General features: G+C 44.2%; 8 protein-coding genes and 3 pseudogenes across 15 annotated transcripts in view; 6 read left to right on the forward strand and 5 right to left on the reverse strand.

The window, feature by feature from the left end:
* LOC120716696 (histone H2B 1/2-like) overlaps positions 1 to 1,630 on the reverse strand; it is a 31,213-nt gene extending 29,583 nt beyond the window's left edge. Inside the window, exon 1 of the mRNA XM_040004285.1 lies at positions 1,623 to 1,630. The gene's annotated coding sequence lies outside the window, so the exon portion shown is untranslated. The remainder of the gene's footprint in view (positions 1 to 1,622) is intronic.
* A 537-nt stretch (positions 1,631 to 2,167) lies between these two features.
* On the reverse strand, positions 2,168 to 2,651 carry LOC120716687 (histone H2A-like). Its single transcript, XM_040004266.1, has one exon. The coding sequence runs from the start codon at positions 2,634 to 2,636 to the stop codon at positions 2,241 to 2,243; it is 396 nt and encodes a 131-aa protein (XP_039860200.1). The 5' UTR covers positions 2,637 to 2,651; the 3' UTR covers positions 2,168 to 2,240.
* A 99-nt stretch (positions 2,652 to 2,750) lies between these two features.
* LOC120716643 lies at positions 2,751 to 4,037 on the reverse strand (annotated as a pseudogene).
* Positions 4,038 to 4,728: 691 nt separating this feature from the next.
* LOC120716689 (histone H3) lies at positions 4,729 to 5,213 on the forward strand. Its single transcript, XM_040004269.1, has one exon. It carries the CDS (start codon positions 4,739 to 4,741, stop codon positions 5,147 to 5,149), a length of 411 nt encoding a protein of 136 aa, XP_039860203.1. The 5' UTR covers positions 4,729 to 4,738; the 3' UTR covers positions 5,150 to 5,213.
* Positions 5,214 to 6,354: 1,141 nt separating this feature from the next.
* On the forward strand, positions 6,355 to 7,310 carry LOC120716679 (SAP30-binding protein-like). The gene has a single exon (XM_040004258.1). The coding sequence runs from the start codon at positions 6,367 to 6,369 to the stop codon at positions 7,213 to 7,215; it is 849 nt and encodes a 282-aa protein (XP_039860192.1). The 5' UTR covers positions 6,355 to 6,366; the 3' UTR covers positions 7,216 to 7,310.
* Positions 7,217 to 7,514, forward strand: LOC120716644 (annotated as a pseudogene).
* Positions 7,515 to 13,986: 6,472 nt separating this feature from the next.
* Positions 13,987 to 15,876, forward strand: LOC120716675 (pre-mRNA-splicing factor SLU7-like). The gene is given in 2 exon segments (XM_040004250.1): positions 13,987 to 15,570; positions 15,573 to 15,876. Coding segments are annotated over 2 exon segments (1,638 nt in total). The 5' UTR covers positions 13,987 to 14,057; the 3' UTR covers positions 15,698 to 15,876.
* On the forward strand, positions 15,872 to 16,498 carry LOC120716645 (annotated as a pseudogene).
* Positions 16,499 to 22,204: 5,706 nt separating this feature from the next.
* Positions 22,205 to 23,304, reverse strand: LOC120716684 (histone H1-like). Its single transcript, XM_040004263.1, has one exon. The coding sequence runs from the start codon at positions 23,108 to 23,110 to the stop codon at positions 22,466 to 22,468; it is 645 nt and encodes a 214-aa protein (XP_039860197.1). The 5' UTR covers positions 23,111 to 23,304; the 3' UTR covers positions 22,205 to 22,465.
* Positions 23,305 to 25,898: 2,594 nt separating this feature from the next.
* LOC120716694 (histone H2B 1/2-like) lies at positions 25,899 to 43,125 on the reverse strand. 4 transcript variants are annotated; one of them, XM_040004276.1, is made up of 4 exons: positions 43,122 to 43,125; positions 27,964 to 27,969; positions 26,437 to 26,570; positions 25,899 to 26,202 (listed from the first exon to the last, which is right to left on the reverse strand). In XM_040004276.1, the coding sequence occupies exons 3-4, from the start codon at positions 26,551 to 26,553 to the stop codon at positions 25,945 to 25,947; spliced, it is 375 nt and encodes a 124-aa protein (XP_039860210.1). In that variant the 5' UTR covers positions 26,554 to 26,570; positions 27,964 to 27,969; positions 43,122 to 43,125; the 3' UTR covers positions 25,899 to 25,944. The 4 variants fall into 4 exon arrangements, with proteins under 4 accessions (XP_039860210.1, XP_039860212.1, XP_039860211.1 ...); XM_040004278.1 differs by lacking the exon at positions 27,964 to 27,969 and adding an exon at positions 39,992 to 39,996 and having other exon boundaries at positions 26,437 to 26,560; XM_040004277.1 differs by lacking the exon at positions 27,964 to 27,969 and having other exon boundaries at positions 26,437 to 26,560.
* A 7,258-nt stretch (positions 43,126 to 50,383) lies between these two features.
* LOC120716678 lies at positions 50,384 to 54,793 on the forward strand. 5 transcript variants are annotated; one of them, XM_040004256.1, is made up of 5 exons: positions 50,384 to 50,481; positions 50,817 to 50,854; positions 51,008 to 51,123; positions 53,077 to 53,846; positions 53,919 to 54,793. In XM_040004256.1, the coding sequence occupies exons 3-5, from the start codon at positions 51,008 to 51,010 to the stop codon at positions 54,251 to 54,253; spliced, it is 1,221 nt and encodes a 406-aa protein (XP_039860190.1). In that variant the 5' UTR covers positions 50,384 to 50,481; positions 50,817 to 50,854; the 3' UTR covers positions 54,254 to 54,793. The 5 variants fall into 5 exon arrangements, with proteins under 5 accessions (XP_039860190.1, XP_039860189.1, XP_039860188.1 ...); XM_040004255.1 differs by having other exon boundaries at positions 50,385 to 50,481; positions 53,077 to 54,098; positions 54,135 to 54,793; XM_040004254.1 differs by having other exon boundaries at positions 50,385 to 50,481; positions 53,077 to 54,083; positions 54,120 to 54,793.
* Positions 54,794 to 58,235: the final 3,442 nt, after the last annotated feature.

The following is a 58,235-nucleotide window of genomic DNA, read 5'->3' on the forward strand; positions in this document are numbered from 1 at the left end:
TTTGTTGTCGCATGTATTTATTTCATGACTAATGTCATGACCATTTTGATTAATGCACATTTCAACAAATGGGCTTCCTTGGCGTTAAGGATGCGGGGGAATTCCCATTATTTCAAAATATAGACACAAAAACCTAAGCCTAGACGGAAGTGACTTTCCAAAATTTCCCAAATTCAGCAGCAGCGCTGAACACGTCGCAAAAGGCTCCACATTTTCCTCCCTCTGCACCTGGATAGTTCCTGCAGCACCAGAGTACGTCCACCACACGTCCCCCTCCCCCTCCTCCGTGTTATGGCTTTTGCGTTTGACAAAGTTTGTGGTCTTGCCTCATGTGTCATGAACAATGTTCCCTCTAAGCTGCGCGCGTGCGTAATTGCGCACGGCTGGCACAGTCTCTGCGCACAGAAAATCTGCGTTGCGCACAAAAAAAATCTAACCTGAATTGAAATTAAAATTAAAACTTTAACAATTCTGTTTTGCAGTGTTAGTCAGTAAGTGACTGGCTGCTCCCGTATGGGATTAGAACGATGCCACCTTATCCCATAGTCCAGCCAATAATGTGATTCACATTCGTATATACGCAGCTAATCAACGTTGTTGACAGGCTATGACAGCGTCCTTATGTGCTGACACCGGTGTTTTAGCTAGCAAAGCGGCGTGGCTGATGTGGAGTGAAGCCACGTTAATGACAATGACAATGTTTGGTTTTCTTCCTGAATACTATCGTTGTTTATATTTACTGCGGGAAGAAACGGTAAAAACGGCGTTTTATAAGGAAAACACTCAAAAGCCTGTGAGCAAAAACAAAACCAAAAAAACCCCACCCTTTCCTATTGGTCAAAAAATGTACGGTGTCAACCAATGAAAAAATGATATGGCAACAGTTGTTTAGGAAGGGGAAAAGTTTTAGGAATGTTTTGAGATGTGAGAGATTTGCGACGTTTAGCGCAAATCTTGTGTAGTTAGTGTGTAGTGTAGTCAATAGTTTTGTTGTGTGTGTCAGAACAACGAGGCGACTGCTGAATGTTACAGGTGTTACAGCAGTGATACATCTCCTGTTGTCAGGCCTGCAGGTATCAGGCTGTTGTTCTCCTTTATCTCATAGTGGACAGAAATTATTTTTTGGAGTGGCACAAATAATTTGTGTGGATTCAGATTTGATGCAGAACAGCTGATTGTTCTGTAGAAAGTTTGAAATGTTTATTTTAAAAAAACGCCTTGGCTGCATTTTTAGATAAACAGCTGCAAAAAAATTTGCAAATCTCAGTTACTTTTTTGAAGAAGTAACTATGTAATTAATTGCCCAACATTGGTCATTGTATGCTGTATTTTGCAGACAGAGAGTTACAGGACTCTCTCCCAGACCACAGACTCATAATACAAGTCAAAGCTTTATATTAAAAAAACAAAAAGTTGTGTTTTCAAAGTTGGAGTTCAAGTTATTTTTACTTCCAATTGTGTTAGCATACTACACAGGTCATGAACAAGATTTTTTTTTAATTTTCATTGTAAGTGGGGCTAAAGCACTTAATTAAAAGTAGTCTAACATAAATGTAAATGCTGTAATTTGATTACTTTATTAAACCATGTAACTTGGATGGATTCGATGCCTGCGTGACCACAGTGCACACGTCTGCTGTTGCTCACAGTGGTCCAAGTGTCCGCTCAGGGAGTTTGTGTGTTCGCTCAGACACATGAAAAATTAGAGGGAACATTGGTCATGAACCACGTCGTGTCTGTTTCCACGAGCTTAGGATCTGCTTTTAATGTCAACCATGATGCATTTCTACGGCCGTAGTTAGCATGTCAGTAATGAGTAGCTCCGAATTGTTAAGACCGTAAAAACGTGATGTAGTCAGTTGTGTTGAACGTGATCTTTTGACCTGAGCAAGTTTGTTAGAATAAAGTGACAGATTTCTGAAAGATACAAGCTAACAGAGGTCAAAAAGGCACGGGCATCGGTCACGCTGCGAGAGAGACTGCAAGTGGTTTTGATCCAAGAAGAAGTGTGCAGTATTACATGAGTTGCTGAAAAGAAATATTTTCTGGAATCATTTTGAAAGAGTAATAAGAGGTAAGTAACTAAAAGGTAATGATTATACATACACACACAGAAGTCGGCGAGAATAAGGTAATACTACATTTCCATATACACGAGGATGTTTGCTCAGAAAGAAGTGTGTGGCTCTGAAAAGAGCCTTTGTTTATTTGTTTCGTGCGTGAAGCAGAGGCTTTGGCATTTACTTGGCCTTGACAGGCTTCTCGGTCTTCTTGGGCAGCAGCACGGCCTGGATGTTGGGCAGCACACCACCCTGGGCGATGGTGACTCCGCCAAGGAGCTTGTTGAGCTCCTCGTCGTTGCGCACAGCCAGCTGCAGGTGACGTGGGATGATACGAGTCTTCTTGTTGTCGCGGGCTGCGTTGCCAGCCAGCTCGAGGATCTCAGCGGTCAGGTACTCGAGCACAGCTGCCAGGTAGACGGGGGCGCTGGCACCCACGCGCTGCGCATAGTTACCTTTGCGCAGCAGCCTGTGGACACGACCCACGGGGAACTGGAGCCCGGCACGGGATGAACGGGTCTTAGCCTTAGCTCTGGCTTTGTCTCCGGTTTTGCTTTTTTTTTTTTTTTTCCTCATGGATTTTATTATAAAAAGAAATGCAGTTACGTTTCTCATGTTTCCTGTAAAGACTGAATTTGAAAGGTTTGAAAGTATTTAAATGTCTCCTGTTGAAGTGAAACACCTTTTTTATTGTTGTTCTACATTTTATGGACATGCAGTTTCAAAACAATGTGTTAACATTAACTTTTACAAAATACTGTACAGTTTCTCCAGCACTTCTTTCCAAAACACAAAACTTGAGTGAATGTGGGATTTTATATTTTACTGAGCAGCTGCTCTAGTAGAGTCCTTGGGGAGAGTTTAGGGGAATCTGCCGGGACTGAAAAGGTCACTGTCCCAAGAAGGAAGCCATGGGATCATCTGGCCTGCTGCGTTTCATGCGGAAGGCCTCCATTGTTACGGCCCTAGCAGGGCCTCTCTCTCTCTCCTGAAGGTGCCTGTGTGGGCATGTCCCACTACCTCCTCTGCCTGAGGTGCCACCTTTCCCTCCTGTACAGCTGACTCCCATCAGCAATTAAAGGTATTTAAGCCCAGAGCAGGGTGAGCTCTGGGCCAGAGTGCCATTTGTGTGGTTTACAGCTAGTGAGCTGAGTGTTTTTGTGGTGTTTCCAGCTGGTGAGCTGTGTTTTGTGGTTTTCAGCTAGTGAGCGGCGTTTTCCTTTTGACTTTATGCTTTATTGACCAACGCCTGAGTTTTGTTTGCGTTACTTTTATGGTGATAGCGGCTTGTCCGTCTCTTTTAGTTGAATTACTTCAATAAAACTGTTTTATTTAACTTTTCGCCTCCTTGATTCCTTTTTCTGACCCGGTCACTTTTGTTACTTCCCCCTCACCGCCTAGACCCCCCCAGGGGAACGTAACACCATCTCCTCCTCAGTGGGCGCCTTTACTTCAAACAAGCTGTTGTACGGCCTCTTCCCCTCATCCAGCTGCATTAGCATCTCCACCTGCTTCACCCGCTTGTCCTCTGCTTCTAGAGACTTCTTCAGCTTTTCCTTCTTCTTCTCCTCATCCTCCGAATCACTGCTGTCGGAGTCGCGCTTCTTGTTCTTTCTGTTCTTCTCTTTCATCTTATCTTGATGCATTTCTAGCAGAGTCTTGGGCTGTTCCTCCTCCTGTGGCTCAGTTATTGCCTCTTCAAATGGAGTGCACTCTGAGTTGTTAATTCCAATTCCAGCTGATCCTGTGCAGTAACTCTGTTTGACCATGGAGTGGCAAGACTTGTACCCCCAGAAGCCGTCTTTCCAGTAGGAACCCCAAATACAAGTGTGGTTGTTGATGAGCACGTCCTCCTCACCAGTTATTTTTGGAGCGAGCGACAGCCTTTTCGAGTCCTTTCAGCACAGCGCCGTGACGCGAATACTCCACGTAGTCCTCCGTCTGGGCCAACAGCAACTCCCGCGGTGGTGCATCCAAATGCCAGGGTAAATGCCACCCGGGGGATTAATAAAGTTTTATTTTATCTAATCTAATCTAATAACTTTAATCTCAGCCAAACCGATTTACTTACGAACAAACAAAACACTGAAAAAAGCCCAACAATAACATTTTTAGGTTGTCTAAGTGACTTTTATATATTACGTTTAACCCGAGCAGCGAAAGTCCGCGGTGATCTGAAAATGATGTGCCGGGAGTTGTGCCGTTCTCGGCCGCATCACTAACCCTCGAGCTCCCGGTTAGCTATCGAGCTGGTGGGTAGCAGACGTCTCCGAAAACGTCGAAGCACTTTTGCAAATATGCGATATCTTGATAAACCGAGCAGATATTTGAAGTTTACACAGCTACTTTCTCGCCTGAAAATATGTTAAAAATTTATTTTGTGACCCAGAAAGATTAGTATGAGTAATTTTAAAACTTAGTAGCATTGCTGGAAACTGGAGTTTGGCTGGGCCGCGCTATGAATTCTGGGATATGGTAGGCCACGAAGGACACACCCGACCCATCCTTCAAATTCGGGGAAAAGGAGGACGCATTTGTCGGCTGCATTCGGAGGAGTCTACGAATTTGGACAGCCTTTGGCGCGTCGCTGTGACGTAATCGGTCTACAAATGTGGCCTCAGGAGGATGCAGCCCATGAATTTGGACACGACCAAAGAGAGAAAGAATGGCAAGAAAGAATGGCAAGAACCAAGCAGACCGCTCGCAAATCCACTGGCGGCAAAGCCCCCAGAAAGCAGCTGGCCACCAAGGCCGCTCGTAAGAGCGCCCCGGCCACCGGAGGCGTCAAGAAACCTCACCGTTACAGGCCCGGCACCGTGGCTCTGCGCGAGATCCGCCGTTACCAGAAGTCCACCGAGCTGCTCATTCGCAAGCTGCCCTTCCAGCGCCTGGTCCGCGAGATTGCTCAGGATTTCAAGACCGACTTGCGCTTCCAGAGCTCCGCTGTCATGGCTCTGCAGGAGGCCAGCGAGGCTTACCTGGTCGGACTCTTCGAGGACACCAACCTGTGCGCCATCCACGCCAAGAGGGTCACCATCATGCCCAAAGACATTCAGCTGGCTCGCCGCATCCGCGGAGAGAGGGCTTAAGCTGTCTGCACGCCCTCCTACAAACAACGGCTCTTTTCAGAGCCAACACACTCACACCGAGAGCGCGCTCCTTTCTTACAATAACATTAACCTCATACAAGACAGTACAGCGTTCTTGGCTTTTTTTGTTGTTGTTTTATTTTTTTTAATATAATAGAAGCCATATGCTTGGCATGAAGGTGGCATCCAGTAACTTGATCTAAGCACCAGTACTTCCAATTCTTTCCTGCTACACATAAGTTTACATTACTTACAGTAGAAGAAGATTGACACCCCTGCTCTAAAGTACCTTTAGAGTTGTTTAAATTGGCTATAAAATATGAATGTACATAACAACAAGCCTAACATGGATCAGATATTTTTCACAGTTCATGTTCAGTTCACAGGTGCGGTTGTTTTTTTTTTTTTTCACTCCCCAAAGATGTATAAAAACTAACACTTTAACACAATTCTTTGAACTAACTTTGAGCATGGAAACACAGCATCGTCATGTTCCGCTGGCGTTGATCCAATACCTAGGCCACATCACTGATGTTGGATTGAAGCTGACTTTTGGGAACTCTGTTAAACTAATCTCACTGCACAAACTGTCTTCAGACTTTGACACTAACATTGATAACATACAGAAAAATGATACTGTGAAGCTGTCCAGATCAGTCCAGTCAAGTAGAGATCGTAGATATAGCGCCCCCAGAGAATGACTCGCTGCCACTTTCAAGTCAGAAAATATAGTATTGACATTCTGAATAATCTGTTGCGATCATCTGTGAATGCTATTGCATGTAATGAAGCCAATATAAACACACTTCTAAAACTACATTGATTCTGGAAGTATGGAAGTTCTGGTATTCAGAGTTTCAAGGTAAAACCTCATTAACAACCTATTTGATCTGGGGACAACTAATAATATTTCATGGCATGACCTTCCCCCCTTTTCTGGCTCCGTTGGAGGCACCACTGGTTATTGGCCTTTAATAAAGATATTAACTGAATATAAACTGTTGGATTGTCTCTGTGACACATGTAGTACTCAATCTCATATCGTGTACAGTACGCAGCTACTGCACCCCAGGCATAGTCATGCTGTTCCTCATTTCCGCCAAAGGCCAGTAGATGGCGTAGTTGCAAGCACTCCTGTTTTCTTTTACGTCCACAAATCAGATGTAAATTCAGGAGTCCTTCAAGCAACCCCTCACATTTGTTTCTGAACAGCCAAAATGAGTGAAAGAGGAAAGGGAGGTTTTATGCGATACTACACAGAAATGGCGAGCGGTAAAAAGAGTATGCTGCTGTCGTCGTTAGCGGTCTATGGAGATGATTCGGAGCCTGACTCTGACCCTGAACAAGAAGAATCAGGGGGGCGTGTAGGAAGCCTTGTATATCGCTATGATGAGGATGACCTGAACCAAACTGTGGACCCAGAAGAAAAAGAGTCTGCAGATGAAGACGGCAGAGAAAACAACTCGGAAGTGGACGAATCTGACGAGGGGAGGGACGCAGATGACTTTGAGATCTCAGAAGCAGAAAAAAAGGACCCCAAGGAGCTAGTTGCTCCGTTTTCAGAAAAGGTGAGAAACATGTCACCTGACGAGATCAAGATCCCCCCCGAACCCCCCGGACGCTGCTCCAGCCATCTACAGGAGAAGATTCATAAGCCGTATAAGAGGAAGCTCCATGGAGATTTTGACACAAACGCCCATATCCAGCAAAAGAAGAAATTTAGAAACCCAAGTATTTACGAGAAGCTCATTCAGTTCTGCGCCATAGATGAACTGGGAACCAACTACCCAAAAGATATGTTCGATCCTCATGCCTGGTCGGAAGACTCTTACTATGAAGCTCTCGCCAAAGCTCAGAAGGTGGAGATGGACAAACTGGAGAAAGCCAAGAAGGAACGAACCAAGATTGAGTTTGTCACGGGGACTAAGAAGGGCACCAACCCCTCCAGCACAGCAGCCTCCACCACCAGCAACACCACAACTACATCCACAGATGCCCAGAAGAGGAAAAGTAAGTGGGACTCTGCACTCCCTGTGACCCTGGCCCAAAAAAAGAAAGGGAGGTAAAGGACTCGGCAAAGGAGGCGCAAAGCGTCACCGTAAGGTGATAACATCCAGGGCATCACTAAGCCAGCTATCCGCCGCCTGGCTCGCCGTGGTGGTGTGAAGCATATTTCTGGTCTGATCTACGAGGAGACCCGTGGCGTGTTGAAGGTGTTTCTGGAGAACGTCATCCGCGACGCCGTCACCTACACCGAGCACGCCAAGAGAAAGACCGTCACCGCCATGGATGTGGTGTACGCTCTCAAGAGACAGGGCCGCACTCTGTACGGCTTTGGTGGTTAAGCTTACTGCACTGACAACAACAACGGCAACAAAGGTCCACTTTTTTTTTTTTTTTTTTTTTTTTTTTTTTTACACATACAATTACATACACAAAACCGTGATCACACACCACTCAATAATGAAAAAGGAGAACAAGAAGGAAAATCGAGCATCTGAGTCCACAAAACGCTTTTAAAACTTACAGTTTCAATTCGTTCCAGGGGAAAACTTTCCCAAGTTTCAGGTCCATTGTTCGTCTTCTCCGCAGATCTGTAATGATATGTTTACTCACCACATCACTACTTATCATCCTTTGTTCCAACACTCCTTTGGCACGGGTTTTCCAAATATGTGTGTTTATAACACACATTACTAACCAAAAGAGTCTCCTTTTGTCTTCACCCATTTTTTTTCTTTAAACAAACCATATTTAACTGCTTTAATATTAACATCCATGTCATAGCCAATCTCTGTCATCTTCTGTCTTATCTCAGTTGTCCTATAACAATCCAACAGAAGATGTTCTAGGGTCTCATCTTCATCACAGTCTGTCATAGGACATTTCATGGTGGTAACAAAACAACTCCATTGTACAACTGCTCTCACAGGGAGGCGCCCGAGCGAGATGAGCCATACCACGTCTCTCATGCTTTCAGATAATAATTTATCTTGTATATTTTTAACTATTGAAAGATTTTCATCTTCATTTACATACTTATATTGAATTACACCTTCATTTTTGGTTTCATTAATTTTTTTATAGATATTTTTCGTATTATCTTGGAGAATATTTAAACTATATTGTTCCCATTGACTTGATAAGTCACCAAACATAATTCTGTGGTATGGAACGCCCGCTCTGGCCCTGCCTCTTTTCTTTTGCCACAATTCCTCTTTCCCTCGAACCCACGGGGCACCCCGAGAAATTGCGCTTTGAGAAATTTTCATAAAGGGAATTCGCAAAACAATCTTTAAGTCTGGGGCTCCCAAACCCCCGTGCTTCCTACTCTTGTACATAAATTTTCTCTTAGTCACTTCTCGATTGGATCCCCAGATAAATTTAATGCACATCTTACTTATTTTCATTACAGTTGTTGTCGGGGGAGGAAAAATTGTGGCAAGGAAAAGAAGTTTTGAAATTATGTGTGTTTTTACAATATTAATACGTGTTTTATAATTTGTATCTTTATTTTCCCATTTCATAATTTCCATTTTAATTTCATTTTCTTTCTTATTCCAATTTAGTAAACTAGAGTCAGTATTATCAATCCATATACCCAAAATTTTAATCTCCCTACAAAGAGAGATCGTCATTTTAGGTTGTCGGGTCTGATGTCCAAGCCACACCCCTTCAGTTTTGTCTTGGTTCAGCTTGGCACCTGATGCCTGTTCGTAGTGGTGTAATATCTCCATAACTGAAGACAGTTCGTTTTGGTTTCTGATTATCACCGTCACGTCATCTGCATACGCCAAAGCTGCGATTTTATGGGATTTGTCAAGGACGTATCCCTTAATCCGTTTGTCATCATTTATCCTTTTCAATAAGGGATTAATTGCAAGGACATATAACGCAGCACTCAAAGGACATCCTTGTTTAACCCCGCACTCAGCACTAAAAGGGGGTGAGAGCTTTCCATTTACCTTAACTTGCACTAAGGACTTTTTATAAATCAATTGAATAATGGAAATAAATTGGTCCGGGAAATTATAAGCTTTCATTACTTTCCATAAATAGGAGTGAGAAACAGAATCAAAAGCCCTCCTTTGATCTAAGCCTAAAATGCAGAGTTCTGAATCCTTTCCATTATAAATAATTTCTCTTAACGTACTTAAATTATCCCACATCAATCGTCCCTTAATTGCGCATGTTTGTTCTTTTTCAATGATAATATCTAATACATCCTCTAGTCTGGACATAATTATTTTAGCAAAAATCTTATAATCTACATTCATTATTGTCAGTTGCCTATAATTGTTAATATCTTCTCTATCACTTTTCTTGTATAATAAACACATAACTCCCTCATAAAACGATTTACCCATTGTTTCTCTTTCTATTCCTTCATTAAAATACTGAGTTAATAATTCAGACAGTTCTTTACTCACAATTTTGTAAAATTCAGAGGGGAGTCCATCCAGACCAGGTGTTTTATCGGTACTAAGTTGGTTAATTACTGACTCCACTTCCTCTCTTTTAATTTTTCCAATCAAAGTTTCATAAATGACAGAATCTAATGGTTCAACCTCACTCAAAAAATTGTTAATAGCGTCGCTGTTTGTAACTATGGATGAAAACATCTCCGAACAATAGTCTCTAATTACTTGTCTTTTCCCCTCTTCTTTAAAAACTGACTTTCCATGTTTATCCTTAATTGAGACAATAAAATCATTTCGACTTTTCTTTTGATTATTAAGAATCATATAATCGCTGTTCCCGTGAAAGTCAGTACGTCGCAACACATTAAATAAAACTTCTCTATTGACTCGATCAATGTCCTCTTTAAGAGACATTTGATTTTCCTCCTCCTCTTCCTTCTCCTTCTTATTTCTTAAATATATATATCTACTCACATCTTCGTTATATTTTACATTCTTTGCATGATTTATTTCTCTCGCTTTAAATTTAAAAAGTTGACGCATACGTCGTTTAAGAAGCTCCCAAAGTTCAGAGGAAGAAGTAGTAAAAATCTTAAGATGTAATATTTTCTTAATTTCAGATTTAACTTCGGACACAAGCAACTCGTCTGCTAACAAGGATGTATTCAATTTCCAATAGTTCAAAAATTCATGGGGACAACACGATACTGTTGCCATAACCACCATATGATCAGAAAAGTCTGTTAAAAGAGTGTCATATTTCAGACCTTGAACATTATGTGATATGTAGAATCTATCAATCCTTGTTTTAGTTAACGAATCGAATCTAGTGTAATGCACGGTATGTGGATGCAAGTGCCTGTATAAATCACGAAGTGCTGCTTCCTTACAAACTTTAACCAACAATTTGCTTTCTCGCAGTTCTCTAAATTCAACCTTAGATATTCTGTCAGTTGCTTCAGTAACAATGTTAAAATCTCCACATATAATTATATTAAAACAAATCTCTAATAGATACTTCAGTTTTTTCAATAATTGTATCTTTTTCGTTCGTTCGGGTGCATTATAAACATTAATAATACGCAACCTTTGCCCGTAATAACAGCAATCAACAAGGAGGAGTCATCCCGGTATTATGTCTCTTCTTTTGATTATATTCACCGTATCTTTTTTGAAGAAAATACCCACTCCGTCAGAGCTGTCTTCCCCTATCGATATTATTGAATGGGCAGTGTTCCACATTTTATTTAATTCACATACATCTACGTGTGTCTTTAATCTCATCTCTTGAAGGCACAAAATATCATAATCAAGTCTTTTTAAGAAGTCAACCTTCCTTTTCCTGCTCTTATCTGATTGGAGACCTCCTGACATTAAATGTTATTATTTTGATGTTACTCATAGGTTGACTAAAGGAGAGACCATCTCAGAAATATTACTCACGGAGGACTTGGTCTATTATCCTTCCGCTTATCTCTTCCAGCGCTAGAAGCAGAAACGCTCCTTTTTCTGCTTCCTCTCGTATCCTCGTTGACGAGCTCGTCGAGGGCCGGATGGCTTCCACTAAAGAAGGTCTTCCGTTTTACTTTCGTTTCCCCGGGCAGCGAAGCAAGAGCCAGAGATGCCGCCTCTGAAAGAGGGAAGGATCCATGGTCCTCGCTATCTCCGTCGCCATCAGGTGTCTGTTCGCTGTCAATTTCTTCGTCGTCACTATCGCTTTTATTCTCACCATCCGATGTCTTTATGATTAGGTTACCATCTAGCTCTTCATCACTCTCGTCACTTTTTTTTTACTTGACTGAGACATTGGGGATGGTAACTCATTTTGAACAGGGCTAGACTGGTTATCCTGATCATCCACTTGTGGATTGTCCAATCCAAGCGAAACTGGGAGTGGCAGTGAGGCAGCCGTCGGAGGAAGGGGAGGGGGAGGAGAGGGAGGGGGCTCTCTCACCTGGTCATTCACGGGGGGATCCAAGACTTGGGAAGGATCCACCAAGGAAGGGAAATCCATGGTGTCAGAAAGTCGAGGTTGTTGGGAAGATTTAAGTATATTCACGTAGGACTTAGGGCATTTAAAGAAAGTGTGCCCTTTCGCACCACAGAGGGAGCACTCACTTTCGTTTTGGCAAATTTTAGCCTTGTGGCCCAACTCACCACATTTCCAACATTTAATAGTGGGGCATTCTCTCGCCTGGTGGTCTGGACCTTGGCAGATGAAGCGCTTCACCGATTGGCCAGGATAAATAATCCTGCCATTGTAGGGGCCCAACGAGATGGAATTCGGGATAGAGATTATATGTCCAGCTTCGTCTCTACGCATCCGAACTTTGTATTTTCGGACTCCATACCAGAATCCGAATTTATCCACTGGCTTGACTGGGGGTTGAAGAATCTCGCAGTACCTTTTAAGATATAGCTCGATATCTTGGTCTGGAATCCTTCCAGTCCAGAATTTAACAACAAGAGTCACTACCTCTACCTGGACAGAAGACTCCACTTGCCAGTCTTTCCATTTCGGATGTGATGCGTTGGAAAGAGAGATCTCTAAGAAGCGACGTAAGGGCGCCTCTTCGGTGAAACATAGCTCAAAATCCCGTTTACTGGGGAGAGCAATGAAAGAGTATATGTCCTGCACATTCAGCCATGATGTTTGCAATATCAGCTCTTCAGCAACATAATCACGGGTCGGGGGTCCCCATTTCCGATGTACTTAAGTCTCACCCATAAATTGCTGAAGTTTAAAGCAAACGATAATGGGGCATACGGGGGCATGATTACATAACTAATAACCAATTCCTCCAGTCTTGCCGCGTCCACTCATTTTAACAAGCTCTTCGTAGTATCGAGACTAAGAGAAAATGTCTTTTAATTTTCCCCATTGTGCTACATTACCTCTAATCCACGGAGTTCCCCTATTAAGAGCGCTAAAAACATTTTTAATAAACGGAATTCTCAAAGTGATACGGAGATCTGGCGCACCCAATCCACCACACTCTTTGCCTTTATACATCAAGGTTCGTTTCGTTACCTCACGGTTTGTTCCCCATATTAATTTAACACACAATTTGTTTAAAAGTAAAAGTGAGTTGATTGTGAGTGATTTGTTACCTCCCTTTCTTTTTCTTCTTTTTTTCAACATCTCATCCATTTATTCACCTTCTTATCAATACATACGTACAAGAGTAAAAAACAAAAACAAACATCTCAGCTCAGAGTCATTCACTGTGCCACAGAAGAACGATTACAATCGAGTGCTACAGCAGGCATGAAAATACTGTACCACAACTATGTATAGAAAAATAAACTTCAGACATTTCAACTACATCTGTTCTGTGAGGGACCCTTTTACAGTTTCAACAATTTCCTGTCTTAAATAAACAAATGTTGCCATCAAATAAAGAAAAAGAAAAAAGCACAATAGTCGCTTGTTTAGAAAGATCTGCATGCATCAGATTTACAGAGGAGTATTGTCCCCGCGCTCAGTTTGGCTTTGTGATGCCATAATTGCAGATACAATCCCAGAGATAGAAGGCAGTTTTTAGTCTTTGTGAGTCCACGAGGAGCAGAAGATTTTGTGGGCTGGTTCTGAAAATGTGTCCATCACTTTTCACACATATAACGGCTGCAGCACAATACAGGCCATCAGTCACGCTGCACGTTTCGGACGACGTTTTCGGAGACGTCTGCTACCCACCAGCTCGATAGCTAACCGGGAGCTCGAGGGTTAGTGATGCGGCCGAGAACGGCACAACTCCCGGCACATCATTTTCAGATCACCGCGGACTTTCGCTGCTCGGGTTAAACGTAATATATAAGTCACTTAGACAACCTACAAATGTTATTGTTGGGCTTTTTTCAGTGTTTTGTTTGTTCGTGAGTAAATCGGTTTGGCTGAGATTAAAGTTATTAGATTCGATTAGATAAAACTTTATTAATCCCCCGGGTGGGTTCCTCCTTGGTTTTTACACAGCTGACTAAACGTCAAACAGAAAACTGATTAAACAGAAGTATGAGACAGTCGAGAATATACTCCGGTGTCCTGTTATATTTTAGATAGCAAGGAGCAGACGGCTGAGTTTATTAAACTCCACCGAGACAGCGGTGACGCTAATCAGAAGGCTAGACCGTCCAATTTCACGGCCGTTTACTTCCGGCCTACCCGACCTTCTGAGGACCCGGCCCACGTAGACCGCGAAGGCCGGGATGCAGCCCATGAATTTGACTCGCCGCTCTTAAAGTGTGTGACTGGCTGTGACGCGGTGCCGCTGCGGCTCGTGATTGGTGAGGGGCTCCACGTGGTGCTCAGCACCGCTCAGAGTAGCACCGCCCCGCCTAGATGTGTGCTGCTCATTGGAGGAAGGTGCTTTGAAAAGGCGATTGGAGTGTGACGAAGCCGCCCGCGCTCTGCGGAAATAAAAGCCAGGCTCGGCTCTGATCGGGCCACATTTCCTTTGAGTGTTAACACTGCGAAGAGAAGGTTCAAAATGAGTGGGCGTGGCAAAACCGAGAAGATGACCAGAGAGGATTGGAGGAAGAAGAAGGAGCTGGAGGAGCAGAGAAAGCTGGGAAACGCTCCAGCTGAGGTGGACGAGGAGGGAAAGGACATAAACCCCCACATCCCACAGTACATTTCATCAGTGCCGTGGTACATCGACCCATCAAAAAGGCCCACACTAAAGCATCAAAGATCACAGAGTGAGAATGAGAAGCAGTACTCTGCAATTGGAGAGTGGTACAAGAGAGGAGTGCAGGAGAGTGCAGTTGCAACTGAGTTCCGTAAAGGGGCTTGTGAAAACTGTGGTGCCATGACACACAAGAAGAAAGACTGCTTGGAGCGACCCAGAAAAGTTGGTGCCAAATTCACAGGAACAGGGATTGCTCCAGATGAACACGCTCAGATCCAGTTTACCATGGACTATGATGGAAAGCGTGATCGCTGGAATGGCTACGACCCCGAGGAACATCAGCGCATTGTTGAAGAGTACGCCAAAGTAGATCTTGCCAAGAGGACACTGAAAGCACAGAAACTTCAGGATGAGTTGGCCTCGGGAAAACTGGACCAGACTGAGCGGGAACATGACAGTGAAGATGAGGATGAAGACAAATATGCAGATGACATCGACATGCCCGGTCAGAACTTTGACTCCAAGAGACGAATCACTGTCAGGAATCTGCGTATCAGAGAAGACACAGCTAAATACTTGAGAAATCTGGATCCAAATTCAGCGTACTACGATCCAAAGACGCGAGCAATGAGAGAGAACCCGTACTCCAACACGGGCAAGAACCCTGATGAAGTGGGGTACGCTGGAGACAACTTTGTTCGCTACAGTGGAGCCACAATTTCCATGGCTCAAACACAATTGTTTGCCTGGGAGGCTTATGAGAAAGGCTCCGAGGTGCATCTGCAAGCTGACCCCACCAAACTGGAGCTGCTGCATCGTTCCTTCAAGGTCAAGAAGGAGGACTTCAAAGAAGAACAGAGGGAGAGCATCCTGGAGAAGTATGGAGGCCAGGAGCATTTGGATGCACCACCGCGGGAGTTGCTGTTGGCCCAGACGGAGGACTACGTGGAGTATTCACGTCACGGCGCTGTGCTGAAAGGACTCGAAAAGGCTGTCGCTCGCTCCAAATATGAGGAGGACGTGCTCATCAACAACCACACTTGTATTTGGGGTTCCTACTGGAAAGACGGCTTCTGGGGGTACAAGTGTTGCCATTCCATGGTCAAACAGAGTTACTGCACAGGATCAGCTGGAATTGGAATTAACAACTCAGAGTGCACTCCATTTGAAGAGGCAATAACTGAGCCACAGGAGGAGGAACAGCCCAAGACTCTGCTAGAAATGCATCAAGATAAGATGAAAGAGAAGAAGAAAAAGAAGAACAAGAAGCGCGACACCGACAGCAGTGATTCGGAGGATGAGGAGAAGAAGAAGGAAAAGCTGAAGAAGTCTCTAGAAGCAGAGGACAAGCGGGTGAAGCAGGTGAAGCAGGTGGAGATGCTAAGAGGCCGTACAACAGCTTGTTTGAAGTAAAGGCTCCCACTGAGGAGGAGATGGAGGCCTTCCGCATGAAACGCAGCAGGCCAGATGATCCCATGGCTTCCTTCTTGGGACAGTGACCTTTTCAGTCCCGGCAGATTCCCCTAAACTCTCCCCAAGGACTCTACTAGAGCAGCTGCTCAGTAAAATATAAAATCCCACATTCACTCAAGTTTTGTGTTTTGGAAAGAAGTGCTGGAGAAACTGTACAGTATTTTGTAAAAGTTAATGTTAACACATTGTTTTGAAGCTGCATGTCCATAAAATGTAGAACAACAATAAAAAAGGTGTTTCACTTCAACAGGAGACATTTAAATACTTTCAAACCTTTCAAATTCAGTCTTTACAGGAAACATGAGAAACGTAACTTCATTTCTTTTTATAATAAAATCCATTTGCCTGAGGGGGAAAAAAAAAAAAAAAAAGCAAAGCCAGAGCTAAGGCTAAGACCCGTTCATCCCGTGCCGGGCTCCAGTTCCCCGTGGGTCGTGTCCACAGGCTGCTGCGCAAAGGCAACTATGCGCAGCGCGTGGGTGCCGGCGTCCCCGTCTACCTGGCAGCTGTGCTCGAGTACCTGACCGCTGAGATCCTCGAGCTGGCTGGCAACGCAGCCCGCGGCAACAAGAAGACTCGTATTATCCCACGTCACCTGCAGCTGGCTGTGCGCAACGACTTGGCGGAGTCACCATCGCCCAGGGTGGTGTGCTGCCCAACATCCAGGCCGTGCTGCTGCCCAAGAAGACCGAGAAGCCTGTCAAGGCCAAGTAAATGCCAAAGCCTCTGCTTCACGCACGAAACAAATAAACAAAGGCTCTTTTCAGAGCCACACACTTCTTTCTGAGCAAACATCCTCGTGTATATGGAAATGTAGTATTACCTTATTCTCGCCGACTTCTGTGTGTGTATGTATAATCATTACCTTTTAGTTACTTACCTCTTATTACTCTTTCAAAATGATTCCAGAAAATATTTCTTTTCAGCAACTCATGTAATACTGCACACTTCTTCTTGGATCAAAACCACTTGCAGTCTCTCTCGCAGCGTGACCGATGCCCGTGCCTTTTTGACCTCTGTTAGCTTGTATCTTTCAGAAATCTGTCACTTTATTCTAACAAACTTGCTCAGGTCAAAAGATCACGTTCAACACAACTGACTACATCACGTTTTTACGGTCTTAACAATTCGGAGCTACTCATTACTGACATGCTAACTACGGCCGTAGAAATGCATCATGGTTGACATTAAAAGCAGATCCTAAGCTCGTGGAAACAGACACGACGTGGTTCATGACCAATGTTCCCTCTAATTTTTCATGTGTCTGAGCGAACACACAAACTCCCTGAGCGGACACTTGGACCACTGTGAGCAACAGCAGACGTGTGCACTGTGGTCACGCAGGCATCGAATCCATCCAAGTTACATGGTTTAATAAAGTAATCAAATTACAGCATTTACATTTATGTTAGACTACTTTTAATTAAGTGCTTTAGCCCCACTTACAATGAAAATTTAAAAAAAATCTTGTTCATGACCTGTGTAGTATGCTAACACAATTGGAAGTAAAAATAACTTGAACTCCAACTTTGAAAACACAACTTTTTGTTTTTTTAATATAAAGCTTTGACTTGTATTATGAGTCTGTGGTCTGGGAGAGAGTCTGTAACTCTCTGTCTGCAAAATACAGCATACAATGACCAATGTTGGGCAATTAATTACATAGTTACTTCTTCAAAAAAGTAACTGAGATTTGCAAATTTTTTTGCAGCTGTTTATCTAAAAATGCAGCCAAGGCGTTTTTTAAAATAAACATTTCAAACTTTCTACAGAACAATCAGCTGTTCTGCATCAAATCTGAATCCACACAAATTATTTGTGCCACTCCAAAAAATAATTCGACCAATAGGAAAGGGGGGGGGGGGGGGGGGTTGGTTTTGTTTTTGCTCACAGGCTTTCGAGTGTTTTCCTTATAAAACGCCGTTTTTACCGTTTCTTCCCGCAGTAAATATAAACAACGATAGTATTCAGGAAGAAAACCAAACATTGTCATTGTCATTAACGTGGCTTCACTCCACATCAGCCGCTTTGCTAGCTAAAACACCAGTGTCGGCACATAAGGACGCTGTCATAGCCTGTCAGCGACGTTGATTAGCTGCGTATATATGAATGTGAATCACATTATTGGCTGGACTATGGGATAAGGTGGCATCGTTCTAATCCCATACGGGAGCAGCCAGTCACTCACTGACTAACACTGCAAAACAGAATTGTTAAAGTTTTAATTTTAATTGCAATTCAGGTTAGATTTTTTTTGTGCGCAACGCAGATTTTCTGTGCGCAGAGAGCAGTGCGCAATTACGCATGCGCGCAGCTTAGAGGGAACATTGTTCATGACACATGAGGCAAGACCACAAACTTTGTCAAACGCAAAAGCCATAACACAGAGGAGGGGGAGGGGGACGTGTGGTGGACGTACTCTGGTGCTGCAGGAACTATCCAGGTGCAGAGGGAGGAAAATGTGGAGCCTTTTGCGACGTGTTCAGCGCTGCTGCTGAATTTGGGAAATTTTGGAAAGTCACTTCCGTCTAGGCTTAGGTTTTTGTGTCTATATTTTGAAATAATGGGAATTCCCCCGCATCCTTAACGCCAAGGAAGCCCATTTGTTGAAATGTGCATTAATCAAAATGGTCATGACATTAGTCATGAAATAAATACATGCGACAACAAATAGCTGCATAGGTTCAGCTTGGAGTAAAGTGTGTGCTTGAAATCACCTAATATCAGTTCAACTGGCCTAGATTTAGTCAGGTCGGGTTGTAGAGTGGAGCATTTAATTTGATTATATTGGCTCGGTATTCTTAAAATATACAGTGTGTTTCCACTAAAACAGCTGTTTAGAAATAAAAATAGAAGGGAAAAATATTCCATACGTAGATGATAATAACATGCATCTATTAATTTATTTCCAGTCATATTTGTTGTTTATTAAAAAAAAAAAAGATGTAGGTGATGACTTTTAAAGGTTTCTTGTATTATAATGCTTCATAGTAAGAGATAAGAAGTGGTTTGATGTATTGACTATGAAGGTGTGACTGTAAACATAGTTGTAGATTTCTGAAGACACAGCACTCATGTACATATGACTGTTCCCACCACAAACACATGACCCTATACTGTGTTCTCTGCATCTGTTCCATTGTTGCGCTGATCATCACCTGCGCACATGTACACACACACACACACACACACACACACACACACACACACACACACACACACACACACACACACACACACACACACACACACACACCTCCTGAGCACTTTTAATTTTTAAGGGTTGTCTTACAGTATGTTTTGTTTTTTGTTTTTGTTTTTTTGTTTTTTTTTCTTCTTTTTTCTTTTCTTTTCTTCTTGAAGAGGATGCTAGGTATAGGCTGAGATGGAGACAGAGGCTGAGATGAAACCTTAAGGTTGAAATTAGTTTAAAGTCCATTTGAAAGCAAGCCTCACTACTTGGCAGCTCTCTTGGTAATTTATCTGGGCACTTATTTTGAAGCCCATGTCCAAAGCAATGCTAATTAATTGATGACTTAAAAACTTCATGTATGGAGTTATCTGCCAAGTCTTATGGAAAAATGCTAAAAAAAGTTAACTGACTTTGCCCCAGAATCAGGTTTTTATAAAGCCGGGATATACTTCTACTACTAATTTGACTGTTGCTGAATTCTTTCATAGATGCCAGTTAAGAATTCCTTCAGTCCCATATCTTTGTCTCATAAAGTCTCTGGTTTAACTAAAGTCTGCTTTGTCAGCTCCTGTGACTATTGCAAGCTGCCACATTTCGTTGACACATGGTCTCCGGTTGTCACATTGAAAGTTTCTTTTTATGTGTGTCAGCATAAAGAGAGTGATGTTATTGCGTTTTACATATTTGAACTTTCCAAATTATGTGACCTGCTGAACTAAAAGCTGTTGGTAATTGTACTGGCTTTTAAACGATGGAACATTTCCACAGGCTAAACAGTTTCCATCCATGTGTGCTGCAATCAGAAGTAAAAGAGTGAACAATTTACATAAAGAACACCAAATTCTTTTTTCCTTGGTCCGAGGGGAAATAAATCACATTATCACCTTGAGCCTTCAGCACATAGAGGCAGAGAAAAAAGAAAAAAGAGAGAAAATTTAGTTTCCCAGATATCAAGGTGATTAGCACGGGCACCTTCCAAGCAGATGCATAAACACTTACCAACACGTGAAGTGACGAGACCGCTCTGAGCAGAGGCTGAGAATGACTTGAGTGGCTTATTTCTCCTTTGGGAATTAAGTCATCGGCTTCAGGGATATCTTCCTGGCCACGGGGGTTGCCATAGCAACGGGATATGACATGTGTATTGCCTATTCAAGTTTTTTTTCTTTCTTTTCCATTTCCTTTTTTTTTTGTGGTTGTCACAACCTTCTTAAAGAAATCCTGTGAAGATCTCTATCTCTCTTTGACCCACAAGCACACCTCCTGGACCTGAAAACTAACATCCACATAGAAATAACATAAACCATCACACTGAGCACAAAATGCCAATGTAGTAACTTCCAGATAAATTACTATATAAAGTGCTGCTCTACATTTGCCACCCACACGCTCCTTAATGGTTCCTAGAACCATTATCAACGCTTTATTATTTGAATGCATCTTTTATATGAACTACACAATAAAAAAAAAACAGCCTCCTGAAGCCAAATCAGCCATCCAGAAGATAGTCTTCCATCATGCCTCACTTCTTGTTCTCCTCCAGTGGGTGGCAGTGTTCCCAGCCAGTGTGTGATATAGGAAGGCAGCCTATCATGGCTGTCTTGTGTGCTTTTCTAAAGGCTTATGTGCTCAGTGATCCTTGGTGACTGGCCCTCCTGGTGGAACACCTTTTGAATATATTGGCTTGGAAGAGGTTAGTGTGGGAATCCTGCACCGAACCCTTAAGGTGGAAAAGTGTAATTTCAGACTCCACCTTTGAGACTATGAGTTCCTTCCTAATAAATAATAACAGAAATGTAATTTTTTTTTTTTTTTTTTTTTTTTTTTTTTTTGCCTGTCCCGTTTGGCTCTTTTGCCATCAGAATTATTGTCTAAAGGCAAAGAAAGATGCCCAACGGATTTACTTTACCAAATTGACCATCCCAGCCTTGCCATAATGGTCCATTTGATTCACCTTTTATTGTTTATTTTATTTTCACTTGCTGAATACGGGACAGACTTGACTGGAGGAAAGAAAGGGAGAAAGAAAGAGGGAAAGAAACAGCTGAGAAGAGGGACGGGGGAGAAGGACAAAAAACAAAAACCAACAGAATGGGCAGAAGAAAAAAAAGAGAGAAAAAAAAATGCATATATCGATCACCTGGATCACCTGTTGAGAAAGAAAAAAGAAAACAAGCAGAAGAGAACAAGAGTAATAGAATAAACAGCATCACAATGATATATGGGAATATGACAGTAAATACTAAATATTAAATATTATTGTGCAGCACATAAGATCAACAGAACACAGTGTGCTTTGAGGTAGGAGCCAAAAAGGGTGTATGTAGTTTGTGTGTCTGATCACCCGTGTGTACACCTGTGAGCATGAACGCGCTTGTATTCAAAAGGTTTCTTCATGTAACGATCTGCTAGATGGTGTGGGGAGCCACTGCCCCGTCCTCCAGGGCATGAAGCAGGTATGGAGGAGATCAAAACTCCAGACATCCAGAGGCCCCCAGAACACAAGAGACCAAGGAAGACCAACAGAGGGGCAGCCGCGCCACTGTCCCAGAAAGAGCTGAGGAGAGTCCCAGATGAGGGCTCACTCAGCAGCCGCGGAGCAGAAGCCAGGGGGAGTTGAAGTGACGCGCCCGTGAGCTCCGCCGGCAGCCAGCTGTGCCTGAGTGACCGAGCCCCAGGCCGAGAGGCCGAGTGCACCCCACCTCCCCGCCTCCAAACCTTGGAGGGCCTGAGATGTCCCCAGGGAGGTGGCGTCTGATACCCAACCTGACATATAGACACAGACATACAGGCACACACAGATACAAACATCCATTCCCACCCTCATGCTCTCATATGCACTTACTCAACACTCAACCAACGTGGAGACAGACATAAAGAGACGCTGTACACACGATCACACTCCCCAAGCGTACTCTACGAACCGGGTCTAGGTACCCTTGCCCCTGGAGGGGGGAACTGCACCCAGACCCAGGTGGTGTTACCCTTTTCCCTGCGGTGGGGAGAGGCAGACCGCCCCGACTCCGCAGCAGCAGGGAGGCCCCACACTCCAGACCGCAGTCGGACGGCCAACTCCTCCTCCTAGCCCCCCCGCTCCAGCAGGCCGCAGAGAATGGGGGTGAGAGAAGACTCCAAACCTCCCTCCACCCGCTCATTGTAGTGTTGATGCATGTGTGTTCTAAGGTGCATTTAAAACCCAGGAGGGCATGGAGCTACCTGCCAGAGAGCAGCAGGTAAGCGCATAGTCCCTCCTGCTAGCCCTCAATGTCTACGTGTATATAAAAATTGAGAGGTGGGCAACGACGCCAGGGGTGAGACGTACACCCTGTATGTTTTGCACCAAGTATGGCAGCAATTTCCTAATGTCATAACCCCCCCCCAATTTGGCAATAAAACTCTTTCTGATTGTGAAATGTGAGCCGTGACAGTAATACGTGTTATGAGAAAAAAAACAAACCCAAAAAGTATCTTATCTTGCTTTAACAATAATGCTATTATTGTGAATAACAGAGTGTTGCGTGATTGTGAGGAAGGAGCTCTGGTGTGTTGCTGTGGTGGCTCTGAGAAGAGCCGTTGTTGAGTGCGAGAGAGTGTTGGCAGCTCACTTCTTCTTGGCTGCTGTGGCCGCCTTCTTGGCTTTGGGCTTGGCGGCCTTCTTGGCGGGGGCTTTCTTGGCTGCGGGAGGCTTCTTGGTGACCTTCTTGGGGCTCTTGGCTGCTGCCTTCTTGGGGCTCTTGGTGGGCTTCTTGGCCGCCACAGCGGGCTTCTTGGCCTTCTTGGGGGACTTCTTAGCGGCTGCGGGCTTCTTGGCTGCCGCTGGCTTCTTGGGGGACTTTTTAGCGGCTGCTGCCGGCTTCTTGGCTTTGGCAGCGGCGGGCTTCTTGGCTTTGGGAGGGGCTTTCTTTGCGGGCTTCTTGGCTTTGCTCTCGGTAGCCTTCTTGTTCATCTTGAAGGATCCGGAGGCCCCGGTGCCCTTGGTCTGCACCAGAGTGCCCTTGGCCACCAGGCTCTTGATGGCGGTCTTGACGCGGGCCTTGTTCTTGTCCACATCGTAGCCTCCGGCAGCCAGAGCCTTCTTGAGAGCGGCTGTGGACACGTCGCTGCGCTCCTTGGAAGCGGCCACGGCTTTCACGATCAACTCGCCCACGCTGGGTCCCACCTTCTTCGGCTTGGAAGCCGTCGTCTTCTTCTTGGCCACCTTGGCCGGGGCGGCGGCAGCAGGAGGTGCGGGTGCTTCCTCTGACATTTTCCTCTTTCCTTCTGATCGAGTCACGGTGCAGTGATGGCAACTCGGAAGCGTCACGCTGCACTTAAACGCACCGTGAGAACCGTGGAGAGTGAATGTAACGCGCGCCGCTCTCGCGTGCACCACGCAATGCTTTAGTTTGTGTTTCGTGTCTCGGGATCAAAGAGCTCAAAGTGAGTGTGTGAGCAGCACTGCAGGCCGACAGTGGAGCAGTCCACAGCGGACTCGTGTCTCCTCGGGCAGGCCTCGTGTCGGGCTCTCGTGCTCTCTGCTCTTGCTTTGTGGAGCCTCCAAAGCTCAGCGACTCAGTGCGGAGCTCAGCGCTGCTCGGCGGCTTTTTTGCGCTCTTTTCTTTCCTAAAACAAAGGAGCCGCAGCACAGCTCCATGAAAAGCCCTTTTCCAGCTCAGACACATGTTCGTTCGCGCACTCCGACTTAAAAGCAGCATCTGGTGAGCGCAGCTGTGGGACAGCAAACAAACACAGCGATGCAGCTGGACGCCCACGGAGCAGCGAGACTTCTGTGAGAGCTGCTCACTTCTAACCAAAGCACAGCGGCCTCGAGTTTCACTCACGTTGTTGTATATCAGAAATCACCATTAGTTAGTCACCTTACGGCAGCTCGCTTCCACACTTTGGCCCTGATCTCTTAGTCTGCATCAGTCAGTTTCCTTCCAGCTACAGTTACCGACTCTACTATAAACAACAACAGCGAATGAACACGTGAATACACACATCCACCAACTGATCACTAAGTATCTCAATGTGCAATACTCAATACCTGCTAAAAAACATCCAACATCTCACTATTAAACATTCTCTTTTTGTCGCTACTAGTCAAACGTATTTTTATATCTATTTCATTTATTTAATCAGAGTAATATTGCTCTTATTTTTTGGCATTTAATAAAGGGACTAATAAACTAATAAAGCTTATCTTATGTCCTGGATAGCGACCTCAGTCTAATCTAGTACAGTGCATTTAATTATGCCCAGTATATCTGTGCTCCTTTTTCTGGAGGATTCTATTATTCTTCCACCCACTAAAAAAATGTAACCACAGATTGTTGTCCAAGATAAGTAAAATGCTGCACAATACCTCCCACCCTCCCATCGTGTGCTTGACCAGTCACAGAAGAGCGTTTAGTGAGAGACTGAGATGACCAAAATTCACCTCTGAATCAGAATCAGAATGGGTTTTATTTCCTAATGTTGAGCAGGTTTACAACATTAGGAAATTGCTTCGGTACTTAGTGCAAAACACTCTGTAAGACAACACTTAACTAAACATAAAAAATAAAAGTGCTAAGCAGATAGATATATCTTATTCAAAGCACTTGCTACAATAGTTGTACTATCTAAAGGCATATAGAAAGGTGGCTACGGAGCCAACAAATTAAGAATTAGATTGAAGATAGCTTTGACGGAAATTCCTCTTTGAGCATCACTAGGAAAGCTGGATGCGTAGGACACAGCAGAGCCTGCCTGTGGGATAGGCAGTATAGGCAAATGGTAAAGATGCCTTCCATCCAGGGGTACCACAAGTGGGGGAAGAGAAAACACATTGGACTCCTTTTCTTATAATAATAAATACAAAAACATATTAATAATAACTTAATATAAAAATATATATTGATGGTAGTAATTCATACCTTTCCTAGTATCCATTTGGACATCTAGGGTAGCTAATGTTTGCCCTCTAACAGGCCAAACAAACCACGCCTTTATCATAGTTGTTAGTCTAGTTGTGTGATTATAGTGTTAACGAGCACATCAAGTCAAGTGGCTTTGTCATTTCAACCATGTGCAGTGCTACAGTACACAGTGAAGCAAGATAGCGTTCTTCCAAGACCGTGGTGCTACATAGGACAATCAACACAGGACCACATAAAGTGCAAATGTACAACATAAGAAAAACGGTGCAACCCCAGATCAGAACGATACAGACAAATTGATACTAAATTTTAAGTTTACTGCTTCTTTGGATTCTGCTATGCAAAGTTTTTGTGAAATGACAAACTTAACTTTGGATATCAGAAAAAAAAACAAACAAAAAAACACGCAAACACTTCCATTTTACACAAAGTAAAGAAACTGTCAAAATGAGTTAACTGGCCAGAGCAACACTTGTGTTCAGGTATTTTGTGGAAAAAGTACTGTTTTCAATTTGTTTGTTTTTTTGGAATTTTCTTTGTATTATATTATAACACACACACACACACACACACACACACACACACACTATCCCCAAAGGGCAATTAAGATACAATGGAGCAGCATGACGTTGAAGACAAGGACAGGGCATAAACAGGCAATAAGAATGAGATAATAAATACACAGCATATACACAGTTTTAAAATTAAAGTGACTGAATAGGTGAATAAATAACTAAGTGACTAAAAGTGAATAAAGTGTCGGCAGCACAAAAAGAGCGTAGAGTAGTTTACAGGTGTGGGAAATGGTCTTAAGGGCTGGAGTTAAAAAGCAGAGTGGCTTTGGGGACAGAGGTGGCTCTCCTCCTCTCAGTCCTGCAGGAAATGCAGCGGAGGCGCCGCCCACAGGGGAGCCATTGAAATGCACTGAAAGACTGTCAAACAAAGTCGCATTAATGTTGTATTTGTAGTTACTTTGTCATCGTTCCATAACACACACAAGACATTTCTTGAGTCTGGGTCAATGTAGCGGATCAACAGCACCTAGTGACAAAGAAGCATTTCCGCGATTGCAGTAGTTGGCAACATAGTAACTGCACGTTTGAAGGTAGAACGTATGCTCTTCAGGACAGAGTGGGTGGCTCTGAAAAGAGCCGTTGGGTTGACTGACAGCAGGATCACTTTACTTGGAACTGGTGTACTTGGTGACGGCCTTTGTGCCCTCAGACACGGCGTGCTTGGCCAGCTCACCGGGGAGCAGCAGGCGCACTGCGGTCTGGATCTCCCTGGACGTGATGGTGGAGCGTTTGTTGTAGTGGGCCAGGCGAGAGGCCTCGGCAGCGATGCGCTCGAAGATGTCGTTGACAAACGAGTTCATGATGCTCATGGCCTTGGAGGAGATCCCGGTGTCGGGGTGGACCTGCTTCAGCACCTTGTACACATAGATCAGGGCTGCCTAATCCCAGTCCTCGAGAGCTACTATCCTGCAGCTTTTAGATGCATCCCTACTCCAACACAGCTGAATCAAATGGTTTGATTACCTCTTCAGCATGCCATCGTGTTTGGCAAAGGCCTGATAACAAGCCATTCATTTGATTCGGGTGTGTGGGAACAAGGATGCATCTAAAAGCTGCAGGACGGTAGCTCTCGAGGACCGGGATTGGGCACCCCTGACGTAGATGGCGTAGCTCTCCTTCCTGGTCTTTCTTTTCTTCTTGCCGCCCTTGCCGGCGGTCTTGGTCACGGCTTTCTTAGAGCCCTTCTTGGGCGCGGACTTTGCAGGTTCAGGCATTTTGTTCCTTCGGTACTCTGCAGCAATGAATGAGCTGTGTGACAGAGAGCAGCTCGCTTTATACAGGCTGTATGCTAATATCACTGCGCAGGCCCTCGGCTCTCATTGGCTGAGCTGCACAGTGGGCCGGACATTGTGTTGGAGGAAATCTGTGAATTGTGCTACAACAGGCGCGCATCTAACAAAGAAGTGGTCTGTGTGATCGTTTCCTCATTTGTTGGAACAGTCATTTGTATTAAATGAGCAGTAAATGTAGTGCTCTGTGTGGCAAATATGGAGGAGTTAGGGAGACACAGACTGAAAGCAAGAATATGCTTAAGATGTGACTACAGTCTACAGTAGTGAGTTGGGCCTCAGCAGTGTTTCTTTGGAGCAGTGAGCTTTGTTATCTTCACACCATGCTGGCGTTTTCAGAGTGATGATGATGACATTTAAGAACTGTAGAACACTCGATGCTGACGAGCTTACGAAGCGCAGTAGTTTTGAAACGCTGCTCTGAAGCGTGGTTGTAACGGCTCATGTGTCACGTGTAACCAAGATGTTGATGTGTGTTGTGTTTACAAGGTTCTATAATAAGGGAAGAAAATTAGTACATGCTGTTACCCTGTCAGACCAGGGGTGCCGCTAATGAGGCTGGGTAAGGGAAAGAGGAGAGAAGAAGAACGTAGAGAGCGAGAACAAGATGGAGCTCCGCTGTAAAGCCTAAAATAAAGTGTTGAAACCAGACGTCGCCTCCGCTGCCTGATTACACACCCAACAAATTGGCGACGAAGATGAGCGCTTCAGTACCGAGCCCACCGCCCTTTTTGCAACATGCGGGTGAGCCGCCAATACCGTTTATGACGTGGCGCAAATTCTCTGAGAACTACATGCTAGTGATAAATGCTACGGGAGATGCATGGCCGGAGGCGAGACGACGAGCCGTCTTATTACATTGCTTGGGACCAGAGGGACAACGACTGTTCTACACACTGCCAAATCAAGGTGCAACGTTTGCTGAAGCCATGACTGCGCTTGAAAACCACTTTGTCCCTAAAGTGAATGTTGTGGCATGCAGGCACACATTCAGACAGCGAGCTCAGCGGGCTGATGAAACGGTGACCCAGTATGTTGCCGCCCTCAGAGCGTTAGCTGTGCCATGTGGTTTTGGAATAATGGAGGGTGAAATGATTCGGGATCAACTTGTTGCTAATGCTAATCTCAGTGTTGTTAAAGATAAATTGCTGCTGGAGGAGGACCTTACATTGGACAAGGCAGTTACTATTGCATGTCAGGTGGAGGCTGCGGTCAAGAATGCTACACTCCTCTCTGCTGCGCCCACGGCCCAGACTGCTGCAGTACAAGCTGTGGAGGTGAAGGACGCACGTCTTCGGGGAAAAAGAGGAGCGCGACCGGCTCAAGCTCGGGGACCTACATCTAAAGAATGGCACAAAAAGGCAAGTGATAAAGAGCAACAGCGTCATTGTTTCAGATGTGGATCCGAGAAACACCTGGCTAATGATAAAAACTGTCCAGCAGCAACAGTAAAATGTGATAAATGCAACAAAAAAGGGCACTTCGCCAGAGTTTGTAAGTCAGCTGTAGCAGTGGTCAGGGAAGTAGTTGTTCCTGAGTTTACAGTTTTATGTGTCGATGATCACAAACTGATGACTGCAGCATGTGATAAGATTACATGCAAAATGAACATTGAAACACCACAGGGAAACTCCCAGGTTCTGGAGTTAATTGTGGATACAGGAGCTTCAGTATCTATCCTTCCAGAAGCCATCTACAAAGAACATTTTGCACCCTGTGCTTTGACTGAACCGAAAGTTAAGCTTGTCACTTATGCAAAAGGTGACTTGCCTGTCATTGGCTGACTGCAGGCTTCAGTGAGGGTTGCAAACAATGACAGAAAAGTGCCAGGATCATTCTTCATAGTTAAAGATGGATCACCGTTGCTGGGGTTGGACTTAATTAAAGCACTTAACATTGATATCATTGCTGGAAAAGTCATCAACAAAGGAGAGGATCCTGCAAGAGGATCACCAGCCAGTAAACAAACATGCATGGTGAATAACATTGATTCTTCTTCTTCCCATCATCTCGGAGCTGTTAAAGGGTTTATCCACAAAGTTCAAGTGAACAAGACAGTACAGCCGGTTCGTCAAAAACTGCGGCGTCTACCACTCAGCATACGTGAGGAGGTGTCAGCTGAATTGAAACGTCTACTCCAAGCAGGCATCATCGAACCAGTGGATGCAGCTGAATGGGTGAGTCCTCTGGTGGTTGGAAGAAAAAGTAAGGGAGACTTAAGACTTTGTGTGGATCTGCGTGAACCTAACAGGAGTGTGATCATGGACTGTTACCCTCTTCCTCACATGGAGGATTTGTTCGCACAGCTGGCTGGGGCTACACATTTTAGCCAGATTGATTTAAGTTCAGCTTATCACCAACTGCCTCTTCACCCTGATAGCCGAAGCCTCACAGCATTCATAACCCATGAAGGACTCTTCCAGTTTACCCGAGTTCCATTTGGACTTGCTTCAGCCCCTTCTGCCTTCCAAAAGATGATGCAAACAGTCCTAAAAGACCAGACAGGAGTACAGAACTACTTGGATGACATAATAGTGTATGGACATTCCAGAGAAGAGCATGATGAACGGTTACAGGCTGTCCTCCAACGCCTGAAGGATGTCGGTCTGCAGATCAACTTCAACAAAAGTTCATTTGGACAGACATCTATTCCGTTCTTGGGACACGTCATTTCCAAGGATGGCCTGAGCCCCAGCCCAGACCACCTGACTGCCATTGCCAAAGCCCCTGCACCAAAGGACATGGCTGCTCTTCGTTCCTTCTTAGGCTTGACTTTGTGGTTCAGCAAATTCCTAGCAAACTATGCAACTGTGGTTGAACCACTCCGTGAGTTACTTCGGACAAGTCAGGCAGCTGAACTTCAATGGACTGATACAGCAAACGAAAGCTTCAACAAACTGAAGGAAATGCTACTAAAAAGCCCAGCACTGGCAATCTTCAACCCAAATCTGCCAACATTCATCACCACTGATGCGTCAGATTATGGTCTTGGAGCTGTTCTGACCCAGATCAACTCAAACAATGAGGAACGTGTTGTTGCTTTTGGTTCCCGCACCCTGTCCCCAGCCGAGAGGAAATATTCAACAATTGAAAAAGAAGCCCTCGCCTGCGTATGGGCCGTTGAAAGATGGAGGACGTACATATGGGGACGGAGATTTACTCTGAGAACTGATCACCAGGCCCTCACCACCCTGTTAAGTACTAAGGGGATGAACAGAGCTGGCATGAGGATAGCATGTTGGTCAGCCAGACTGATGTGTTTCCAGTATGACTTAGAGTACCGTCCAGGAAGCCAAAATGTTATAGCTGACTGTATGTCCCATGTTCCCCTGCATACCACAAACACAAGTGAAGACTTTGAACAGGACTTAATCACAGAGATTGCTAAAATTTCTCCTCAGCTAACAGCGCTTCCACTGGCTGACTTCAAAGCAGATTGTGAAGACTGTCCTGAATTAACAAAACTAAGACAGATCGTTCTTTCGGGCTGGCCGAAAGTAAGAAAATCCTTACCAGATGATGTCAAACCCTACTTCCCGGTCCGACATGAACTGGCAGCAGAGTCACCGCTGATATTTAGAGGAACACGGCTGATTGTTCCCAAATCTCTGCGAGGAAAAGTAGTGCACCTAGCCCATGAAGGACATCAAGGCATGGTCCGAACCAAACAACGCCTGAGAAATCTATATTGGTGGCCAAACATGGATGAACTGGTCCACGAAATATTGTCCACATGCACAACCTGCCAATCATGTGACAAGACAGCAGCTGTTTCACCTGCACCGTTACAACCCATCAAATTCCCAGAGGGTCCGTTTCAACATGTTGCTGTCGACATTGTCGGTCCGTTTGAACAAGGAACCTATGACTGCAGGTTTGCCATCACACTAGTTGACTATTTCAGTAAGTGGCCTGAAGTCGCATTCACACCAAACGCCTCAACTGCGACAGTGATTGCATTCCTGACTTCCATTTTCGCCCGTGAAGGAAACCCTTATGAAATTACAACTGATAATGGTCCGCAGTTCACCTCAGCTGCCTTTGCTGAGTTTCTCGCTGAAAGGGGCATAAAACACATCAGGACAAGCGTCTATCATCCTCAAGCGAATGGATGTGTGGAGCGCTTTAATAGAGTACTGAAGGACTCCATACAGACAGCACAAGCTACTCGGCGACCATGGAAAACTGTGGTTACAGAACTGCTTCAAAATTATCGAGCGACTCCCCACGCTACAACCGGTGAGTCCCCTTTCCAGCTCCTCAGAGGAAGAGCCATGCGGACTAAACTCAACATCCTGCCACCACCAAAGGATGCTGGCCAATATGACCACATCAGATCCAAAGTGACATTGACACAGAAAAGAAGTGCACTTTATACAGACAGAAAGAGAGGTGCTAAACTTACTAAAGTGACTGTGGGTGCTTCAGTGAGAGTACGAAAGCCATTCCATGTGGGAAAAGGAGAGCCACAATACACCAAGCCGCTGGAGGTGCAGCAGCAGACGGGTGAGAGTTCTTTCATCCTCAGCGATGGGAGAAGATGGAATGCAGCGCGTCTCTCACTTGTCCCAGAGAACTCAAAACACACACTATCACCGCGGAAGCACTAGCTGGTAGTCGGACCGTACGCGTGTCTTAGTGCAGTTGAACATAATCCACAAAGTCCGCTTGTAGTCGAAAAACAAACAGGCAAACATTTATTTCCACAGTTTTGAAATACAGTGATCCATTTGAATGTTCCAGTACACTGCAAACACGGTAAGAAACTGTTTTTCTCCACAGCTAGTTAAAGCCCCCGTAGCTCCACACTGCCTGTCGCGAACCCTCCCCCCGTGCACAGTTACCGTGTGTTAAAGGAACAGTACGTAAAATTAAATAAGGCAAGAAAAAATACAATTTAACTGTAAATCTTACGCTAAACAAATTATAAAGTAAAAACTGAAATTCCCCATTATCTTACACTTATCCTTATCCAAACTGATTCAAATTATTAACAAATATACACTCTGTGCAATCTGAGTAAACTAAGAGATGATTAGACCTTTATCCTATACATTCCCGGCCCCTAATTGTTCTATAAACTTATAAACAATTATTAACAATCAGGCACAATGATCATATTAACAACATAAGCATTCAGTCCTTAGAACATAATTTCTTCTTTCTTCTGATGTCAGAGGTCACCAGTACATGACATACCGTGGGAGTCCAGCCTTTACCACTGACTCATACTGCTTCTAGGAGCAGACAGACCTTAGTGATTGGTCTATCCAGTTCACTGGTCTTGGTCTTCACACGAACCCTGCGAACAAGGCCATGTTCATCCGGCATGGCTTGAGTGACTCTACCAATGAGCCAAGAGTTTCTCGGTGCTGTTTCGTCCACGAGCAAAACGATGTCTCCAGGCACAAAGTTCCTAGACACCCGTGTCCACTTCTGCCGTGTCTGAAGCTGAGGCAAATACTCTCTCACCCAGCGCTTCCAGAAAAGATCTGCCATATATTGAACTTGCCTCCATCGTCGGCGGGCATAGATGTCCTCCCTTTGGAACAGTCCTGGGGGAAGAGATGGCCTCGCTTTTAAGAGCAGGAGATGATTTGGAGTGAGTGCGTCCAAGTCATTAGGGTCATTGGAGGGTGTAGTAATAGGCCGACTGTTGAGGATCGCTTCGGTTTCACAAAGAAATGTCTGAAGGCTCTCCTCATCCAGACTCTGAGTTTTAAGGGTGGCACCAAGGATTTTTCTGACCGATTTAATCAAACGTTCCCATACCCCTCCATGGTGAGAAGCAGCTGGAGTGTTAAAGGTCCACTTAATGCCCTTTTGCGTCAACGTGCTTTCTATTTTACCGGTGTTCCACTCTTGAATAGCCTTCCTAAGTTCTCGTTCTGCACCGACAAAATTGGTCCCGTTATCTGAGCGCAGCTCTACCACTTGTCCTCTTCTTGCAATAAATCTGCGAAGAGCATTGATGTAAGAGTCAGTATCCAAAGATGCTGCCACCTCTAAGTGTACAGCTCGAATGGCCAAACAGGTGAAGATTACACCATATCTCTTCACAGTGCTTCTTCCACGTTTGACTTCAAAGGGCCCAAAATAGTCTACTCCTGTCCTCGTGAATGGCGGTTCGTCAGGTGTAACTCTGTTTTGTGGCAAGTCAGCCATCTGTTGTTGCCCAACGATCCCATGCAGTCGTCGACACACAGTGCATCTGGAAAGAACTTTCCTGATAGCGCTGTTGGCTCCGGGAATCCAGAACCTTTGCCGTAGCTTGGACAGGACATGGTTGCGTCCACTGTGACCCACCTCCTTGTGTATTTCTTGTAGAATGAGCTCAGACACCCTAGAGCTCTTGTCCAGAATGACGGGGTGTTTGAACTCTTCCGGCAAGGCTGACCGACTGAGCCTTCCCCCAACTCTCAAGATCCCATCCTGAAGAAGCGGATTGAGCTTGTATATGTGGCTGCTCCTTTTAACAGGCTCACCCTTTAGTAGGGCAGTGATTTCTTCTTGAAATTTTTGTCCTTGGCAGTGGCTTATAATCTCAAGTTCAGCTTCTTTGAAGTCTTCCACTGTGAGGTTTTCTTTGCGATGGCTTAACCTGATGTTTGTCAGGGTTTGACTTTGCCGTGCTTTACTGATGTCTCGTGCAGTGTCAGCAGTCTGTTCTAGCCGTTCTTTGGCTCGAACCAGCAAGATATTCTTTACCTTAAGGATCCATGCCACAGCTTTCTTAAGGCGTATCCATGAGGAGTAGTGTTCTATCAACTGCTGCAGTACATCCGGTCCTTTGTTTAATGCGAAGGTGCTAATGGACACATTCTTTTTGATCTCCGGGTCTGCTGGGTTAAGAGCTTCTAGATGATCAAGAGTCTTTGGCCAACTGCTGTTTGGTGCCGTGAGAAAGTCTGGTCCAGAAATCCAGACATGGTTCTGTAGGAAAAGGCCTACGTTCTGTCCTCTTGAGACACAATCAGCCGGATTGAGATGTGAGTTGATGTGTCGCCATTGAGAAGCCACGGACACTTTTAGGATTTGAGAGACGCGGTTGGCGACAAAGGTGCGGAACCTTGTTGTCTCGTTGTTTATGTACTTTAGCACTGCTGTACTATCAGTCCAAAACACCGACTCTGCAAGCTGTAGTTGTAGCTCTTTCCTTAACATCCTGTCCATTCGTCCTGCCATAGTTGCTGCTGTTAATTCCAGGCGTGGAATGGTGGTGTGTTTGAGTGGCGCAACTCTTGCCTTCCCCATAACAAAGGAACAATGGACTTGACCATTCCAGCCTATCTGCACCAGATAGGTTACAGTACCATAAGCCTCCTCACTAGCATCACAGAAATGATGAAGCTGAGCAAATGAAGTGCCTCCAAAATGTGCTGGCTTGAAAGATCGCTCAACTTCAAATTCCCGGAGTAACTCCAAATCGTTAAGCCATTCATGCCACTGCTGAGCAAGATGTTCTGGAATGACGCTATCCCAGCTAATCTTTAGCCTACAGCACTCTTGCAAAATCCTTTTAGCCGGCAGAACCACTGGCGCCAAGATGCCTAGTGGGTCATAGATGGAACTTGCAATAGAAAGAATGTTCCTCCTTGTGGGCCTTTTCTCCTGAATGGCAATTCGGAATTTGAAGCTATCAGACTGGACACACCACTGTACTCCCAGTGCTCTCTCTATGGGCAGTACATCCTGATCCAAGTCCAGGTCTTTAACTTCCTTTGCCCTTTCAGTATCAGGAATGGATGCCAGCACCACGCGACTGTTGCTTATCCACTTCATCAACCTGAATCCTCCTGTTTGACAGGCCGCTTTCACATTGTGGAAAAGCAACACAGCTTCATCCTCAGAGCCAACTGACTTCAGGCAGTCGTCCACGTAAAAGTTCTGCAGTATGGTTTCAATAGCTGTACTGTCAAACTGGTCCCTGTTGTCCTCAGCACACCGTCTCAGAGCATAGCTGGCACAGCTTGGTGATGACGTTGCGCCAAATAGGTGCACAACCATCCTGTATGCCACTAGAGGTTGGTTAATGTCTCCATTTGGCCACCATAAGAACCTTAAGAGGTCTGTGTCTTCTGGTGGAACCTTTACCTGGTGGAACATGGCTTCCACATCGGCCATGACAGCTACAGGTTCTTGGCGAAATCTTGTGAGAACTCCAATCAGAGTACTGGTAAGGTTCGGCCCTTGAAGAAGTTGCCCATTCAACGTGAACCCCTGATAGGCAGCTCCACAGTCGAATACAACACGCATTTTGTGCTTTTTGGAATGGTACACTCCATGGTGTGGGATGTACCAAACCTTTCCATCACTGCGCTTGAGGTCGTTGTCAGGGACCTTCGCGGCATAGCCCTTGGAGATCAGATCCTCCATGAAAGCAATATAGTCCTCACGAAATGTGGGGTTTTTCAGAAGCTTCTTCTTCAAATTTAAGGCGCGCTGTTCTGCTAGCACTCGGTTGTTGGGCATTTGAATCCCTTTGTTCTTAAGAGGTAGACCAATGCAGTAATGTCCGTTAACCAGCCTGGCAGAATGTGTTACACTGTCCATGAATTGGAGATCTTCCCTAGACATTTCCAGTTGCTCTTCCTGGTTGCATTCAGGAAAGTCATATTTGAGCTGCTGTTTCCACAGGTCATCCAGTTTGGCCACAGATATTCGATTTGATGTGATAGTTACTGCTTTGCTCCGTGCAGCTCTGCGATTGCCATCCCGCAGCGGCCCATTCACTGTCCAGCCAAGGCTTGTTTTTACTGCATAGGGTCCGTCGTCTATGCTGTGAATGACTTCCTCTGGCTCCATAGCCCTTGGTACATTAGTTCCAATTAGCAGACCTATTTCTGCATCGATGTAGGGTATTTGCACCCGCTTTAGATAAGGCCATTTGTCCACGTCTGCCTGCAGTGGAATGTTCCTTTTGTCGGCTGGGATTGCCTTCTGAGAAAACACCTCCTGCAGCTCAATGAAGTTGCAATTTTCTAGGCTGCTAACCTCTAGGCCTGTAACAAGATGACTGCTGACCATTTTCTGTTGCCCCATGGTTGTCAACAGTATGTCCATTTTCTTTCCACTGAGATTAAGCTCATTCATTAGCCTTTCAGTACAAAACGTTGCAGTACTGCCTGGGTCTAAGAAAGCATATGTGATAGCCGCCTTGTCGCCTTTCTTTGCCTTAACTTGGACTGGAACAATAGCAAGGATGCTATCTGCGCCTCCGGCCCCAGTACCAGAGCATAGTGTATTAGCTGTCTCTACAAACCCACTGCTCACAGACTGCTTCTCATCATGTTCTGGTGACTCCTCCTTTGGTGCAGGCTTATCCTTGGTCCTGATGTGCAACACGGTTGGATGAGTCAGTGAACAGAGCTCACAGCTCAATTTCTCCTCACAAGACCTACTCATATGGCCCTGTTTTAAGCAGCTAAAGCAAAGTCCCTTGCCTCGAAGAAATTCTAGTTTCTCTTTGTGTAGAGATTTCCTCAGTCTCTTGCATTGTGCCATGGTATGTTCACTGTGGCAAAACAAACATGGTGTTTTGAATGCGGAGATAGGATTAGTGAGTCCCTTTTTGCCTCCCTTTGTCTCTGCATCGATGCTGCCCGAGTGTTGTTGTGAAAATGGACTTGCCACTCTTCCTCCCTAAAGTGACATTTGGTGGAGACCTGGTTGGTGCCTTGTTGCTGTCTTTTATATCTCCAAACACTGGGTGTAATGCTACTTTAGCCTGCGTGTTAATAAACTTGACAAGGTCCATAAACTTAGGCCGCCGAGCTTCTGTCTCCTCTATTTCAAAGGCGACACTCCTCCACCTTCCCCTGAGGTTGTACGGTAGCTTATTCACAATGGCACGCATGTTGGCAACATTATCCAACTCCTCCATGTACTCCATGTCTGACATTGCATTCCCACAGCTGGTGAGGAATAGTGCCAATGCGCTGAGGGCTTCACCATCTTCTGCCTTTATTGGAGGCCAGCCTAGAGCCTTGTTTATGTATGCCACAGAAATCCTGTATTCGTTGCCAAAGTGCTCTTTCAGGAGCCTTTTTGCTTCACGGTAGCCCTTTTCTGGATCCATGTGCAGACAACTGCGTATTAGCTCCCTGGGCTGTCCAGAAGTGTATTGCTCCAAGAAGCAAAGACGATCCTTTCTGCTTTCTGTTTTACACTCCACTCCATGCTCAAAGGCTCTGATAAACAGTCTATATTCCAATGGATCCCCACTAAAGATGGAAATGTTCTGAGGAGGTAGAGTGGAAAGTCTTTGTTGCGTTGCAAGGACTTCTGCAATGTCGTTCTGTCTTTGCATGACAGCTAACAACGTCTGTGAAGCTTCTACGCCCGCTGAGTGAGAAGAACTGTTGCCTGAAAAACAATGGCTGTTCTTTCTGATAACTGGCTGATTGACCTGCACAGTGTTAGCTGAATGAGGCTGGATGATGGGCATCCTGTTTTGCTCACCACCACAATCCTCAATAGTCACTCTGTGATGATCAGTCTGTACCCCAGCTGGCTGCATTTGGACGAAAGATGATTTGTCATCCCTATGTGACACATCTGATCCCTCAAACCTCTGCAAAATCTTAAGTTTAGCATCAGTTGCTGCTAAAGCAGTTCGCAATTCAAGCTCTTCCTTCTCAGCCTTAAGTTTAGCTTCTTGCTCCTCCAAAGCTCGCCGTTCCTTTAAAGCTGCTGCCTGTGCCAAGAGTGTAGCCTTCTCCAATTCTGCCTTCAAGCGAGCTGAAGATGCTGAAGATTGGCCAGTGCTGCTTTTGGACATTCTAGACTTCCTAGATGCTGCTACTGATATGCTGTCAGTGGGCTGAACACTCTCATCAGCCATTTTTGCTTCCTTTGTACGTTGATGGACTTCCTTTATCCAAGCATCCACGTTGTCAACAAAGCTTCTCATTGCATCTGCTTTGGGCTCAAACCAATGCTGCTGATCATTATCCATGTCCTCTCTTGACACAGCTTGCTGAAATAGCCCCTTTACAGATGTATTCAGTTCACAAAACTCTCCAAAGATGTGATTAAATTCTGTAGACAACTTGGTTTTAACTATTTCCACATTGCCATCATCCTCCATTAACTGCAGCATCTCATTCTTTTTCTCTGTTAGCTGACCCAGCTTGGCCTTTCTTGAGCCTATTTTCCTTTGTAATGCATCCTCCATCGCCTTAGCTGTAGGCTTCACCTTCCGCTTTTCCACTGTTGCTGAATCTTTATCATCTTCCATTATTCTCCCATTAGTTTGTTCCACTTAGCTGGGAGCTCAATACAGCTAACCGCCCCAATAGCCTCAGGAAACACACAAAGGGTAGCTATTCACGTGTAGTTAGCTAGTCGTTAGCGGGTCGTTCGCTGCTAATTAGCATAACACTGTGTTGCTAATATACTCCCCAATCTCCTCCGTGTCCACGAGTAATTGCACTTACTTTCTGTGCTGAAGGGCTGACTGGTGAATCCTCTCCTCGTATTTCATGTCCATGTGTTGCAGTTACATTTCCAATCCGAAGACTGCGGCCGCGAGGAGACAGTTTCTTACGAATATCACCGCGGGAGCACTAGCTGGTAGTCGGACCGTACGCGTGTCTTAGTGCAGTTGAACATAATCCACAAAGTCCGCTTGTAGTCGAAAAACAAACAGGCAAACATTTATTTCCACAGTTTTGAAATACAGTGATCCATTTGAATGTTCCAGTACACTGCAAACACGGTAAGAAACTGTTTTTCTCCACAGCTAGTTAAAGCCCCCGTAGCTCCACACTGCCTGTCGCGAACCCTCCCCCCGTGCACAGTTACCGTGTGTTAAAGGAACAGTACGTAAAAATTAAATAAGGCAAGAAAAAATACAATTTAACTGTAAATCTTACGCTAAACAAATTATAAAGTAAAAACTGAAATTCCCCATTATCTTACACTTATCCTTATCCAAACTGATTCAAATTATTAACAAATATACACTCTGTGCAATCTGAGTAAACTAAGAGATGATTAGACCTTTATCCTATACACACACAAAGAGCTGATACAGAGACAGAAAACATCAGCTCAGCACAGACTGCTACACGTCCCACACTGCAGAGGGACAGACAACCACCAAGATGGACAAAAGACTTTGTTATGAAATAGTTCAGAGGTAAAAAGAAAGGAGAAATATGCAGATGTGAGAAATGACTGTGAAGGGAAAGTGCATTTGAGTTTCATTAGTTATCTTTAATTCCAGCTGTGATTCCAGCTGTGACTTCTGATAAGCTGAGAAATTCAAATTCAAATTCAAATTCAAATTCAAATTTTATTTGTCACGTACACAGTCATACACAGTACGATATGTAGTGAAATGCTTGGACAACTGCTCGTGACCTAAAGAAAACAAAAAAGGAAAAGGCTATGAATAAGATAGGAAATAAATATGAAAAATTAAAAAGGGTAAATTTTACTAGGAAGGAATAAAATATAAATTAAGGTTAAAAAGGAAATAACTGTAGAACACAAATTAGAATGAAGGGTAAATTTAACTGGGAAGAATAAGATAAAATATATAAATTAAAGTTGAAAATAAAATAACTGTACAACAAAATACACAATATAGAACTATATAAGAATGTATGAAGAAATCTAAATATAAATAATATATACACAATAACAGCAGCTGTACAAGTATTAACCGGAAATGAAGAATATAGTGACCAGTGTTGTGCAAAAACAAAGTCCAGAAAGTCCAGTGTGTGTAAGAACTATATGTGTGGGTCAGTACTGTGTGGTGGTGTGATTGAGAGACCGTATCGCCTGCGGGAAGAAGCTCCTCCTCAGTCTCTCTGTGTTGGTCTTCAGGGAGCGGAATCGCTTTCCTGACCTCAACAGAGAGAACAGTCCGTTGTTGGGATGGCTGAGGTCCTTCACGATCTTCCTGGCCTTGGTCCAGCACCGCCTGCTGTAGATTGAGTGCAGGTCAGGGAGCTCGGAGCGGATGGTGCGCTCAGCTGACCGCACAACCCTCTGTAGAGCTCGTCTGTCCTGCATGGTGCTGTTCCCGAACCAGGTTAAGATGTTTCCCGCCAGGATGCTCTCTATGGTGCACGAGTAAAAGTTCCTGAGCACCTTGGAGGGCAGTTGGAAGTCTCTCAAGCGTCTGAGGTGGTAGAGACGCTGTCGGGCCTTTTTCACCACGGTGTTGATGTGACAGGACCATGACAGGTCCTGCGTGATGTGAACTCCGAGGTATTTGAAGCTGTCCACTCTCTCCACTGGGCACTTGTTGATGACGGGGGTCTGGTAGTTCCTCTCCTGCTTTGTGCTGAAGTCCACTATCAGCTCCTTTGTCTTACTGACGTTTAGAAGGAGGTTGTTCCTCTGGCACCAGTTCTCCAGATTCCTAATCTCCTTCAGGTAGGCCGTCTCGTTGTTATCAGAGATCAGGCCCACCACGACGGTGTCGTCAGCAAACTTGATGATGGTGGTGGAGCTGGTAGTGGCCACACAGTCATATGTGTACAAAGAGTACAGCAGGGGCTCAGAACACACCCCTGGGGGGCTCCAGTGCTGAGAGTGGTGGAGGCTGAGACATGTCCGCCCATCCTTACTGCCTGTGGTCTGCCAGTTAGGAAGTTGGAGATCCACTGACACATAGATGAGCTGAGTCCCAGATGCTCCAGCTTGGTGGTGAGTGTGGAGGGAATTATGGTGTTAAATGCAGAGCTGTAGTCTATGAAGAGCATTTTAACATAATTCCCCCTTCTAGTGTCCAAGTGAGTGAGTGATGTGTGGAGGACATGAGAGATGGCATCGTCTGTGGAACGATTTGGACGGTAAGCGAACTGTAGTGGGTCCAGTGTGTCTGGTAGTGAAGAAATGATGAAGTCTCTGACCAGGCGTTCAAAGCACTTCATCACTACTGAGGTGTGGGCTACAGGGCGATAGTCATTGAGAGAAGCAGGGTGGGGTTTCTTCGGGACAGGAACAATGATGGACTCTTTGAAGCATGTGGGGATCACCGACTGAGATAGAGAGATGTTGAATATCTCAGTGAACACAGGAGCTAGCTGGTATGCGCAGTCTCTTAGGATACGACCTGGGATGCCGTCTGGTCCTGCTGCTTTCCTGGTGTTCACTCTCTTGAAGGCTCTCCTTACTTCATGCTCGGAGATGACGAGCACGTTTCCGGTGCTGGCAGCATCTTCCTGTCTGCAGCCGTTAGCGCCGCTAACACTAGCATTGTTGGAGACCTTAGCTGCAGCCTCGAAGCGAGCATAGAAAGTGTTCAGCTCGTCTGCCAGAGTCACGGCCGCGTTCGCCATACCGGTTGTTGGTGCTTTATAGTCCGTTATTGTCCTTAGTCCCCGCCACAGGCTCCTAGAGTCACTCTGTTGGAGTTGTGACTCTAGTTTCCTCCCGTAGCGCTGCTTCGCCTCTTTCACCGCCCTCCGCACGTTATATGACGCGGCTTTGTACGGGTCCATGTCCCCCGTCATGAGTCCCGTGTTGTAGGCAGCGGTGCGGGATCTCAGAGCGTCGCGGATGGTTTTATCCACCCACGGCTTCTGGTTGGGAAACGTTGTGATAGTCTTTGTCTCCACGGTATCATCCGCTAGTTTCCCGATGAATCCCACAACCGCTTCCGTAAACACGTTGACGTCATCGTCGGAGCTGTTCCTGAACATGCCCCAGTCTGCGTCATCGAGTGCGTCCTGTAACGCGGCCACCGATTGGTCCGTCCAGCGCACGACCTTCCTCTGAACCGGAACTTCCTGTTTCAGCCTTTGTTTGTATTTTGGCATGAGGAAAATGGCGGCGTGATCAGATTTGCCAAACGGGGGGCGGGATTGTGCCTTGTAGCCGTCCTTGACCGTAGTGTAGCAGTGGTCCAGTGTCCTTTCACCTCTGGTGGGGCAGGTGATGTGTTGATAAAAGTTCGGCGCTGCGCGTTTGAGGTTGGCGCTATTAAAGTCCCCCGTCACAATAAGCGCAGCGTCCCGGTGTTGTGTCTGGTGCTGTGTGAGTGCCTCATGCAGCTCGCATAAGGCGGTGACCGTGTCCGCTTGTGGTGGAATATAAACGGCACTTACAATGACCGATGTAAATTCCCGAGGTAGATAAAAAGGACGACACATGATGGACAGTAGTTCCAGATTTGGTGTGCAGGAGCGTGTGAGAGGAACGTTGTTCCTCTCACACGAAGACGTTCCTCTCACACAGAAGAGGGCACATGGTTGTTCCTTTTGATTCAGGGTTGATCCAGGGCACGTTTACTTTGCCATTACAGTTCTTTTATCAGGATATATATATATATATATATATATATATATATATATATATATATATATATATATATATATATATGGGATATATATATATATATATATCCCATCCTCGTCGCCAATAGCAGTTGGATAGCGTAGTGGTTAGACTACACGCCTTTGGAACAGAAGTTCGATTCCTGCCTGGGGCGTCTGTATCCAGTAAGGGTCCTAAGGCTAGACCCCCTATGCTAAGCAAGCCTACCGCAGACATGAGCGAGACAGAAAAATATGAAGGCATGCCGGCTCGGACGTCGCCCGGATCAACAAGGTCCGCGTCAGGTGTTGAGGAACCAGGGCACCCTGACGAAAAGTGGGCTACTGGAACAAGAAGGCATCGGTGGGCAAGAGACGAAAACAGGGCGTTGTTGGAATGCTACTACGCAAGTAACCCCGGCGGAAGGGGCTACATGAATAGGATGATGGACCTATGGATTCTTCGATACCCAACATCCACAATGACGGCGAAACAACTAGTAGCTCAGTGTTCCAACATTCGAAAGAAGGGACTGCTCTCACAGCTAGAGATTGACGAGGTACAACACAAATGCTACGGCAAGGAGGAGTCAGGACGCCAGGTCAGGGGGGAGATATCATCACCCCCACCCGAGATTGGGTACATAGCCCCAAGTGCGATAGGAGAAGGATCGTTGAGTGCGAGAGGAACTGACCTGAAAGATAGGATCATGGCCAAGTTTGAAACCTGGATCCCCCGCAGCCGGTTACGTGAAGTACCCTCAGAAGGTCTGCTAGATGATGTTAATGCAGCACTACGGATGATACCTACAACCACGATTACCGACACTAACATACTGGTAGATCTACAATACGGCAGCAGTGATCAGTGAGATGCTTGGCTATAAGTTGAACAGCCACAAGGGGCAGTACCCTCCATGGAGAAGGAGGCTAGAGGGCAAGATCAAAGTAGCACGGAGGGAGGTTAGCCAACTAACGGAGTTGCAGAAAGGTGCGACAAAGAAGGTGCATAAGAAATACAGCAAGCTGTCCATACCTGAGGCCTTGGAAACTGCCAAGCAAAGACTCACAGCCTTGGCCAGCCGCTTGAGGAGGTACACCAGAGAGATAGAAGGCAGGAGAATAAACCAGCTGTTCTCCACAGAACCAAAGGTGTACTCTCAGTGGCAAGGGAACAATAAGAGAACAGCACCACCAAGGCTGGAGACGGAGCAATACTGGAAGAGCATATGGGAGAAGGACGCAACCCATAACGGAAATGCTAGTGGATCTGAGGGCAGACCACAGCGACCTCCCTGAACAGGGTCCAGTAACCATCACAGTGGCAGATATCCAAGAAAGGGTCTCCAGTATGAAGAGTTGGACAGCACCAGGGCCCGACATGGTTCACGCCTACTGGCTAAAGAAGCTGACTGCACTCCACGAGCGTCTGGCAGCACAAATGAACCAGCTGCTAGTTAACGAGAGACACCTGGAATGGCTAACTGAAGGTCGGACGGTCCTGATCCCCAAGGACCCCAAGAAGGGACCGGTCCCCTCCAACTACCGACCAATAACCTGCCTCAGTACTACATGGAAGCTCCTGTCAGGCATCATATCAGCTAAGATGAACAGGCACATGGGTCAATACATGAGCGGGACACAGAAAGGAATGAATACCAGAGGCGCAAAACACCAGCTACTGGTAGACAGAACAGTCAGCCGAGACTGCAAGACCAGACTGACCAACCTGTGCACTGCCTGGATTGATTACAAGAAGGCCTATGACTCAATGCCCCACAGCTGGATACTGGAATGCCTAGAATTGTACAAGATCAATGGGACCCTAAGAGCCTTCATCAGGAACTCAATGGGGATGTGGCGCACAACACTAGAGGCCAACTCCAAGCCCATAGCACAAGTCACCATCAAGTGCGGGATCTACCAAGGAGATGCTCTGTCCCCACTGCTGTTCTGCATAGGCCTGAACCCCCTCAGTGAGATCATTAACAAGACTGGCTACGGATACCGACTACGGAACGGAGCAGTTGTCAGCCACCTCCTGTACATGGATGACATCAAGCTGTATGCCAAGAGTGAACGAGACATCGATTCACTGATCCACACTACCAGGCTATACAGCAATGACATTGGAATGTCGTTCGGACTGGAGAAGTGTAGTCGGATGGTAACAAAGAGAGGGAAGGTAGTCAGAACTGAGGGGATTGAACTACCAGAAGGCAACATTGCAGACATAGAGGACAGTTACAAGTACCTGGGGATCCCGCAGGCGAATGGGAACCATGAAGAGGCCGCTAGAAAAGCTGCAACCACCAAGTACCTGCAGAGGGTCAGGCAAGTCCTGAGGAGTCAGCTGAATGGTAAGAACAAGATCCGGGCCATCAACACGTACGCCCTGCCCGTGATCAGGTACCCTGCTGGGGTAATAGGCTGGCCAAAGGAGGAGATAGAAGCCACTGACATAAAGACAAGAAAGCTCCTTACCATGCATGGAGGGTTTCACCCCAAGTCCAGCACCCTGAGGCTGTACGCTAAGCGGAAGGAAGGGGGCCGGGGACTGGTGAGTGTCAGCACCACAGTCCAGGATGAGACAACGAACATCCAAGAATACATTGGGAAGATGGCCCCAACTGACCGAGTGCTCAGTGAATACCTCAGGCAGCAGAAACCCAAGAAAGAGGAGGGAGACGAGGAACCATCATGGAAGGACAGGCCCCTGCACGGTATGTACCACCGGCAGATAGAGGAGGTGGCTGATATCCAGAAATCCTACCAGTGGCTGGACAAAGCTGGACTGAAAGACAGCACAGAGGCACTAATCATGGCAGCACAAGAACAAGCTCTGAGCACAAGATCCATAGAGGCTGGGGTCTATCACACCAGGCAAGACCCCAGGTGCAGGCTGTGTAAAGATGCCCCAGAGACAATCCAGCACATAACAACAGGGTGCAAGATGCTAGCAGGCAAGGCATACATGGAACGCCATAACCAAGTGGCCGGCATAGTGTACAGGAACATCTGTGCCGAGTATAACCTGGAAGTCCCGAGGTCAAAATGGGAGATGCCCCCAAGGGTGGTGGAGAATGACCGAGCTAAGATCCTGTGAGACTTCCAGATACAGACAGACAAAATGGTGGTGGCTAACCAACCGGACATAGTGGTGGTAGACAAACAGAAGAAGACGGCCGTAGTGATCGATGTAGCGGTTCCGAATGACAGCAATATCAGGAAGAAGGAACACGAGAAGCTGGAGAAATACCAAGGGCTCAGAGAAGAGCTCGAGAGGATGTGGAGGGTGAAGGTAACGGTGGTCCCCGTGGTAATCGGAGCACTAGGTGCGGTGACTCCCAAGCTAGGCGAGTGGCTCCAGCAGATCCCGGGAATAACATCGGAGATCTCTGTCCAGAAGAGCGCAGTCCTGGGAACAGCTAAGATACTGCGCAGGACCCTCAAGCTCCCAGGCCTCTGGTAGAGGACTCGAGCTTGAAGGATAAACCGCCCGCAGGGGCGTGCTGGGTGTTTTTTTTTTTTATATAATACTGTTCTGAAGTTACTAATTGCCTCAAAAGTAAAAGGCTGTCAAATGTTTCATGTTGTGCTACAAGGGAAAGAGTATCATTTGAGAAAAGGGGGAGATGTTGTGTTTACAAGGTTCTATAATAAGGGAAGAAAATTAGTACATGCTGTTACCCTGTCAGACCAGGGGTGCCGCTAATGAGGCTGGGTAAGGGAAAGAGGAGAGAAGAAGAACGTAGAGAGCGAGAACAAGATGGAGCTCCGCTGTAAAGCCTAAAATAAAGTGTTGAACCCAGACGTCGCCTCCGCTGCCTGATTACACACCCAACAAAGTGTTTCACTGCAGCTTCAACAGCTGCAGTGGAAGCGCTTCAAATAAATGAAGCGCTTTCATTTATTTATATATTAGTATAGGTATGTATCAGTTCAACTCTACAAGAATCTTGATGATGTATTTCCTTACAAGAAATGAATGTGCATCTCACTAACAGCTACTCAGATTTAGCACTCTTAACATGATTAGTCAGCCTACAATAGTTATGCTGTGACAACACAGTAAAGTGTGGCAATGATAACGATACTCAAGTCAAAGAATTCATGTTAATTTTCCAAATTATATTATATATTATATCCAAGGTGGGTAAGAAGATCTAAAAAAAGATCATTTGTGACCTTCGCTGACACCATTTCTTTACTCTGATGAGTTCTGAAGCCTTACTGAAAGTCTTCAAATCAACCATTCTTCTGTAGATGATGAGTTAACTGTTTTACAACTACTCTTTCAGGAATTTTTGAGAAAGTGGTTGATTACTGCCAGCTTGAAGGCTTGAACAGTCCTGTATAGGGATGGGTATCGTTTAGGTTTTATCCGATACCAGTACCAAACCGGTACTTTTGAAACAGTGCCTGTGCTTAAACGGTGCTCGATGGTGCTTGAAGAATGGAGAACACAAAATTGGTCCAAAAACCTCTCATGTTCAGCTGTTTTTTTGTAAAAAGACAACAATGTTAGCCTTTTCTGCAGCTATAGGGGATATATGGTATCACTCTTGGCTGGAAGCAGTGCTTAAACAATGGAAAAAACACAAACCTTTTCCAAAAACCTCTCATGTTTAGCTGTTTTCCACTTTTTCTTTGGTCATTTTAGCCTTTTTGGCCAGGGTGAAGGGAGTATCTGCCATCAGATGTTCCCTGCCTTATGTTGTCTGCTGCCTTAGCATGTTGCTTATATGCTAAGGCAGCAGCTTAAAGACTCGTGATAATAGCTCAACATGCTTGTTTAGTTTCCTGCAGCTGACCACGATTCAGCAGCAGAGTGAACCAGGACTGGAAACCGTTGCAGATGTCTATTTAAAAAGCATCAACAATTCGAAGGTAAACTTTTGTGCTCAATAATCTGTTAGTATACAGAGTTTATTCTTTGTCAGGTCACACGTCAGCTGTCAGCAAAACTTTTACGGTGTGGTTTGCTGGGGCAGCAGCATTTCTGCTGGGGACAGAAAGAGACTGAACAGACTCATCTGGAGGGCCAGCTCTGTTCTAGGATGCCCTCTGGACCCACTGGAGGTGGTGAGTGACAGGAGAATGGTGACTAAGCTCTCATCCCTGTTGGACAACATCTCCCACCTCATGCAGGAGACTCTGACAGGATTGGGATCAGGACAAGTGTGTTTGCTTGACATCCATAAGCCATGTTGGCTTGACTTATTTTTGCAGTCCAATTCAATTGCCATTTCATGCCAAATATCATCCCATCTTGTGCATCTATTAATATTCCAAAAAAACACATGAAAAGTGGAAAATATATAATTATGTCATGCAAAATCCTTCCAACCAATTTACAATCACTCCAAGATCTTCACTGTAGGCCTTAATTTCCTGTCTATTTGAGTATGCATGTTGGTCATGTTGGCTAGGGGCTTCACTTTGTGCAGTGTCTCCTAAACTGATGGTGTGCCCCATTTACATGGAAGATATTGTTTGATTTGAGTGACAAATGAAATAAATCATGAAACGGTAACACACAACAGGGTAATAAAAAAAACAAAAAAATATAAACTAGGGTGACAAATGAACAGAGGTGGTGGTTTACGACACCAGCTGTCTGCCATCTATAATCCAGTTTTGAGATCCCTTCCCAGATGCCTTAACGCCCACTCACATCCTGGGCCATCTGACCTCAGGAAATCACATGATAGGATGGGGCCAGGTTTCACAATGAGCTCACCCGAAACCTTGGCTGATTGTGACCTACACCCGTTTTCACACCTTGGCTCATGTGATTAGGTAGAGGATCATTAGGTGGTCCATTGTCCATCGTGGGGGGAAACGCCCACACATTGCCATGGCTGGTACATCAGCACACTGACACTAAAGATACATTGTGCCTAATAGGATCATAGCCAGAACAATATGAAAAAAACATCATAACACTATGTGCTGGTATAAGAATGCAATGGCTTCTGAAATCCTTCCAAACAGTTACAGCTCCATATCTCACTGGTAGAAATGTTTCATCAACATATCTTTATTACGCAGCTCATTCATCCATTCTCTGCCAGACTGCAGAAAGTAGTTCTAGTGGTTGTTCATGCTGAGCACACTCCCTGTACTTACCTGGAGTACTACACGTGACCTAGCCCATTGAAATGTGACAGCCAGCAATTTGCCATCTACAATTCTGGATCCTGTCATTAGTAAATACACCCCCTAGACTCAGTCTTCATGTGAGTGTTCTGCATTACTGTCTGCCAAATGGTGGTTGAAAAAAAACATTTGGGAAAATATAACAGTGTGACTCTCTAACTTTGCTCCATGGGCACCAAAGGTGAAAGTGGCAGATCAGAGGCCCTGATCAAAGTCTCGTCATTCTGGCTAAGATTAATTCCTCTTTGAATTAATCTGAATGACCCTTTGAATGACTCATGAAGAACAAATGCTTTGTTCTTCATGAGTCATTCAAAGGGTCATTCAGATTAATTCAAAGAGGAATTAATCTGAATGACCCTTTGAATGACTCATGAAGAACAAATGCTTTGTTCTTCATGAGTTTTCTTTTCATTCACAGAGCACATCAGTTCACAACATCAAGTTTATCACCAGAAAATGTTGAGGTAAGGAGTGAAGTTTGGTCTAGATGCTTTCAGTACCATAAACCATGTGCATATAACCTGTGCCCCAGACTACATCTTTGTTTGCCTTTTTCACATGGAGCCATGAAGAGGCAAAATTAAAAGAGGAACTAGTTACCCATCAAGCAGAAGTCTTTATCTTATCTTCATCTCCAAATGACACCAAGCCACAGCTCAACCAGCTCATACTGGGTCATGCAGCAATAATTTATTTCCCCATAAATGGTAAACGGCCTGCATTTGTATAGCGCTTTACTCAGTCCCTAAGGACCCCAAAGCGCTTTACACTACATTCAGTCATTCACCCATTCACACACACATTCACACACTGGTGATGGCAGCTACATTGTAGCCACAGCTGCCCTGGGGCGCACTGACAGAGGCGAGGCTGCCGGACACTGGCGCCACCGGGCCCTCTGACCACCACCAGTAGGCAAACATAACACATACACATGTAAAACACTGTCAATATTTTCCATATCTACTTAAGTTTTGTCTAATTTCTTCATCCATCTGTTTCCTGTTCATGTCTTTTCAGTAATCTACAGAACTATAGCCCTCACGTCTGAAGTCATGAAGTGTTTTGAGCGGAAAGTGTCGCAGCACACCAGAAACTGTCTATCCCCCTCCCTCGACCCCTACCAGTTTGCTTACAGAGCAAATAGGTCAACCTAGAACACCATCACCATCACCCCACACAGAGGCTGAGCCATCTGGAGAACAGGAGGAGCTAAGTGAGGATGCTCTTTGTGTGCTACAGCTCAGCATCAACACCATAAGCCTGTATTTATTTTGTTTCCCCTCACGTAATGACAATCAGAAACATGCTGTTTGATAAGACTCACTTATAATTCTGCACTGAATTCTTTTTGTTGCTCCCATCATGAGCAAAACTTGACAGAAAAAAACCCATGAACAATAGCTGCTTTTACTAAAACAGAGGAGACACAAGGTTTCAGAAACAACTGAGGCAATGCACAGACTGTCAGAGTTATGAAAATGAGTCTACATACAGCAGAATTCTAGTCACTGTGGGTTATTGCATGTTGTTTATTGTAGGTCTTATCCTTGTGTTAATCAGTATATTCTGCTTTTATGGCATATTATGACCAAGAAGTCTAATAAGTGTTTTGAGAACAATGATGCAAACAGGTCGCAATTTTGTAGTATGCACAAGAGATATAAATTAAGAAATCCTTCTCTATCTGTTATGCTGTCATCATTTCTGTTGAATTATTTTCTGTTTGAACTCCCAGAGCAAAACATTTTCTCTTCCTAAACTTAAATTGTTTAAAAATGTCTGCAAATTACTTTAGAAATTTAAAGTAATCTGTGAAATCCCAAAAAGCTGATTCTGTTCATGTGGACAACATGTTTTTAGTGGGAGAAACATTTCATCACTCATCCTAGTGATGAGTCCTTACAGTGGAAATATATAAACATGATTCCAGCAGCAAACAGAGAAAACGAAATTAACATTTCTTCAAAAAATTATGCACTGTAACTGCAATAACACCTCGCATGTCCATAGCTTCTTTTCCAGCTTTTAGTTTAGCTATTATCTTTATCTCTGTTTTCTGTGCATTGTTCTCTGCATCTCTGCAAAAACATCTTAGTCATGATGTGGTCAAAAACCTAAATGTTTTCTTCCTCTTTAGTTGAATTTCTTTCTTTCTGTTATTTTTTTCTCCTCCAAAATGAAGATGACAAATAAAAAAGCAATTTTTTTTCTATCTATTATCACATACTGATTTCATAGTTTTCTACAGACATGTTCAAATATGGTTATGGTGTGCCTACCGGGGGTGGTCACTTTGTTCTCTATAAAAAACCAAAACTTCCCCGGTACTGTGTCTACGTTTTTAGCATCTCCCTTTTACACACTTGAAATTGACCAGGAGGTATTGACATCGTCTCTTTTTCCAAAAAAGGTAAAGCAATAAAGTTTTTTGCTTTTAGATTTTTTAAATTTTTGCTGGTAAAAATCAAGCTGTTCAACTACTTTTTGTCATTGTCTGTTTTTGTCACCTGTTGGTAATTTCCTTGATTAATATTTTTATGAAACAAAATTTCAAAGAAAGTGCAAAATCGGAATAAAAATGTGATAAACACCATCAATGAAAAGTTGAAAGCTTGTATGCTTTGCATTTCTGCATAAAAAACTGTTTGTCAAGTATTGCAAACTGATTGTTCTGTAAACTGATGAATTACTTTATAAACTAACTATTGATCTACATAAAAAGGTCTATTTGTGTTATTTCAACAGGGGATTATAACAAGAAGTAGCTGGCAACACATGTGAAGGTAAGTGAGGCATCTCGATATCATGTTCAATGTTTGTGTTGTTTCCTTAAAACATTCACTTGGTTTAATTGTTATGATTGTTATAGTTTATTGGTTAAGACACAACAGTTTTGTTTGTGAAAACCACTGTGTTGTTAAATCTGATCTGATTAGATGGCTGGCCTGTGCTGGCTGGTGATGGTGCCAGCCTTCTTCCTGTCTCCTCCAAACATTTTGGCTGCTGTAAACCAGGACTGGCTCACGGACATTGTAGCAGCTGTCAAGAACAAGTGAGTTGACAAAAGTGGGGTTTTGGGGTTTTTATGTGTGATATTATATCTAATCACTGCTCTTCTAATCTGCTTGTGCTATTATCGATGTGTTGAGTCACCTGAAGGCAAGACATCTCTCTCTGACTTCAGCCTTTATTTCATGTATAGTTGTAATACAAAGTATGTGACTTTATTTTACACTGCAGTTTTTCTGTTGTTTAAAGTGATTATAATGAGCTTTAAATCCTAATAAAAGATTATTATTATTATTATTATTATTATTTATTAATTTGCAATAGTATGTTTTAGTTTAATAATGATATCACTATTATTATTATTAATAGTAATAGTAGTAAGTAATTATTAATGAAAATCTATAGTAATAGTGTATATATAGAATACAATGTACACCTACAACAAAATTATGGGTGCTCCATGTCAAGTGTGGAGGAATAACATCTAATTATTAGACAGCAGGAATAAATAGCAAACAAGAGACATAAATACAAAAATAACTTTGGAGAATAAAATAATTGCAAAGTGCTTGTAAGTAGTGCAAAGTAAGATTTGGTCTGAATACAGTCCGTGTGAGTGGCCTGAGTGATGAGGGTTACTCAGACTGGTGATCTGGGTGGGCAGGGGTGGATTGTTAACAGTACGAACTATCCTTTGGAAGAAGCTGTTTATGAGTTTTGGATTGTGAGTGTGAGACCTGATTGACCTGAGGCCAGGGCTGGACTGAGACAAAAAAATCATCCCGGGCATTTTGACTAGACACCGGCCCACCAGGTATTATAGGTAAAGCCATGAAACCTTTGAATGAAAACAAACGCCGTTGTAACAGTGATGTACGCTGTCTTGTTGGTATATGTATGATTTCTATACATTTTATATCAGATAAAAACTTTGGTTTTAAGATTCAGATAATTATTTTTTAAAAGCGAGACATTTTAACTGAGAATAAGAAAGAAAAGTATTTCTTTGTGCCCCCCTCTCCCTGTTAATGCCCTACCTGCCCCCTGGCAAAACTTTGCTAGACCCGCCCCTGCACAGTTACCAGCTGTCAGCTACTTAGAAAAGGATCCTGGTGTTATTTGTCTCTCAGAAACAGTTCATAACTTCAACTCATTCATGTCACCTAAAAGGTAAACCTGTTTCTCCATCACCTGTTCAGCTCTGATGATTCAGTAAGGACATCTCCTGGTTTCATCTTCATGTTTCCCTCTCACCACATATCCAAACCGATATCATGACCAGCAGCTTTACAGCTGTGGCTCCAGCAAACATCAGCTGATACTAGAAGGTAATATTAAATAAATTCAAACAACAGCTGATCAAGCTTAAACGTGCTGCTGTTTAGCGCTACATCCGCTGGTTTCTTCTTTCTGGCGCAAAGTGGGCGATAAACAAACAAGAGAGACGGGACTTGCACCTGAAATACCGATCAGCTGATCATTGATCCGTTTCATGATTGAAGTAGCAACAGGAGAGGGAGGGGGAGAGAATGAGAGAAGAAGAGGCAGCTGACAGCGTAAAGAAAACTAAAAATCACCATCGGCCCACCGGGCAAATGCCCGGTATGCCCGATGGCCAGTCCAGCTATGCCTCAGGTTATATATAGTAGATCAATAATTGGACTCCGAGGTTGCTCAGGGTCTTTTGTTATTCATTAGAATAAAATGTACCATAAAATGAACTTGTTTTTTAATATGGAACTTTAAAAAAAAGAGAAAAAAAAGAATTTGATGCAGAGGATTGCTTGTCATGTCTAGTGTCCCATTAGTGTCCCATAAAATACATTTTAATCATCTGTGTGAGGCATTTATGGCTCTTTTTTTTTTCTTTTTCCCTGGTACCCTCGAGACACTCAATGCAAAATATACTTTTACAACTCACTGACAAAGCCCAGATCATCACTGGTAGTCCAAATTTAGTGTGCAGTTTATACTTATTATATTATATTTTTGGCAGGTATGAACTAGGTGATTCCTTCAGCGTGGCTTTGAACATCCCACAGAATCAAGATCCAAGCAGTCTCCAAGAAGTCCTTCAGAATGACCCAGCAGACAGCGTGAGAGGAGCCATTTCACAGGACCAAGTGTACAAAGGCACCAGGGTGGTGGCAGCGACACAGTCACAGGCACTATCACATGTTCTTCATAACATACAACCATTCATAAAAAGTAGTGAGGGTAACGTTCTCGTCATCTACTCTGAAAACTCTCCAATTTCAAATGACAAAGGTATCACTTTGAACATTAGTGATATCACTAATAACTGGAGCGGTTATGCGTTTGTTTTTTCTAATGTAGTTGATGTTCCTGCTTCAGACACATCTCAGCTGACTCAATCATTTAAGCATCTTGAGATTACCAAACTTGGGCTTAACAACATATATCGTTGTTATGCACCTGGAGATGATGCTTTTCAGTGCACAAGATGCTCCTCTGGGGGAGATGTTACACCCACATGTGTTGCAAACCCAGCCCTGTCAAGTCAAGAACAAGGTACAGATGTAGAAACACCTAAACCAGGCCTTGACACTGGTCTATTCAATGACATAGGCAATGACATAGGCACGGGTATAGGGACTGACATAGGCACTGACATAGGCAGTGGGATACCTCCAGGCTCAGGTAGGGGAAAAGAGGGTCAAATAAGCAAGTGCAAAGGAAATCAAAGAGGAAGCTTCAAACGCAGGGGAGGCAGCAAGCTTAGAGGAGGAGGTCGATGTAAAAAACGAAGCAAGCTTAGAGGAGAAGGTAGACGTAGAAAAGGCAGCAAGCTTAGACGAGGAGGCCGACGTAAAAAAGGAAGCAAGCTTAGACGAGGAGGCAGACGTAGAAAAGGCAGCAAGCTTAGACGAGGAGGCCGACGTGGAAAAGGCAGCAAGCTTAGACGAGGAGGCAGACGTAGAAAAGGAAGCAAGCTTAGACGAGGAGGCCGACGTGGAAAAGGAAGCAAGCTTAGACGAGGAGGCCGACGTGGAAAAGGCAGCAAGCTTAGACGAGGAGGCCGACGTAGAAAAGGAAGCAAGCAAGGCAGAAAACAGGGCAAAGGCAGAAGAGGAAGCAAACGCAAAGGACGCAACAAGAGTAGAAGAGGTGGTAAACGTAGAGGGAAATGGGGGATGGCATGGTTAAGGTAAAACAGGTCTGTCATAGCCTTAAACTCTGACAAGTAACCCAGTGAAGCTGGGAAGATCCTCTGAGAAACTGCATTATTTTTCCTTTTCATAGATTTAGTTGTTGTTTTTTATGCTAGCATAAATCTCATTTTTTGGCCTTTATAAACAAAATAACTTTCTTTCGAACTTGTCAGTGAGTTAATATGATTATGTCCCATGTGACCTGCTGTTTAAACCTTCAAGGAGCTGCCAGAAAATGTTGGTTTAAAAAAAGAATAAAATACATTTGAAAATAATAAAAAGAAACATGACACTAGAAATTTAAAGAATATGTCCACTTTAAGAATTTTACAACCTTTTACTGATTTAATGAGCTTTTGTGAAACATTCTTACAGATCTGTGGTAGGAGCAATCAACTTGAAACTTTTGTCTTGAATCATGAATTGGAGTCACAAAACAGGGACTTTAAAGAGATTTGACTATTTCATTTAGTCAAAGATTAAACATTATCAAAACTTTAATGTTCTGCTCTTCCTGATTAAAGCTTGGCTTGGCATGCATTCTGGTCTCTGTGTCAATCATTTGGAAACTCCTGTGTTATGGTACTATTAGACTTGCTTTGATAAATAAAGGACTGCACAAGCTAGAACTTTCTGTATATCCTGAAACCAAATTCTCTGAACTATTACTCATGACATTTGGTAAATGGTAAATGGCCTGTATTTATATAGCGCTTTACTAGTCCCTAAGGACCCCAAAGCGCTTTACATATCCAGTCATCCACCCATTCACACACACATTCACACACTAACATTTAAAGTTATGTGTTCAATGAACAGAATAGTGCATTGCATCTCCATCTCCATAAAACCTCTCTTGACATGTCTAGATGTCATTAAAGCTTGGTTGGCTCTAAACTTTTTAAATTTTAATGAAAAGAAAACAGAAGTGTTGGTGTTTGGACCCAGTGGTCCCTGTGAGTCCTCCTCTGTTGTTTTAGGATCCCTGGAAGTCTATTTTAAATCTGTTGTTACTGACCTTGGTTTTAAGTTGGACAGTGATTTTAAATTGGACAACCAAATTAGAGCAGCGGTGAAGTCCAGTTTTTATCATTTAAGGCGACTGGCAAGAGTAAAATCTTTTCTTTCGAGGCAGCACCTTGAAACAGTGATCCATGCTTTTATTTCTTCCCGCCTGGACGACTGTAACTCACTTTATGTGGGGGTCAGTCAGTCATTGCTCTCACGTCTGCAGCTGGTTCAAAATGCGGCTGCACGACTCCTAACAGGAACTCGAAAAAGAGACCATATAACCCCCGTGCTAGCCTCTCTGCACTGGCTGCCTCTGTCTTTTAGAGTTAATTTTAAAATTCTTATGTTTGTTTTTAAATGCCTTCACAGTCTTGCCCCGCCTTACCTCTCTGAGCTTCTTCATCTCCACACACCCTGTCGGTCTCTCAGGTCAGCTGACCAGCTGCTCCTGGAGGTACCGAGATCCAGGAGGAAGCTCAGAGGGGACGGGGCCTTCTCTATTGTGGCTCCAAAGTTATGGAATAATTTGCCCATGCATGTTAGAGAGGCCCTTTCACTGTCCACTTTTAAATCACGTCTTAAAACCCACTTTTATTCCTTGGCTTTTAACCTCAGTGAGATTTAGTTTCTCTTTTAATTGAAGTAGTTATTTAATTAATGATTTCACTCTTCTTTTATTTGTGTTTTATTTATATCTTATGTAATTTAATTTTACAGTTCCAATGTACAGCACTTTGTGTCAGCTGTGGTTGTTTTAAAGTGCTTTATAAATAAAGTTGATGATGATGATGATGATATAACATTTAGCCATTTTATACATGTTTTCTGTTAAAGCTATTTTTTCAAAATATTACTCCTCAGTCACTACAGTTTGTACTGACATTACTGTTTCACTTTTTATTTCTTTTTTTAGATGGACATTGTTCAGGTGAAATAGGCCAGCTAATCAGTAAAAATGGATAGTCAGACTGCAATGTGATTCAAATGAATTGAATCAATGTCTAAATGCTCTTGATTTAATAATTAGGCAGCATTGCTTTTAAAATGAATTAAAGATTTAAATAAATAACACATTTTAAAAAAAACATGGGATATTTCAGGCCATTTAAAAAATGTCTATATTTTCTCTTTTTGTCTTCTTTTTTGGCCTCTCTTGACAGTCTCTCTGTAAAGAGCTCTTATCTTCTTTTCTAACTAACCGTAGATTTGTCCCTTCTTTTGCTGACACCCTTTCTCGCTCCTTGTTGCTTTCTGAAATTCTTCTCCAATCTTTGTTCCTTTCTTTTAGACATATTGTCTGTAGTTACTACAGGGAGTGCAGAATTATTAGGCAAGTTGTATTTTTGAGGAATAATTTTATTATTGAACAACAACCATGTTCTCAATGAACCCAAAAAACTCATTAATATCAAAGCTGAATGTTTTTGGAAGTAGTTTTTAGTTTTAGCTATTTTAGGGGGATATCTGTGTGTGCAGGTGACTATTACTGTGCATAATTATTAGGCAACTTAACAAAAAACAAATATATACCCATTTCAATTATTTATTTTTACCAGTGAAACCAATATAACATCTCCACATTCACAAATATACATTTCTGACATTCAAAAACAAAACAAAAACAAATCAGCGACCAATATAGCCACCTTTCTTTGCAAGGACACTCAAAAGCCTGCCATCCATGGATTCTGTCAGTGTTTTGATCTGTTCACCATCAACATTGCGTGCAGCAGCAACCACAGCCTCCCAGACACTGTTCAGAGAGGTGTACTGTTTTCCCTCCTTGTAAATCTCACATTTGATGATGGACCACAGGTTCTCAATGGGGTTCAGATCAGGTGAACAAGGTGGCCATGTCATTAGTTTTTCTTCTTTTATACCCTTTCTTGCCAGCCACGCTGTGGAGTACTTGGACGCGTGTGATGGAGCATTGTCCTGCATGAAAATCATGTTTTTCTTGAAGGATGCAGACTTCTTCCTGTACCACTGCTTGAAGAAGGTGTCTTCCAGAAACTGGCAGTAGGACTGGGAGTTGAGCTTGACTCCATCCTCAACCCGAAAAGGCCCCACAAGCTCATCTTTGATGATACCAGCCCAAACCAGTACTCCACCTCCACCTTGCTGGCGTCTGAGTGGGACTGGAGCTCTCTGCCCTTTACCAATCCAGCCACGGGCCCATCCATCTGGCCCATCAAGACTCACTCTCATTTCATCAGTCCATAAAACCTTAGAAAAACCAGTCTTGAGATATTTCTTGGCCCAGTCTTGACGTTTCAGCTTGTGTGTCTTGTTCAGTGGTGGTCGTCTTTCAGCCTTTCTTACCTTGGCCATGTCTCTGAGTATTGCACACCTTGTGCTTTTGGGCACTGCAGTGATGTTGCAGCTCTGAAATATGGCCAAACTGGTGGCAAGTGGCATCTTGGCAGCTGCACGCTTGACTTTTCTCAGTTCATGGGCAGTTATTTTGCGCCTTGGTTTTTCCACACGCTTCTTGCGACCCTGTTGACTATTTTGAATGAAACGCTTGATTGTTCGATGATCACGCTTCAGAAGCTTTGCAATTTTGAGACTGCTGCATCCCTCTGCAAGATATCTCACTATTTTTGACTTTTCTGAGCCGTTCAAGTCCTTCTTTTGACCCATTTTGCCAAAGGAAAGGACGTTGCCTAATAATTATGCACACCTGATATAGGGTGTTGATGTAATTAGACCACACCCCTTCTCATTACAGAGATGCACATCACCTAATATGCTTAATTGGTAGTAGGCTTTCGAGCCTATACAGCTTGGAGTAAGACAACATGCATGAAGAGGATGATGTGGACAAAATACTCATTTGCCTAATAATTCTGCACTCCCTGTAGTTTAACTTTGGTTCGGTATATATTACATAAGCATGCCTGTATCACCTTTTTCCCTTCTCAGTGAACATGGGCTCATATATGCACGACTATGTTCATATGTGCATAAT

Source organism: Simochromis diagramma, unplaced genomic scaffold (genome assembly GCF_900408965.1).
Source record: "Simochromis diagramma unplaced genomic scaffold, fSimDia1.1 OVJJ01000565.1, whole genome shotgun sequence".
Taxonomy (NCBI): Eukaryota; Metazoa; Chordata; class Actinopteri; order Cichliformes; family Cichlidae; genus Simochromis; species Simochromis diagramma.

Excerpts from the sequence above, each read along its gene's own strand:
- LOC120716684 (XM_040004263.1), bottom strand. The coding sequence starts at position 23,110 with ATGTCAGAGGAAGCACCCGCACCTCCTGCTGCCGCCGCCCCGGCCAAG.
- LOC120716694 (XM_040004277.1), bottom strand. The coding sequence starts at position 26,553 with ATGCCTGAACCTGCAAAGTCCGCGCCCAAGAAGGGCTCTAAGAAAGCC. Across the intron at positions 26,203-26,436 it reads AGGAGAGCTACGCCATCTAC|GTGTACAAGGTGCTGAAGCA; the intron begins GTCAGGGGTGCC and ends GCCCTGATCTAT.
- LOC120716687 (XM_040004266.1), bottom strand. The coding sequence starts at position 2,636 with ATGAGGAAAAAAAAAAAAAAAAGCAAAACCGGAGACAAAGCCAGAGCT.
- LOC120716679 (XM_040004258.1), top strand. The coding sequence starts at position 6,367 with ATGAGTGAAAGAGGAAAGGGAGGTTTTATGCGATACTACACAGAAATG.
- LOC120716678 (XM_040004253.1), top strand. The coding sequence starts at position 51,008 with ATGGCTGGCCTGTGCTGGCTGGTGATGGTGCCAGCCTTCTTCCTGTCT. Across the intron at positions 51,124-53,076 it reads GTAGCAGCTGTCAAGAACAA|GTATGAACTAGGTGATTCCT; the intron begins GTGAGTTGACAA and ends TATTTTTGGCAG.
- LOC120716689 (XM_040004269.1), top strand. The coding sequence starts at position 4,739 with ATGGCAAGAACCAAGCAGACCGCTCGCAAATCCACTGGCGGCAAAGCC.